The 72089-nt window shown below is 36.9% G+C and overlaps 1 protein-coding gene and 1 non-coding gene across 2 annotated transcripts; both read left to right on the top strand.

Annotated features, from left to right (window-relative positions):
* The first annotated feature begins 36852 nt into the window (after positions 1 to 36852).
* Positions 36853 to 36959, top strand: LOC145566567 (small nucleolar RNA R71). The gene has a single exon (XR_014095449.1). It is a non-coding gene; the product is annotated as a small nucleolar RNA R71 (small nucleolar RNA).
* Positions 36960 to 43819: 6860 nt separating this feature from the next.
* LOC145580828 (2-C-methyl-D-erythritol 4-phosphate cytidylyltransferase, chloroplastic-like) lies at positions 43820 to 60637 on the top strand. Its single transcript, XM_081637940.1, has 11 exons — positions 43820 to 44064; positions 44174 to 44245; positions 44948 to 45003; positions 46107 to 46186; positions 46274 to 46356; positions 56831 to 56908; positions 57783 to 57851; positions 58634 to 58702; positions 58810 to 58856; positions 59854 to 59944; positions 60387 to 60637. The coding sequence occupies exons 1-11, from the start codon at positions 43852 to 43854 to the stop codon at positions 60447 to 60449; spliced, it is 921 nt and encodes a 306-aa protein (XP_081494066.1). The 5' UTR covers positions 43820 to 43851; the 3' UTR covers positions 60450 to 60637.
* Positions 60638 to 72089: the final 11452 nt, after the last annotated feature.

Raw genomic sequence — 72089 nt, 5'->3', positions numbered from 1 at the left:
CTCCAGAAAAGAAGGGGAAAAAATTCGGCCTTCAGGCCCAAATCCCGAGAATGCCGCAAAACGGTGCAGCCCACCAATGATTAGGGTTCAGTGACCTAATCAGGGGCACAACTCCCAAAGACCCTATAAATAGGGAGATACCCCTCACTTTGAGGACAAGAACGTTTTATCATTTAATACACCTGCATTCTCTTACATCAGAGAAACACCTGAGCTTGGAATCCGAGCAGATACCCACCTAAATTTCCGTACTCTTTATTCCTTTTCAAGTTACTAACTTGATCGTCGGAGGCGGAGCACCACCCAACAGGTGTCTCCGTTTGTTTTGCAGGTACATCTCATCCTGGATCAGTCTTCGTGTTGTAACTCTCCCGAGGGACAAAAACACCCAAAACAATTATTATGTTGCTTGATATTTATATTGTTATTGTTTGATCATGCCTTTTATGCATGTTTAAAGGGAATTAGTACTTGTAATCACGCTTAATAAGATAATTAATAATCTTGTTTAGGGTTAATTTGATTATGATTTCAAGTGATCGCCAATAATAATTTATTTGTGCATTAAAATTCAACCAACATAGATAAACAGGTTTAGGGTTAATCCTATTGATTGTATGTTAATTAAAAAGCGCACATGAATACGATCAGAATAAAGTAGAGGCCTATTATTAGGGCAAGTTCAATCTCTTTTAGGTTGGATTTGTACCTTCATCCCCGAACCCTTATTTGGTTCTAGACCTTATGGAGTTGACGATCTCTTGGATCGTTAAGGGGTGTAACCTTCACCTTGTGAACGGTTTACAAGTTTCTAAAACTTGTTGGCGACTCTTTTACTCTATCTTCTTCCCTTTTGGACGCCACCGTACTTTAGTGTATGATCACAGTGGGGTTCAAGCTAGGGGTTAACGCTTGAATTTATTCCCTACAGAAGCTAAAGGAGGCTATCCAACATTTGATTGATAATAACAAGCTTCCCATACCTCCAGTTAACAAGAAGAGCAGTGATGATAAAGGAAACAACAAAAGACAAGAGGCGAGCTTCAACGACAAGATTTCGTTTTTCAAGCTTGAGGAAAGCTGACTTGGCAGTTTTCTATACTTGAAGAAAAATCCACCGATAACGCTTTCCAAGCTTGAGGAAAGCCGACGACTACTATAATCGCTGAAATTTGCAAGTGTACGATGGTTCGATTATCCCCGAACGTGGGCCGCGGATGATTAACACCTTCAAGTCGATTATCCGACCATATTAGGTGCTTAAAATATCGACAAAAATTGACTTTAATGCTTCTAGGGGCAAAATAGTAATTTTAGTACCTTCCAACCGTTAGTTAGAATTTTCCGCGTAATTTTACCGAAAAATTAACTATCCAATTTGCGCGGAAAATCGTGCAGCTTTGGTCAAAAATACCAGAAATATTCGCTGCTAGCTTCGAAAAATGTGCAAAATAACCTCCTGAACCCCATGCCACGTGGACACATCCCGCGACACGGTAGTGTTTTGCCGTCAGACTGGACCAATTCCCGTGTCGCGGGAATTTTTGGAACAAAAAAAAATTTCCACGCGCTTATTTTCACGCGCCTGTACACCGTTGCTTGATAACGGAAAATGTGGAATAGTAACGGGGTCATGCAACGGTTACTTTTGGCTTTAAATATCAACCATTTCTCCCATTTTGCTCATTCACCATTTCTCTTTCTTGTCTTGTTTTCACCCAAAAAAATTTCCTTTTTTAACTGCTCGGTTCCCGTGTCTCGGCGGCGGCTCACCGGCGCTCGGTGTTATTTCCCGTCATACAGAGATCCCTCCCCGTGTCACGGCGGTTCTGCGTTTTCCTCTTCTTTTTTTTTATTTTTCTTTTTTCGCTGAAATTTGCTGCTGCTCGTTGCCGTGCTGCTGTTGCCGTTTATCGGATCTCCGGCGACCCTTTTACTTACCGTGACACGGAATTTATCCCCGTGACACGTCATTTGCTTACCGTGTCGCGGCGTTGCCTGACTTTGTCGCGGCGGCTGCTTTGAACTTCGCGTTTTTCGAGCTTTTGGAGCTCAAATCTTCATCAATTCTGCCTTAATTTTTGCTACTTTCCTCATTTTCGATTCTCTACAAGGATCTATGTAAGTTTCCCTTGATTTTGCCTCGAATTTGCTTCAAATGAGTAATTTCATTAAAAACCCTTAAAAATCAATTTGGGGATTTTTTTATTTTGTGGTTTATGTTGAAATTCTTGCTATGAATTTTCTTGCACATGTATGTATGCGTTTTTGTGAGCGATTTGAGACAAAAATTGCATGATTTGGTGAAGAATTGAGCAAAATCACCATTTTTGGTACTACTTGTGGTAAATGGTGTTCCTTGTTGTTCATGTTGTTTCTTTTGCACTTGAAATGATGACACGTTGGTTGTAGATCTTGTAAGATATGCTATGATGCGTCTATCTATTGTTTTTGTGCAATTTTGAAACATGCTTTGTATTGTGTATGTACTACATTGTCATGGAGAACATGGTATCATGCAATTAGGAGAACATAGTATTAGTTCCTCATGGAGAAACTAAATACTATAAATAATTCCATTATTTTGCCAATTTTTAGCCTTGAGGTAAAAATTTAGCGTATAATGCGATAAATAACTAAATACCTTAGGAAGTGATGCTAAGCATTTAGATTTTTTTATTAAAATGCTACTCGAACTAAATGTCTTAGGAAATGATGCTAAGCATTTAGATTTTTATTTTTATAATAGCATGCCTAGGCGACGGGATCGCGATCTTTCCACCCATGGTCGGCGTCAGGCTTTTCGGGAGGACACTCCCACGATTCTTGAGCGTATGGACGACGACGTCTTAGAGTCTGAGCCTCGGGCTTCTACGAGTAGAGGTAGGTGGGTTCCACCTCAGTGGACTCCGGACTAGTTGGTTTTCTGTCGTAAGAACCACGTTTCTCATCGCCCACTTGCCGGCATAGTCGATGGCACGCTTCGCCACCACGGTTCTGGAGCCGGAGATTTAATTCCTCGACTTCACCGGATTATCACGAGGGATCCTGCTACGTACGCCTTATGGGAATCGGCTGGTTTAGTGGATTTTTATTCGGCGGTCGTAGGGTTTCGCAGCCCCCGGGGTTGCGGTGCGACAGTCGTTCGCGCATTGTTGGAGTATTATTTTTGGGATACTACCAACACCTTTCACTTTGCTTGGGGGGAGATGACAGTGACCCCTCTGAACTTTAGCATGATTAGCGGTCTGCGCTTCACTGACCGGGCCGTAGCACAGATGTCTGATCTTTATTGGGGAGCGGCTGAGGCAACCGATTTGTTAAATTCGATCGTTCAACATATCAAGACCCAGCTAGTGTCTTGAGGAGGTCCTGGGAGCGAGCGATCGGAGCTGGCTTTGGTTCTAGCTCGTGGTTTTGACATGGAGGAGACATCGGCGGATCTTCATTCTGATTCTAATCTCCATGACTCTTTCTCCTGATAGGAGTTCACGTGCACTCCTTTGCTACCTCTCTTCTTTAGCCAAGATCAGTGAGATAGGATCCTTTAGCTGGGCCAGCCTCGGATACGCAGACCTTCTCTTGTCGTTGCATCATGGCTGTAGGCAGCTGAACGACGGGTCTCCCGACACTGTCTACGGTCTATGGAGAGTCGTAGAGGTGATGATCCTTTCCTCTTCTTGTTTTATTTTAATTTGTTTGACTCATGTGCTCAAAGATTACTTTTCATTGCAGCTATAGTTCTACGAGTACTTCCCAGGATTGGCTCCTCGACGGCGTCGTGGAGCGGTCCATGACTTCCCTGTCGGGGCCAGCTGGCGTGACCGAGGAGAGTCACAGGTGGAGTCTGTCTCTGCGCTGCGTGGGCTGCTACGCCGAGGCATTTCTTCTGTTGGCGTAAGAATTAGTTTTGTTGCCTGTTATTTTCTCTCTGACGTTATTTCCGGTGTTTCATGCCAACTTTTTATGGTTTTCAGGTTGTTATTGATGTCCAGTATCGTCCTTGGGCCGGGATGACTAATGTTCCCGAGGCCTTGCATCTTTCAGCGCACCGCACCGTTTTGGTTGGTACCGGACGCTTTGTTTGGTATTTGGGGGAGTGTGTCGTTCGTCGGCACAGTGGTGATCGCTTTGTGGTGCCTTCATCTCCACCGGAGTCAATGCTGGACTCGCGCTTGCTTAGGGAGTTGATAAACAAGGGAGAGCGCTACACTTTTCCTTGGTAGGAGCTTGTGCACATGGAGGGTGATTATGCGCAGGACTTACTTCCCTCTTTGGCTCCTCCACCCCGCCTTTCTGAGGTGCGATTTCTTTTGAAGATTTTTGTCACTAGTCTCTGTTTAAATAGTCGAATAACTTGATTATTCGATCGTATTTTCAGACGACTGTTCTCCCCGTGGGGAGGATTGAGATTCCGCCTCAATCTGTCCGTTATCAAGGGCCGATTAGTATTACCGAGGACCATATTGCTGACGCGCCAGAGGGTTTCAGACAGGCGCAGGAGTCTCTGCCTGAGGTTTTTAAGCCGGTAAGTTTTTGATGCATTATTCATCCTTTTAACACCGCTTGTTACTGATTTTTCTTTGTTTTGTTCTCAGCCTAACCGCTCGGAGATGATGGTATTCATAAAGCTGATTGACGCTCTGAAGTACTGCATCATCAAGCTTCGGCGTGGTGCGAGTTGTCGGAGCAGTTCTAGCGATGTTCTTGAGGTATGCTCATTTTTTCTACTTCTACCATTTGTTTTATTTTGCATTGTTGACGCCTTTTGATTTTGTATCTTTTAGGAGCAACGGAGGTCCCGCTCGCGCTCGAGGCATAGAGGCTCGGACGAGGGTGAGGTTGGTCGTGGTAGACGATCTCCTGAGGTTCATCGGCATTCTCAGTCTCAGCGGGAGCCTCAGATTACTCAGCCATTTCAGGAGGCTCAGTGGCAGCAGCCTCAGTCTTCCCAGCGCTTTCAGGGTCAGGGGCAGCGACAGTCGTTTTCACAGCCTTCACAGCCTGAGTTTAGGCCTATTTTGACTCCCGTGGATCCTGGTTTATTTTCAGCTCCATCATCTGGGATTCCTCCACTGGTGTCTGGTTTGTTTTCAGTTCCAATGTATGGGACGATGCCTCCACCGACGATTCCCATGTCTTTGAGTCAGTCGACACCGTTTTCCAGTTGGACGGGTCCTACTTTGAGTTTGACTGCTGCTATAGTCACAGGGACTAGTAGGGACACTACTCCCCGTACTCGGATGATGGCGGGACTCTTTGGCTCACCGTTCCCGTATTCACAGGCTGGAGATGATACTGATCCCAACTCTTCTAGTTCTACAGACTTTTGACCGAGGGTCTTTATTTGTACATATTGTGATGACACTTGACGCTGATTATTTATTATGACTCATTTTGTATATTAATCACAATTTATGCATTTATTAGTGTGTGTTAGTGTGTGTTTGAGACTCATTGTGTGTGATCGTGTATTTATTAATGACGCGAAAAAAAATGTAAGTGGAGTAAGTGGAGGGTACCGACCTTCCCCAAAATAAAAAGAAATAAAAAGATAAGAAAATAATAAATAGAATAAATAAGTAAATATATAAATGATAAAGAAAAAAAGAATAAAATACTAAAGTAAAGAATAAATAAATAAAAATAAATAATAAAAATGAAATGATAATAATAATAAAAAAAATATAAAAAAAAATTTGAGAATTTTATTAGGAATGAAACTCTCAGAAAACTGAAAAATAAACGGTGAAAAATACCAAAAAAAAATCCGGATAGATACGGGAAAAGATAAAAAAGAAAACGCATGGGGTGCCGCGACACGGCACTGTACACCGTGTCACGGCAAAATCTGCCGTGTCGCGGCAAAAATTCCCGTGACACGGTGGGACTTCCCGTGTCACGGTGCGCATATTCTACAACGGTGTGGTTTGCGCGTATGGAAAGATAATTTCTGAGTAGTTCCGAGCACTTTTGCTATAAAATAGGACCAGTGTATTCGTGATATGCATAATTACGAAACAAAAAATAATTATAATTTCATATTTCAATAATAATGTCTCAGAATTTTGATAATACATTGCGCGACAGGTCTTATTCTTTGACCAATGCTGACAAAAGAGAATTAGAATTGTTTCATGTCAGGGGTTTACTAGCCCTGAGGCATGTGGCGATTGAACATGATTTTCTTAGGGCAGCATTAGACTATTGGAGTCCAGAAACACATTGTTTCAAATTTGATTACGATGAAATCTGTCCCCTACTGGAGGAATTCGGTGCAATCTTTGGATTTCCTGCTAGAAATCTTATTGCCATGCCTACCCTACGTGAATATTATTACCAAGATTTTGAACGCCATCTGAATCTAACAGATCCAGATTTAAATAGAATTGTGTGTGGTAATGAGGTAGACTTAGAAAAACTTGCAAATTTATATTTTAATCGCCCTATCTCTGAGTCTTATCATGTATATCGTAGAAGAGCATATATTTTTTGCATGTTTAGCAAGCTTTTGTTTGCAAACGGTAGGGTAGGGCATATTTGTCTAGCGTCTGTGCTTGAACATGTTGAATCTGAGAGGTCTCCTATGCCTACGTGCCTTGGAGAAACGTTTCGTGGCCTTGACGAAGCAAAAGCTGACTGAAAAGCCATCAGGAAGGGCTCTCTGGTATTGCTGCAGGTAAAAATACGCTCCGAGTAGCCCCCGTGACACAAAACAGGCACCGTGTCACGGTGGCTCTTTGCCGTGACACGGTGAAGTCTGGCATGTCACGGGAAATCTACATTTTTTTTTCGACTGATTTTTTTTTTCGCAGATTTGGTTGATGGAGCGTTCAGAACTATTTGAAGTCCCCAACGATATTGAAAAATATGGCCCTAACGATCTAGTCCGCAGGAAAAAGAATTACTCTGTGAACATGTCGCATGAAGACTAGAAAAATTTCTTTGCAAAGAGGGAATTTTCCATTCGTTGGGTGGAGCCTTGGTGGAGGCTTACTAGGATGGTTGGTACGAATGATACACCATATTGCCGTGTTCCTAGTATCTCAAAACTGACTTTTTATTGTCCTTCTCGACTGATGCGGCAGTATGGACTTGAACAAGTAGTTCCACGCTATAACGATAGTCCTCGTGAAGTATCGTTGCATGAAAGTAACGTTCACAAGTACGAGATTTATTGGATTGGAAGACCTTTGTGGACCGTTTCTGCAACTGACCAAGCTCCTCCTCCTTTATCTAGTGCATACAAGGCATGGTTGAACCCTAGAAGTAGGAGGGTACGATTCGGATCACGCAAATCTGATGTGAAGAGTCGTCTTGGAAATAAGAAAGCACCTCCTAAAGATCGTCTAGGTCCAAGAACACAAGGGATTGAGTTTAAGACTCCTATAATGCCGAAAAGGAAGAATTATGTGAAAGGGAAGGGTAAAGAGAAGATGGTTTATAGAGAGAAACAACCGAAGAATTTTAGGAAAGGTGAAAGGGGTGAAAGTTCGATTGGGGGTGTGACGGTTCGGGCTACAAAAGACACATTAATGGTGAAGGCCGACCTGGTTGAAAAAGAGAATGAGGTTCCTAAAGTGAAGAGGGATTAGATCATTATTGCTTTGCTTTTATGATTTATTATTTTTTATTTAAAATAAGGCGTATGATGCCAATAATTGTAGTCACATTTATTTCAATAATAGCATATTTATTTTAGCTTTAAATAAAAAATTACAATGACTTTTTTTTTTATTTATTTATCCGAGTCAAGGAGTCGGACGCAATGGAAGAATAAAAAAAACTCGAACAAATAATAAATTCGCAAAGACTGCATCACTAAAAAAAAATCAGAAAATCTGAAATTCCACCGTGTCACGGTGAAAAATTCCGTGACACGGCCGCGTCATGGCAATTTTTTTTCTCAGTTCCACCATGCCACGGTGGATTGTACCGTGACACGGTGGACATTCCCGTGTCGCGGCAAAACCTCCCTTTTTTATTTTTTTTATTTTTTGCTCAGGTCCACCGTGCCACGGTGGAGTGTGCCGTGACACGGTGGACATTCCCGTGTCGCGGCAAAACCTCCCTTTTCTTTTTTTTTTTTTTTTTTTTTTGCAGTGACGCAATGCTGAACTGACGCATATACTTGATCGACAGAGGGAGGATTTTATTTTTTTTTTTAAAGCGTTCGGGCCCCCTTGAGGGGTTGCCTACGTATCCTTAAAAAGGAATCAGGCCGAACATAGCTCTATTGGGTCATGAACTCATGCGACTAGGCATAGAATTTCTTGAGTTGATCCAAGTTGGTTAAATTGTGGAAACCGTTACCGTCCATGTCTACTAATTGTGCCGCTCCGCCAGACAAGATGGCTTTAACAATGTACGGGCCTGACCAATTCGGTCTGAATTTTCCTCTTGGATCTAACACATTTTTACGAAGTGCCTTAAGCACCGGGTCACCCTCTTTGATGTTCCTAGTCTTGACTTTCTTATTAAAATGTCGCGCCATACGCTGTTGGTAGGTTTGGACATGATGCAAAGCTGCCAAGCGTTTTTCATCAAGTAAGACTAGTTCATCATATCTTGCTCTAATCTAGTCAATTTCATCTAGTTGGCTTTCCAATGCGATTCAAAGAGAAGGGATTTCAAGCTCTATTGGTTGTACAGCTTCAACTCCATAGACTAAAGAAAAAGGGGTAGCCCCCGTTGATGTACGAACAGAGGTTCGATAACCCCAAAGGGCGAAATGTAGCTTACTTGGCCAATCCTTGTAATTTTCTGTCATCTTTTCGATGATAGTTTTCACATTTTTGTTGGCCGATTCGACCGCACCATTTGTTTGTGGCCTGTAAGGTGATGATCTGTGATGCTTGATATGATATTTCTGTAATAATTCCGCGCATTCGGCTTGGAAGTGTGTTCCATTATCGCTGATCATCTCATGTGGTACCCCATAGCGGCATATGATATTTTTCTCAATGAATTGAGCTACGTGTTTCGCCGTCATCTTAGCATATGAGGCAGCTTCGACCCATTTGGTGAAATAGTCGATCGCTACGAGGATGAATTCGTGCCCCCCTTGTCCTGGTGGCGTTATTTTTCCAATGATGTCGATGCCCCAAGTGGAGAAAGGCCATGGAGAAGTATATGTGTAGAGAAGCGAAGGTGGAACGTGTTGTAAATTTGCGTAGACTTGACACTTCATACATTTCTTGACGTATTCGTGACAATCTCTCTCCATAGTAGTCCAATAATAACCTTGTCGTTGAATCTTTTGGACTAACATCTTTGCATTCATGTGCGTTCCACATATACTGGCATGAAGATTTTCCATGGTTTTGTGTGCTTCTTTCTTGGCTATGCATAAGAGATTTCTCCCCATTGCGGTTCTCTTGTGGAGTTCTCCCCTGATGAGCACATACTGTGAGGCCAGGAGCCTCAAAGCACGGCGTGCCCTTTTATCAGTATTAGGAGGGTATTCTCCTCTTGTCACATAACTAAGGATATCTGTATACCATGGCTCTTCATCTTCTTCTTGAGATTCTTGTTCATAGTCGAGTGCGTGAACATAAGCCGGTTCATATCTTCTTTTTATGGTCAACGGCATTCTGATTGTATCCGTTGGAATTCGCACCATTGATGCTAATGTAGCTAGTGCGTCGGCGAATTGGTTTTCCTCTCTTGGCAAATACGTATATTCCACTTCATCTAGTTGCTCCGTGAGAGTTTCTAAATGAGCTTGATACGTAGCGAGACTTTCACTTCTCACCTTCCATCTCTTGGAGATTTGGTTAATGATTAGTGAAGAATCACCGTAGATTCTGAGCTTCTTAATTCCCAAGGCGACAGCTGTTTCTAACCCCAAAATACATGCTTCATATTCTGCGGCATTGTTGGTGACATCAAAGTCGAGCTTCATGGAAATTGGGATGTGCTCTTCATTGGGTGATACGAGCAAGACTCCTACACCACAACCTTTTTGGTTTGAATCTCCATCGAAATAGAGCGTCCAGCTATCATCTTCGGTCATGAGTAAATCTTCGTCAGGGAAATCGTACTCATCTTCTTCTTTCTCAACTTCTTCTAGCGGAAAGTCTGCTAAGAAGTCAGAAACCGCAGAACCTTTGATGCTTTTTGTGGTACAAATTTCAAGTCAAACTGAGAAAGATTGACTATCCACCTTGATAATCTTCCATTGAGTGTTGCTTTTTCGAACAAGTATTTGAGAGGATCCATCTTGGACACGACATGCACTGTATGAGTGAGCATGTAATGTCTTAGCTTCTGTGCGGCCCACACAAGTGCGAGACACAATTTTTCAAGTGGTGTGTATCGCGTCTCATATCCTTAAAGCTTCTTACTCAAGTAGTAGATTGCATTCTCCTTGCTTTCAATCTCTTGTGCTAGCATTGCCCCCATCGTTTCTCTTGTGACCGTAAGGTAGAGTCGAAGAGGAAAGTCAGGTATTGTTGGCGCTAGCACGGGTGGGTTGGCCAGGTACTCTTTGATTTTGTCGAAAGCTTTTTGGCAATCGTCATCCCATGTGACTGGGACATTTTTCTTAAGCTTCTTGATTATAGGTTCACATATCGCTGTGAGCTTTGATATGAACCTACTTATATACTGCAGCCTTCCAATGAAACCTCGAATCTCTTTCTCATTCTTGGGCGGTGGCATGGCCATGATCGCTTTTACTTTTGTGGGATCTATTTCAATCCCTCGAGAACTGATCACATATCCGAGTAATTTGCCTGACGTGACTCCGAATGCACACTTCGCTGGATTTAATCTCATGTTGTACTTGCGAAGTCTTTCAAAGAACTTGAGAAGTGCAACGATGTGGCCTGGGCGATCTTTAGACGTAACGATCATATCATCGACATAGACCTCCACCTCTTTGTGTATCATGTCATGTAACAATGTTGTAGCTGCTCTTTGGTAGGTGGCACCCGCGTTTTTCAACCCGAATGGCATTACCGTATAGCAATATGTACCCCATTGTGTGATGAATGTGGTTTTCTCCATATCTTCTTCAGCCATCAATACTTGATTATATCCGACGTAACCGTCCATGAATGATAGGAGTGCATGGTTTGATGTGTTATCGACCAGAATGTCGATGTGAGGTAGAGGGAACCCATCTTTTGGGCTTGCTTTATTGAGGTCCCTATAATCAACACACATTCTGACCCTTCCATCCTTCTTTGGAACTGGAACCACATTTGCTATCCATTTTGGATACTTGGATACTTTGATGAAACCTGCGGCCAACTGCTTTCTGATTTCTTCTTTTATTTTGAGAGCCACATCCGGTTTCATACGGCGCAGCTTTTGTTTGATAGGGTTCATACCTGGAATGAGTAGTATTGTATGCTGAGCTATATCCCTGTCAATTCCTGGCATATCTTGGTATGACCAAGCAAATACATCAACAAACTCACTAAGCAAGTTAATTAGCTCTTTGCGTTCATTTTGACTTAGTGTTAATCCAATTTTTACTTCTTTAACAGTCGTATCATTGGAAATATTAAATGTTTCTGTATCTTCGATAACTGTTGTTTTATTTTTGTGTTCTTCCATTGCTTTTATTATTTCTTTGTCATTTTTATCATTAGCAAAGCAATATTGATCAGGGCTAGGGGAATGACACGCATCGTAAGCAAAAGTACTCATTTTATTGAATTCATTGGCTAATACATCAAGAGGGGCAAGGTCAGCTGCGACCTCACTGGAAAGAGAAGACTCAACAAGAGACTCAGGATTGGGCTCTATAACAGAAAGAGGGTTGGCCTCAGACTCTAAAGACTCGTCTACAAACTTAGACTCAGACTCATCAAACATAGGACCTTCGCCAGCGGTTATTTCCAACTTCTCTCCACTTGGCGTAGTGATCCTCAATGTCTTGCGCCATCCCCTTGAAATATTATCAGCTTGGACGATTAACTCGGAGGGGTCAAAATCCTTGTTTTCTATAACAGCTTGAACGAGCTCGGAATTATCATTGCAGACGGGCTTAGATTCATTCTTCTCCATTCCAAAAAGAAGGTTAATGCCTAGATCATCAGAGCTTGGGCTAGCTGGTTTCTCAGTTGTGAAGTGCTCTTCGTCTTCATCAACTAAGTCACAATCGAGGAACATCTCGAATCCTGGTTCACGCTTCCCATCGTGGACGAATGGCTCAGGGAATTCATAGCATGGAAAGTCTTCCCCTTCTTTGATGTACTGGCCATTGAGGGTGAATGGATATGGATCCATGGCCATTTCTGTCTTCGTGATTCGAGCGTTATTGCGAGCCTTCATCTTCAAGAGAGCTTGTTTCACATCTTCTTTTGTTGTCTTGAATCCCAAGCCAAAAATATCCTTCTTTAGTGCACCAGGATGGCCCCAAAATTCAGCCATTTTCTTTTTGAGTCCGAGGGTCATTCCAGGGAAATTCCCTTGCTTCTTCAGAATGACATTAATATTGGTATTTGAATAGGGATCGAAGTCGAGATGGCACTTTTCCTCCTCTTCAATCACGAGAACATCGTCGAGTGAAAATCCCCAAAGATCTTCGTCATGTTCGACATGGACGATAGGAGTGTCGATAACTTGAATGCGCATAGGAGAGGCATCAATGGTAATTGGAACCCCTCCAACTATGGCTTTCACTTTCTGGTGCAGCGATGACGGAATCGCCTTTAGCTCATGAAGCCAAGGGCGTCCTAACAACAGATTAAAAGAGGCCTTAATGTCCACCACCTGAAATTTGGTGCGACGTTCAATGGCTCCAGTAGCTATGTTGAGTATGATAGTACCCACGGCTTGATGGCGAGTATTATCATAAGCTCGAATCCCTTGAGTAGAGGGAGTCAGTTCTTCATTCTTTATGCCCAACTTCTTTGCAGTGCGGAGTGGGCACACATTGATTGCAGAGCCATTATCAACCAGGATCATAGGAACATTCATCTGCCTACACACCACAGTGAGGTGTAAGGCCTTATTATGTTGATCCCCTTCCGGGGGTAGATCCTTGTCAGAAAACGAAATCAGATTGCTAGTACATGGCGATTCAGTAGTGAGAAAGTTGACCAGTCCTTGAGGAGTCATGTCATCGTCAACTCCTATTTTCACCAGAGCATTCATCACAGCCTTTCGATGCTCATGGGAGGTGGCCAAAAGCTTCCATACATTCATCTCCACGTTGGTCTTTTGCAATTTTTTGACCACATCAACGTTCACATGGTCGATGGGATCAACTATCGGATGTGATTGTGGTGGAGGTGGAGGTGGACTAGGTTGTTGCAACCGTCCACTTCTGGTGAGAACCTTGACCTCAAAGTCTCCCCAAACATCTTCACTTGTGCCAAGAGATGAACAGGCTATATCCTTGAGATAGACGTCTTCATTGTCACTATCTCAAATTCCATTCACTTCTTCAGAACTCGAGACAAATACAACTTCCGGCAGAGGTTCATTCACAGGTTGAATGAGTATTGACGGATCAAAGGAGACTTCATCTCCCATGATAGCCAAAGCATCAGAAAGAGGACCTGTTTGAATGTTAGGCTTCTTGCCCCCTGGAGGGACAGGAAGTTGATTAGCATCAATTAGGTCTTGGATTGCATCCTTCAACCTCCAACACTTCTCAGTATTATGACCCTTGCCTTGATGAAACTTGCAATAAGCATTGGGGTCATAGCTAGCTGTCCTATTCTTTGGTCGAGGTTCTGGAAATGGTCCAATTGGCATAATCAGTCCTTGACCATGCAAACCCTCCTTTGCCTTTGGAATCTTTGAGGAGGAGCATTAAGGGCCAGCACATCATTGATATTGATATTGTTGGTAGCATTATTGTTGCTACCAGCAGTCTTCATTAGTTCGTCCTCGATATTGATTCCAATATCGTATACAGCTTCAAAGGTACTCAGAGGCAGAAACTTCAAGTGTTGCTTGTACTTATGAGTCAGATTGGCAATGAACAAGCGAACCATCTCTTTTTCCTTGGGGGGATCCACCAAGAGCGCAGCTGTTTCCCTCCACCTGCTTAAGTAAGTGGTGAAGCCTTCATTCTCTTTCTGTTTGAGAATGGAGAGTTCACGTTCAGAATTCTTGGCCTGAATGTTACACTTGTAACGATTTATAAAGCTTTCAGCAACATCCTCCCAGGTCGCAACATGTTTGGATTCCAAAGAGTAGAACCACTGTTGACAGGCATGCTCCAAGGAAAGAGGGAACAATGTAGGGAAGAGTGTCACATCTACTCCTTTAAGAGCCATGGTTGCAGAAAAAGCCTTCAAATGGAAAAGTGGATTATCAGTAGGCTTGAATTTGGGAATGTCAGCAGTGGAAAATTTCTCAGGAAGCTTGTCCCTTATGGACGAAGAGGTGACAGGCTGTTCCACATAAGTGAATTCTTCAGAAATCTTACTCATTTGTTCCTTAATCTTGTCCATTGCAGCGGTAGTGACATTGTTTTGATTGTCTTGCTCTACCGTGTTGACTCTAGTGGTGAGTGTCTGCATCATGTTAGACAACATTTCAATTGTCTTGTTGATGTTCTCGATGTCTTCTTTAGTAGCCATTGGTTGAAAGTAGACTGGAGATGGATCTTGTGGAGATGATTGTGGTGGTTTCCTTGTACGCCTCTTTGGTATAAGAGGTTGTTGAGGTATTGACTCGAACCGTAACAATCTACCCCTACTTCTTGACCAAGTGTTGTGACACCGAAACAAACACACCTTTAATGACCAAACTTAACCTTAACCTATCCGGATAAAATAAAAAAAAAATTAAAAAAAAGAATTTTAAAAAAAAATCTATAATTTTGAAATTCTATTTGTTTATTTTTTTTTATTTTTTTTTTTTTAAAAATGGGAGGATACTATCCGACTTACTTCGAAAAAAAAACGACACAAAAAACAAGACTACCCTAAAATACGGTCAAAAAGTGGTGCACGACTAAGGAAAAAAGTGTGTGAACACGATATGTGAGTGATTAAGTGAGGTTATGGACGCGTATTTTGACCGTACAGCTAGACATAACACCAAACTGGACACATAAAACACATACATACGCAAAAAAACCGAAAAAAAAGATTGACGGGACACTTTTCCTAGGCACCATGTCACGGTGCTGACTATCGTGACACGGTGCAGTCTACCGTCAGACGGTAGAAAACACCGTGTCACGGCACTGTTCACCGTGGCGCGGCAGAACATGCCGTGACACGGTGCACAGTTCCAGTTCTGTTTTGTGATTTTTCCAGATTTTAATCGATTTTAGGTCCGTACTAATTACTATGTGATAATAAAAACCCTCGGTCATGGGTTAAACAAAAGGAGTAAACACATGAAGGTTAGCACCAAACAACCATGTAGCATTTAGTCACGATGATGTAAAAAAAGTTCGCAACCTAGAGTCAAGATCTATGTTCAACTATCAGGTTTATTTGGTGTCAAAAGGGTACCATGGTTAAGAGTTTGGACGCGTTAGCAAGGCAGCCTCCCTTGAGGGTGTATGCCAACAGGCAGCTCCGCGAGTTCGTGATGAAATCGAACTCGACTCCATGGTAAGAGAGAATACTAACAACTAACAAAACAAGTAACCAATGAAATAAAACACTAGGAACGGGTATCAACAAGTAATCATGTCAATTGCAACAACTTGGAAAGAGCATGCCAATCAAAGGTTGTGAGGACTAATGATAAGAGCAATCAGTAGGAATCAAAGAGTTATCTCCTAATTGTTAAGCTAGGGTTCACTATGAATAACAAACTAAGAGAATCACAATCAAAACCAATCGATAATTACAACTCCTAAATCAATTGTTCATGTCATTAACAATTATAATGCAATCTAGCATAATTCTCAAGGCCTAATTGAATTACACACATGCAAACCTTTACTAATCACTTTAATCTCAACAATCAATCAACACAATTCCCAAATTAATCACAATTAATCAATCATACAAGTTTCACCCAATTCCTAGCCAAACAACTATTCAAGAATCATCATCTATCAACTAACAACTATGGAAATCAAGAATCAAGAAAATATCAAGAACAATTACACTAATCAAGCATCAAACATCAAAATTAAACCAAACAAACATGAAATTAAACAAAGCAATAAGGTGAGGTAGAGTTAAGAATGCTCATTGATAATAGAGAAGATCTTAAACACAATTGTCACCCTTGTATCTTCAATCTCTCAATCACCATTGAAATCCTTCACTTTCTCTCTCTAAAACTACTCCTAATCTAGAGAGAGAAGCTCTCAACCTAAGAGAGAAAACTATTCTAAGACTAAGAATTATGCGAATGAATGATAATAAAAACCCCCAAAAACAATCTATAAACAAAAGGAATAAAGAAACTTAAAATCTTAAAAAGACCCAGAAGCCCGCGCCCTCGGAGAAATCGGCCCGCGCCCGCGGGGAGCCCGCGGCCAGCCCGCGGAGAGTTACTGCCCAAAATCGGCAGAAATGGGTTGCGGCAGATTTGCAGGGCCAACTTTGGAAGGCTGTAACTTACGATCTAGGAATTGTATGAAGGCGTGCAACCTATCATTGGAAAGCTCTTTAAGTTTAGTTTCCAACCCAACTTGAATCACCTCAATCCAATGTGTAGAACTCGAGATATGGCCGAAACAATGCACCAAGGTCCTTTTTGATACTTTGTAAGCCTTCATTTTCCTTTGTTTCTTGGATTGGCTTGACTTGCGTGTGGCTTCCCTAAATTGGCTCCTTTAAATTCCTTGAATGCACTTGAGCTCCCTCCTTGATGATTAAATCCCGGGAAGCTCGACACACCTACAAAACAAGTCAAACAAACGGAGAAGCGAGGGAAAAAGCCGAGAAATGAATAAAATAATAAGAAAACCACTAAAAGCACGCATTTCTCTAAACTAACACACAAACACGCAAATCAAGAATTATTCCCTAAAAACACGACATAAACGACTAAAAACAAGCATAGAAATATAAAGAAAACATGGACTAGAGGTGCCATAAATGGCACGGATCAAATTCCCCCAAGCTAAACTTTTGCTCGTCCTCGAGCAAAATAAAATCCAACCCAAGGGAAAAATGATGAATTTATTCAAGCAAATAAAGAAACAAGAAAGTTAGAGGATGAGAATATACACTAACTCACTTTCGTAGGAATCACGGTCAATTTTAGCTACTAAAGACAAGCCATTTAAACCCCTAGATCGCCCTAGAGGACGAGTGATGCTCTCGTAAAGGTTTCCTAAGAGATTAACCCATAACTCTCATAATAATACAAACAAGGCAAAGAAAAAAGAAGGAAATCAAAAGAAAAGAAGAGCAAACACATGTTCATGAAAAGACTTTTTAAAATGTACAAGCACAAATGAATGCAAATATTTCTAAATAAGTAAGGGAGTGCACGCTCCAAATTACCTAAGGTTGATTGAAACATAAATATGCTAAGCATAGGAACTAGTTATCACACTCCACTTTCATCCCAAACTGTCTTACCGCGTTCCCCCTACTAATCTCATATCTCCCCTTAGTGAGCGTCTCATAGATTCCACGGAGGAACCGGAAAAAGATCAAATTTTTGGCTTACTCGACATCTTGACTTCGCATCCCCTTTCCTTAGGCGATAACCCATGATTCCCTCCACCGATGAATGACTCAACCCCTAGGTCAAAAGGTCTTCCCAAAGGTTGTAACGTAAGGCAAAAAGGGTTAAGGTAGGCTAAATTTAAAATTTGGTGGTTAACCTAAATTGTGAAGCAAAGATTGCGCATTTCTTTACACCATAACCAAGTAATCATTAAACAAAAATACCAACACCCCCAAGCTTATTCAAAGCTAAGATCACAAACATATACACAAAAAGCGTGAGAACGCTTCCCCCCAAGCTTAAATGGAGCATTGTCCTCAATGCTAAAAAAGGAAGAATACTCACATAAAAATATTTTTGCATTTTTCACTTATTTTTTTTTTAATAATTCTTTATTAGTGCTTTGTCCTCGCCTCTTTTAACTTTGAACGGCTTTTTAAACTTTGCACTTGCTTTGTCCTTGCCTTTTTTTTTTACTTTGGACGGCTTTTTACTAGACATATGCCAATATTCACAATGTATATACAACACAAACTTGCTCATAAACTTGAACCAAGTTCCAAACTTACAGACCACAATCTTCAACAACAATGACCATTGCTTCACAAAAACCAAAAATGAAAATGAAAATGAAACAAAAGGCTCAAGAGCTAAAGAAGTGGCTTGAAAATAAGGGGAAAAGGCTCAAAGGGTTGGCAAGTAGGCAAATGTAAACCCAAAAACCGAAGAAAATGAAAACTATCCTAGAAAAGAAAAAGTACCACCTCGAAAATATGCCTTTGTCCTCCCTAGATGGTTCGGTCTCGGTCTTAGGAATCATACGTTAAGATTCAAGATTAGGTTTGCGAAAGTCAAGGATCCACGCCACTCATGCAAGAAAATGTTGAAAGCTCGAAAAAATATGAATCTCACATGGTTGTAGCAAAAACTCACTAAGGTTGTCAAATCAAAGATAGGGAGAAACTAATTACATGCCACAAACAAGTAGAATTCGGTTTCATGATCCCCCTAGTTCTAGACAACTACCTTAGCATGCTTTATCCTAGAATCAACCAAACGTATCTCAAACCGTGCACACCACTACCATTTAGGAAGAAAAGCATTCAAGTATACAAGTCCAAATGTTATTATGTCAAAAGCAAAAACAAAACAAAACACAATGCAATTTTGCCTTGATAGAAACAAAAATCTTTTTGGAGTTTTTCAAAATATGAGAACATGGAAAAGCATATACAAAGGTGCATGACATATATGAATCAACATTCCACCAAACATGATAGAATACCCTCCCCCAATCTTGAATGAGACAACATGCTCAAACATAAATCAAATATTCCACGGGAGGGGAAAAACAAGGAGATTAATCCAATCAAACCAACATATGTCCAACAAGTCATCATCCACTAGAGAAAGAGCAAGGATATTACCGGATATTAGGTGGGTGAAAATACCCGCAAATGACCCCATTTTAACCTATCAAAGCTAACAACCTATAATATTGAATCTTGCCTTCTATATGCTAGCAAATGTGGTGTCAATCTTCCTTGATTCTTGATCCAAATAGAAGCACCAAAGTATATCAAGTCATGTACCTAGCAAAAGGAACAAAAACATTTCCATGAGATAAAATCTATTCTAAAAAGAAAAGAAAATGAAAGCAATAAAACACGGGTTACTTCCCGAGAAAGGCTTGCTTAAGGTCCAAGCTTGACCGCTCTAGAAAATAATAATTCAACGCACGCAAGAGCTTGTTAAATGCACTACTACACATTTCATAGGAGAGAAGGTAGGAAAATGACGCGAAGAGTATGTGCAACAAGGATAGTGCACGCAAATGAGGAGAGAGATGCCAAGAAAAGGAAGAGGAAGAATCAAAAGAAAATTCAACAAAATATGAAGAAAAAGAAAAAGAAGAACTAGAAGAAAAAGAAGGCAAATTAAACTCTCCTCAAAATATTTTTGGGTGGCAACATCACCCTTTTCCTCAATTTGGGACGAATGAGCTTCATACAAATCATCATAGACAAAAGGGTCCCCAATAGGCTCATTGACAAAAGAAGGGAGGGAAATAGGAGTGTAAGGGATATGGTTGAATCTTCTTGAAAAAGGGGTGTGAGAAAAGAGAAAAGGGGCTATGGTCTCACAAATGAACTTTTTCTCACCACCATACCTCAAATCACCAATAAGAGCATGGAAATCAATCATAGAGTCCTCAAAAGAAGAACACTCGTGATATCCATCTCCCTCAAACATCCAACCTCCAAGAGGAACAACATAATCCCCTCCATCACAACTATGAACAACAACTCCCTCAACAACTTTAAAGCCTAAGGTCTCAAAACCATGCATGAATGGATGCAAATTCATTTCAAACTCATCTCTCTCCCATGAAGCATCCTCAATGAACTCATTTAAAAGGCTATGGGTTTTCTTTTGACTATCAAAGAACGCATTGGACATAACCTCAAACAAGTCTAGATACTCATGGATAGAAGAATCACAATCATGCATAAGAGACTCATCAAGATGGGAAGGAGGGTTAGGATAATCAAATTCAACAATCTCTTGGTTTTCAACTCCTTCGCCATCACTAACATGCTCACCAAAAGGATCCTCACCCTCTCTTGGTTGTTCAAAATCATCATCATCATCCTCAACACACACATTGGATAGGGATTTTTCACATACAAGCTTCAAGGATGACAATTCATTTTCCAACTCTTCTTTTCTTTTCAATTCTTTATTAAAAAGATCCTCACCCTCTCTAATCATCTCCAATTGGCTCCTTAAAGTTTCCATCATTTGTCTCTCTAAAGGTCTAAGATTAGGATTCATCTCTAACTCCCTCAAAGATTCATCAATTTGGCTATAGGGGACTAGAGACTCATCACAAGAGTTTGGAGAATGAAAAGACAAAGAGGGTTGATCAATAGTATAAGAAGAGTCACAATCAAGGGTAGGACCATGCACATTAAAATCATGAGCATTTTCGCTAAATAGGGGAGAGGGGGAACAATTAAGCATATGAGATTCGTTATTAAGGGAATGAACTACATCACAAGAACACATGGCAAATAATGAAGAAAATTGAAACACGCCATTAACATCCACTTGAGCATGCACATCATCATCATGAACAAAAGGAGAAATGAAGTTGAAATCATGTGTTCTAGGTTCACTTAAGGGATCATGTGACAAATCATGGGAAATCATGCTAATATTAGAAGAATCAAGACATTGCATATCAATATTAGACTCATGATTACCCCTATCATAAACATCCCTATCAAACCAAACATAAAAATCCCATGCATCATCAATTGAAAATGCTCTAAATTCACCATTATGCATACATTCAACTTCATCCCTAGTTTGCTCATTCAAACCAAAATAACAAATCTCACAAGCCTCCCAAATATTACAACAATTATAGTCCAAAAATCCCTCAAGTCTAATGAAATATTCACAAAAAGGCTCATTGCTATATTGAGGAAATGATAGACTTTTTTCCACAAAACAAACAAAAATCAAATAAAAGTAAAAATATACACAAAGACCTAGACTCAAGCAATCAAAAACACTCAAACATAGACACCGTTCCCCGGCAACGACGCCATTTTGACGAGGGGAAAACTAGGTCGTTATCTAATCTTCCCTCGGTCAAACTAAATTTATAAACACTTAACAAACCCTAATACAAGTATAGAGGAAAGTCAAGGGTCGAACCTAAAGGAACGGTAATGTTCAAGCACTTTCAATTATGCGCCTAAGCTAGGTCGAAGACAAAGGTAAGAGAGAATACTAACAACTAACAAAACAAGTAACCAATGAAATAAAACACTAGGAACGGGTATCAACAAGTAATCATGTCAATTGCAACAACTTGGAAAGAGCATGCCAATCAAAGGTTGTGAGGACTAATGATAAGAGCAATCAGTAGGAATCAAAGAGTTATCTCCTAATTGTTAAGCTAGGGTTCACTATGAATAACAAACTAAGAGAATCACAATCAAAACCAATCGATAATTGCAATTCCTAAATCAATTGTTCATGTCATTAGCAATTACAATGCAATCTAGCATAATTCTCAAGGCGTAATTGAATTACACACATGCAAACCTTCACTAATCACTTTAATCTCAACAATCAATCAACACAATTCCCAAATTAATCACAATTAATCAATCATACAAGTTTCACCCAATTCCTAGCCAAACAACTATTCAAGAATCATCATCTATCAACTAACAACTATGGAAATCAAGAATCAACAAAATATCAAGAACAATTACACTAATCAAGCATCAAACATCAAAATAAAACCAAACAAACATGAAATTAAACAAACCAATAAGGTGAGATAGAGTTAAGAATGTTCATTGATAATAGAGAAGATCTTGAACACAATTGTCACCCTTGTATCTTCAATCTCTCAATCACCATTGAAATCCTTCACTTTCTCTCTCTAAAACTACTCCTAATCTAGAGAGAGAAGCTCTCAACCTAAGAGAGAAAACTATTCTAAGACTAAGAATTATGTGAATGAATGATAATAAAAACCCCCAAAAACAATCTATAAACAAAAGGAATAAAGAAACTTAAAATCGTAAAAAGACCCAGAAGCCCGCGCCCTCAGAGAAATCGGTCGCGCCCGCGGCCAAAGCCCGCACCCGCGGGGCCAAGACCCGCGCCCGCGAGGAGCCCGCGGCCAGCCCGCGGAGAGTTACTGCCCAAAATTGGCAGAAATGGGTTGCGGCAGATTTGCAGGGCCAACTTTGGAAGGCTGTAACTTACAATCTACGAATTTTATGTAGGCGTGCAACCTATCGTTGGAAAGCTCTTCAAGTCTAGTTTTCAACCCAACTTGAATCACCTCAATCCGATCTGTAGAACTCGAGATATGGCCGAAACAATGCACCAAGGTTCTTTTTGATACTTTGTAAGCCTTCATTTTCCTTTGTTTCTTGGATTGGCTTGACTTGCGTGTGGCTTCCCTAACTTGGCTCCGTTAAATTCCTTGAATGCACTTGAGCTCCCTCCTTGATGATTAAATCCCGGGAAGCTCGACACACCTACAAAACAAGTCAAACAAACGGAGAAGCGAGGGAAAAAGCCAAGAAATGAATAAAATAATAAGAAAACCACTAAAAGCACGCATTTTTCTAAACTAACACGCAAATCAAGCATTATTCCCTAAAAACACGACATAAACGACTAAAAACGAGCATAGAAATTTAAAGAAAACATAGCCTAAAGGTGCCATAAATGGCACGGATCACACGGCAAAAATTCCCGTGTCACGGTACTGTGCACCGTCAAACGGTGCACTGTACCGTGACACGGCAGATTTTTCCGTGGCACGGCAGTCAGAAGATCTGACTGGTGCCCTGTTTTCCTTCGTACGCAACCAAGTTATTCAATTTTTCCTACGGGACAGACCTAAATGCGACGTTAAAACGTCTATGCAGATGCAAAATTGCCAAATTAATCACAGGAATATTTTTTCAAGAATCTTTCAAGTCTCATCCACTCATCTTAATTAAATACCGATCACTCAAATTGATAAATAACCAAGAATCCTCCCTAGTGGAGTCGCCAAATTGTAGGCGTCGCTCGAAGTGCGCCTACGTAAAAGCATGTGGTGAATATGCTTGGCACTCATAGGAAGTGGGAATTGACATAATACGATTAGGGACAAATAAAGTAGGGAGCCGCCAACAAGTTTTTAAGGAACTTGTAAACCGTTCACGGATCATAAAAGGCAACCACGATAAAGGGACAACGATAGGCAACAACGATTGACCCGTGAAGGTTACACCCCATTCATAATCCATGAGATTACTAACTCCATGTGGTTCGGAACCACGAAAGGAGGATCGGGGATGATGATACGAAGTGAGTCATGGAGTCACATTCGCCCGTATTGGCCTCTACTCGATTCTTATAGTGAAAAGTGATTCCTGCGATCTCAAAGGCATACAAACAAAGATTCAATTTGCTCCAAACTATTAATAAGCTAAATTGGTTGAATATTAATGCAACACATAATTCTAAAATATTAGTGATCACTTGAATTAATTAACAAGATTAAAAAGGAACCTAAACCGGTTGTCCAAATTATCTTATTAGGCGTGATTTTCAATTACATATTCCCTTTAAACATGCAATATAGTGATCAATAAAAATAATAGAATTACCATTAATATTGGAAGCAATTTAGCAATAATTCCAACAATATAAAATTGTTAGAAAAATAACAGAAATAAAAGGAACATAATTCTTACTTTGATTCTGTTTGTTTGCAACTACAAAACAATAAACAAGTTAGTAACTTTAAGGAAATAATAATAAAAAAATAATTAAATTAAATTAAATAAAGTAGAGTTTATTTGGGGCCAAACCCTCAAACAGTTCTACCTTTCACGCCTTGGCTTAAGGACAGAACCACGGGTAAAGTATGGACTCCTTGGAGTACTTAAAGAAAGAATTTTGAAATGATAAGGGTAGGCTAGTGTTTAGGCTAAAGCATAGAAGAGAGAAAAATAGAGAATTAATTTCTGCCCCGTACATCAGAAATGAGGGGGTATTTATAGAGAAAATGTGCTGAGGGAGCACACGGAACCCTAAAATGATAAAAACCCTAAAAAAGTATCCCGCGACACGGAAAACTGTATCGTGACACGGGAAGTCCCACCGTTAGACGGGAAACGTTCCCGTGACACGGTGTAGTTTTAGTGTGACGCGGGAAATTTTTAGTAAACGGGGAAGAAAACGCGTCAAGGGTTTACGCGGAAAAGACGCGGAAATTCCCGTCTCAAGGCAGATTTCCCGTGTCACGGGAAATCTCATCGTCAGACGGGAATGATTCCCGTGACACGGTGGGTACCTGCCGTGGCGCAGGAATTCCCAGCCCGCTTTTCCGTCTAAATACATTTTTTAACCCTAATTTCGTTCAGCATTTTAAGTGTCGATTGATAATTTCGGGCCTTTTTCTGATTTATTATTATTTGGGCTAAAATAAGAAAATAATAAAATAAAATAAATAAAAGGTTTGGGCCAAAAATAAATAATAAAACAATAAATAAAATAAAAAGGTTTGGGCTAAAATTAAATAATAAATTTGGGCTGAAATTAAAACTGTGCTTTTACCAAACATCAAGACTAATCCATGGACTATTCAAAAATACGATTTTAATCAAATACGATTTTTTAAGCACTCTCGGGATTAAATACTGAACCCGACCAATAGTGGCGGTGAAAGGTTGTTCATCATCGGGTTTGGTTTTGGGGAGACATTTTTAGGTGTCTACAGTTAGTTTGCCATTTTTCACATCAATAATGGCTCATGCAGTACGGAGAAAAGGCCTACCTAATATAATGGGAATTTGTGTATCCTCTGCCATGTCTAAAACAACACAATCAACAGGAATAAAAAATTTACCAACTCTGACAGGGACATCCTCTAAAATACCTAGGGGGTATTTTACAGAACGATCTGCCATTTGCAAAGTTATATTAGTTTAGACACCCATTTGTGTCTTCCCAAAACCAAACCCAGTGATGAGTACCTTTTACGTCGAATCATAATCGAATGAAGCGAAAGTGTGGAAAGTCTAGTGTTGCGGAAAGTTTTATTTTTCTTTTCTTTTCTCTCTGTTTTTGAAAACTTATTTTAAGAAAACAGCCAATCCAGTTTGGTTTGTCAATGATATGGGTCCAATAGTAGTGTAGTTGGATGGGGCTTGCAAAGACCTTTCCAATGATATATTATAAGCCCAATTCCGATGAATATTGAGGAAGTTATGGCCAATTTACTAAAATGGGTCCAGTTTGAGCTTTATATGCGGCCCAATGATCTAGGGGAGGGCCTAATATGATTTATCATTCCTAATGCAATTAGGAATGGTTTTAGTCTTCTGGATTCTTCTAGAAGGTTCTTTTCATTCCTAATTCAATTAGCATTTATAAATTGACTTTCGTTGACTTTTCAGAGTTTTAATCAAAATCAAATAGCATTTTCGAAGAAATTATATTATTTTATTTTATCCTCCAGTACGGTAAACTTATCGGATTTTCGAAAACGCGTTAAATTTAAGCTTGGCGTCTGACCCCAGGCCTTGGCGCCTGGAACCAGGCCTGGCGCTAGCCATTGGCGCCTGGCGCTAGTGCCGGTGCCTGGCTCCAGCTAGCCAGGGTTGGCGCCAGCTCTGTTTTCTGAGCGTCAGACTCTGTTTTGTTAAATTATCTTTTTTGGCTGATTTTCTCTATAAATATCGTATTAAAAACTCCGTTTTCATGGACGAATTCTCACCATTCACCAACAATCAGTTTTCATTCACCAATTGTTTTCATTCATCACCAATTCTCACCAATTCTCACGATCATTCATCTACAATCGGTTTTCTAATTCTCTCAATTCTCTTTTCTTAATTCTTACCTTGTTTTCATACAAAATTCCGCATTCACAAGATCTAGAAACACCTAGCCATATTAGAAGTTGCCTTCGCCCTAGACGTGAAAGGTTTTAATTTCTGAGGGTTTGGTCCCAAATCTCTATTTCAATTATTTAATTTAATTGTTTGATTATTATTTTCCTTGAAGTTACTAACGTGTGTATTTTGTTATTAGAAAGAGGTACGAGGCATCAAAGTAAGTACTTTATTGATTTATTGATATTATGATGTAGAAATCATGTTTACATTGTTATTATGATATTCCTAGTATCATGCCTAGGGTATTTTTAATATTAAATATGATTCCTGTGATGCTTCCTATGTTCTTCCTAATATTTATGATTGTTAGTATCATGTTAGGGTTAAAGATTTGATTTTTATTGCTTAGTGACATGCTAGGGTTTGTTATTAATCTTGTTAGTATCATGCCTAGGATCTTGCTATGTTTATTGTGCCTTAATATTAACATGAACATGATGATTATTGTAATTGTTATAATCTATGATGATTATGAATATTATTATTTTGATGTTTATTTCATTATTATGATTATAATTACTATTCATGATTATTATTTATTATGTTGCTTGGTACATTATTTTATTTATTGCTTGATCACACCTTTTATTGCATGTTTAAAGGGAATTGGTACTTGTAATCACGCTTAATAAGATAATTAATAATCTTGTTTAGGGTTAATTATGATTATAATTTCAAGTGATCGCCAATAATAGTTTATTTGTGCATTAAATCCAACCAACATAGATTAAACAGGTTTAGGGGTAATCCTATTGATTGCATGTTGATCAGAAAGCGCACATGAATACGATCAGAATAAAGTAGAGGCCTATTATTAGGGCAGGTTCAATCTCTTTGTAGGTTGGATTTGTACCTTCATCCCCGAACCCTTATTTGGTTCAAGATCTTATGGAGTTGACGATCTCTTGGATCGTTAAGGGGTGTAACCTTCATCCTATGAACGGTTTACAAGTTCCATAAAAACTTGTTGGCGACTCTTTTGCTCTATCTTCTTCCCTTTTGGACGCCACCGTACTTTAGTGTATGATCACAGTGGGGTTCGAGCTAGTGGGATTTTAAGGCTTGAAATTATTCCCTACACTTTTTGGCGACTCCACTGGGGAGGATTTCTATTTTAATTCCTGAATTTGTTTCAGCAATGATTTAGAATGAGTGGATGAGACTCGAAAAGTTCTAAGTATTTCATGTGCGTAATTTTGATTAACATTATTGTCATATGCATAAAAAAGATCTTATTGGAAAGACCATCCGTAATGAGTTAAAAACATAGGATTTTACACGTAGGAAATTTGAGAAATATCTTTCACAACTAGGACTGAAATAACACCGCGCGAAACTGGAAAATTTTATCGAGCACAGAAAGCTGCTGAGGCATGTGGGAAGTAGCGTCAGGGGCCAGAGCTTGGCGCCAGACTTTTAGCCGTAGCGCCAGACGCCAGTATTGGCGCCAGGCGCTACAGTTAAAAGCTGGCGCCAGTCTCTGTTTGCTGGCGCCAATTTCCCCCAATACCGAGCCAGAAATATGCGTTCTAATTTCGACCGGTTTTTCGTATTGTTTTCTCGATCCTACTTCCTGATTGAATTTTTTCTCACTTTTCTGAAACCCATATGTGTTCTACATATGGACATAACCCTCTGGGAATTCATGCTCCATCTACCCGATTGAACGCTCCGTGCAACAAAGGGTACATCCGAGATGTTGAATTCACCAAACCATGGAAGCGAGTTTTTTCTAAAACTCGCGGTGTCCCATCCACTCGCGCCAACCCTTCATGGTTAGGCTTCCGCGCGGTGCATCCGGACAATTGACCATGGACCCTCTATTGACTAAACCATATCCCGAACTTTAGAGAACTAGAGCCATGGCTAGGTTGCGAACTCATTGCATCATATTATGCCTACTTGACTAATTGTGCATTATTTGTTGTGCATATATATTCTATGTTTCTCTTAACCGTTTGTTGACTTGTGTTGAGACTACATAAATTAATGACTTAAAGAACTTTGCCTAATTAATTAATTAATTAATTAGTTTGAGTCAATAAAGTCTAATATTTTAATCGGAATTGACCTAGTACGACTTTAGGCATACCCCAGTTGACTAATAACACCAAAAACAGTCCCGGACCGAAGCTCCACTATTAGCGCCAAGGTCTGAGCTGTAGCGCCACACTATGGAGTATAGCGCCTGGCGACAGCTATGTTGCCTGGCGCCAAGCTCCACAGTGTGACGCCAGTCCTGTCGCTTGGCCGACAGTTCGGATTATTGGTCGAGTCATCACCGAGGGCCTAATTAACCAGTTTGCTAATTAATTCGGTTAATTTTCGCTGTGAATAGCACCTTGTCGAATCATTAATCGAGTCTTAGTCACATAGTCTAGCCACATGGTCATGACACAAGTCTTAACGCACCATCTACACTCACTAGTCTTAGCACACACTTTGAGTATATGTCACTATGACCATGTCTTAGGTCCATGCATGAGTCGGTCTTTCCGTCATTTGAGTTGGGGGGTACACCGTATTCCTAAATTCTTCATATCCCTCCATCTAAATCTTCTTCACATTCTATTCCAATCTTTCTTCACTTCCTCCATCCATTGCATGTTGAATAAAGTTTGAGTCAGATAATTAACAACAAGTATCCCCAAATTCCTTTTCCACAGTACTTGGTCTAGGAGAGAAGGGAGATTAATCAAGGACAACCTCTTTATTCAAGTTTCCCTTTTTGATAAACCGATTCGTCAAAAGAGGAAGGCTAATAAGATAATAGCAACTCAAGAAGAAGTCAATGATCTTAAGAACCAACTGGCTACTGTGACTGAGACACTGAAGCTTCTCGCCCTCAAGATCGATAACCCCGTGAAGCAACAACAGATGGACCTTATCCAAGAGAGCTTAAGCAAGTTGTCTAGCGATTACAAGTTTCAAGAGCTTACATCACAAGGGGTCTCGGTGGACAAAGATCTTCTTCAGCAGAAGTTCAATGCCAACGACATCCCAAAATTCAAAGCAACGGATAATCCTTAATTTCATCTAAGAGCTTTTGAAACCATAATGAGTACTAAGGGCATCGATAAGAAGGTTTTTCCCTCTCTGTTCCCACTATCTCTTGAAACCGTTTGCCAACAATGGTACTTCTCCCTTGACAAAGAGAAAACCTCTACCTGGGAATCGATAGTAAACGCTTTCGTTGATAGGTACAAGTGCAATATTCAAGTTGAAACCGACTATAGACAACTTGAGATGCTAAGACAAAAAGAGAGTGAAGGTTTTACTTCTTTCTTTAATAAATGGAGGGAAATTTCCGCCAAGATGATTGAGGTCCCCATCGAAAAGGAGTCTGTGAGGATATTTGTCAAGAATCTCCAAGAAAAGTATTCAAAGCACTTAAAATATCAACACAACTTGAATACTTTCAAAGCCGTTTATGACATCGGAATTGAAATCGAAGATGACCTCGCAAAGCAAAAAGCTACTAACAATAGTAACCACGGTGGCTGGAAAGGAAAGAAGAGCGACAATCCTTCTTCTTCCGAAAACGCCCACTCTAGTAATAATGTTAGTACCTTTGACCATAATGATGTCTTAGCCATGGACAATCAATGATCTAAAAGGAAACCCAGGCGAGATTTCACATCCATTGGAATGACCTACGATGTTGCTTTCGACCGTCTTTACGATCGAGGATTAATCAAACCTATTGGCCCTACCGAGGATCCAACACCAGAAAATCGATCTTCGAGATGGAATCCAAACTCCTATTGCAAGTACCATCGAGGAAACGGTCATACTACTGATGAATGCTACAGGTTTCAAAATCTCATTCAAGATCTCATAGAAGCAAACAAGATCCCATTGCCTCTAGCTAGCGAGAAGACTGGGTGATGATGACGCGAACAACACAAGACAAGAGGCGAGCATCAACGACAAGATTTCGTGACCTCTTTTTCTATTTCTTCTTTATTTTTTTCCTTTCCCCAATAAGTCTAGCATAGGCACTTTTTCTTTTCCCTTAGATTAATTTTGTAGATTCTTTCTTTTTCTTTAATAAAATGAGCATTTATTTCCTTGCATATGATCATTTCATTTCATTACATTGCAGAAAAAAAAAATCATGTCGAATTAAGCATAAGGTATACCAATGATTTAAGGCACCCCTTGTAGCCGCATCATATCACATTTCACCCTTCAATTATACAATCCTTTCTTCATAAACCACTTTGAGCCTCGTCTAACGATAGACCTTTCTTTTTTCAACCTACATCTACCTAACCTTGGGATGGGATGGTGTGTAACTTATGCAATTCTAAAAAAAAAAGCTAGAGTAATTCAAAAGATCAAAATAAAAATAAGCAAAAGCAAAAAAATAAATAAAAGTGTACAAAAGGGCAAGTGTTCCAATGTCTTTGATATGAAAATATCTTCGATAAGAACACGTCTCAGATTCCGTCTCTTATCGAGTGCTCGGTACCGTGCCTGAGAAACATGAATGCCAAGTGAGTGATAGACCGCATGATCGGGATTGCCCACACTTATAAAAATAAAATAGATGCTAGAGCAAAAGATAAAAGAGAGCTAAAAAGGAGCTAAAACTCAAGCATGAAAATACAAAGATTCAAAAGCAAAGTTGCACACCTTGGGGGCTTATCTAGGGTCTTGAGCCTTTTATCCCCTTCTTCTTCAGCCTTTAGCCTAACCACGTTACAACCCTTAAAAAGACCTTTTTGAGGTATATACATTTGTGCGAGGTTCGGCTAGAGCTACGTTCGGCCTGATTCCTAACGGATACGTAGGCAACCTCACATCGAGGTGCGGCCGTAATAAACATGCATTCATATTCACATTCACACACTTACACCATGATCATATCAAGGGATTTCCTATGCTCATCCCTTTACACTTAGAGCTAGACTTGGGGGCTTGATCCCTACATCATTAGCTTACCTAGCCTAAGAGTCGCCATTATTTGGCTCTTCTAACAATAATATTTTTTCACACACTTAGCCCTTGCGGCCTAACTTTAGTGTCACTTTCACACACCGCACAGATACATGACCAAATATACTTCCCTTAGGAACCCTTTGTCATGAAATCTTAACATAACGATGAAGCATGCCTTGTCACATCACTCATCAATCATAATTATCATTGCATCACAAAGTATGAAGTGCTTAGCCTCCGTGCCTAAGTTGCCTAAATACTTTCATCATTGAGTCAACCATTGAGATAGCCTAAGATGGGTTAATCCTTGCAACTTGAGAGATAATATCAAACAACATTTGACTAAGCTCATTCAACATGCACCTTCAAAACTTCGATTCTTTTTCGCGTCTTTCTTTTTCGGGAGAAAGTCGGTACCCTCCACAAAAATGACGGAAAATTTTTGCTTTTTTGCATTTTTGAGTCGCACAAATCGTAATACAATGCACACACGGGTCACGAGTCACACGTGTCGTTTCTCTTTGAGTCGAGTCAACCTCGAGTCAGTCAATCACATCGAGTCAAGTTTATACCTTGAGTTGTGTCAAGTAAACGAGTCAAGCAATGCTAAACCTTAGGTCAACCCTAATATAATTAAAAAGATTGGCAAAGTTCTATATTCAAAAATAAATACAGGTGCAGCAGAACAGGGAAGACCCTACTCCAGCGCCTGGCACCAGAGATATCTCAGCAGCAATAGAGCTCGAAGCCTCTCAGAAAGGTGATTTCAACCTCATGCAGCAATTTCGGGTTCCTTGGTACGCCAGTTAGCCCCTATAAGCAATTTTGACATGATTAAATAGTCAGTTTGATTACAATCACAATAAGTGATCGACCTGACAAAAGATTGTCTCACTTAGCTTAAGCGCCTAAGTATTGGCTCATTACAAGCACCAAAGCATCGGTTCAAAAGCAAGCACTTAAACGACAATATTTCCAAATATGGATTGTCGCGCATTCTTATTAAACGACAAAGTTTTCCAAAAATTGGATTGTCACCCCCAACTGATAATATTTCCAAAAATGGATTGTTGTGCATCTTCTTCAACGACAATTTTTCCAAGATTGGATTGTCATCTCTGGCAAAGTTTCCAAGCGTGGATTGTCGTTCTCCTTCTTTATTGGCAAGTTTTTCCAAGTTCGGATTGTCATACATTCATAGATCGCTGGCAAGTTTTCCGAGATTGGATTGTCATACACCCAGTTCCCTATGGCAAAATTTCCCAAAGGATTGTCGTAGGTCTCTACTCATCATAAATTTCGGCAAAAGTTCCTCAACGTGGATTGTCATTCATTTCAGCAAGTGGCAAATTTTCCCGAAGTGGATTGTCGGTCGACTCTTTTTTGCAAATGTTCCAAGACGCAGATTGTCAATAGTGGCAATATTTTCCCAAAAGGATTGTCGCATAGCGTTGGCAAATTTCCAAGGTGGATTGCTTTCAAGAGTTAAATTCCAAGATGTGGATTGTCGATCGTAGCAAAGTTTTTATGAAAGATTGTTACGAAGCATTGGAAACTTTTCCAAAGATTGGATTTTTGGCAAATTTTCCGAGATACGGATTGTCGCTTCATCGTGGAAACATTTCCAAGGATGGATTGTTACGTGGCATTGATAACTTTCCCTAAATCGGATTGTCATTCATCATACAAGAGTTGTGTTGGCAACTATTCCTAAAGAAAAGAGGATTGTCATCACAACAAAAGCACCGACGTACTGGTTCACAAGCAGCAAAGCGCCGACGTACTGGCATAGCAAACATTAAGAAGCAGTGATCTTTTCGAAGACTATCACAGCGGAAATTGGAGTCATATCAAAAAGAAGCTCAGAGACGAGTGAACATCGAAAAAACAAGGTGGCGTTCCCTAGATTGCGGAAGATCGTCAAAATAAACAGCAAGATGGCGTTCCATAGATGGTGGAAAGTTGTCAAAAAGCAACTGAAGATTGTTTCAAGAGGAATAATCTTCGATAGTATTCCCTTGGATGTGGAATATTATCAATGCGGATGGAGATTGTTTCAAGAGAAATAATCTTCGATGGTATTCCCTTGGAAGTGGAATATTATCAATGCGGAGGAAGATCGTTTCAGGCGAAGCAATCTTCTAATTTGGAAGCAGTTACAGGCGTAGCGGTTTTCAAGCGGGATGGCATTCTCTAGCATGCAGGAGGTCATCAAAACAAATCGGTTACTTTCAGAGACGTGTGCTCGACGGTGCAAGATACGCGTTTATTAACTCTTTCATCAGTTTAACTAACTCTAGTTTTGCAAGTATCGGCGTTACAAGATTGATTTAGGATCGCAGAACGTTCTGAATCATTCTCCGTCCCTATCGATACTTTGACTTTTGTTTTCGAAACTTGCGTTTCTCCAAACTCAGTCAAAGTGGGGGCTTCTGTAGACACCCATTTGTGTCTCCCCAAAACCAAACCCAGTGATGAGTACCTTTCACGTCGAATCATAATTGAATGAAGCGAAAGTGTGGAAAGTCTAGTGTTGCGGAAAGTTTTATTTTTCTTTTCTTTTCTCTCTGTTTTTGAAAACTTATTTTAAGAAAACAGCCAATCCAGTTTGGTTGGTCCATGATATGGGTCCAATAGTAGTGTAGTTGGATGGGGCTTGCAAAGACCTTTCCAATGATATATTATAAGCCCAATTCCGATAAATATTGAGGAAGTTATGGCCAATTTACTAAAATGGGCCCAGTTTGAGCTTTATATGCGGCCCAATGATCTAGGGGAGGGCCTAATATGATTTATCATTCCTAATGCAATTACGAATGGTTTTAGTCTTCTGGATTCTTCTAGAAGGTTCTTTTCATTCCTAATTCAATTATCATTTATAAATTGACTTTCGTTGACTTTTCAGAGTTTTAATCAAAATCAAATAGCATTTTCGAAGAAATTATATTATTTTATTTTATCCTCCAGTACGGTAAACTTATCGGATTTTCGAAAATGCGTTAAATTTAAGCTTGGCGTCTGACCCCAGGCCTTGGCGCCTGGAACCAGGCCTGGCGCTAGCCATTGGCGCCTGGCGCTAGTGCCGGTGCCTGGCTCCAGCTAGCCAGGGTTGGCGCCAGCTCTGTTTTCTGAGCGTCAGACTCTGTTTTGTTAAATTATCTTTTTTGGCTGATTTTCTCTATAAATATCGTATTAAAAACTCCGTTTTCATGGACGAATTCTCACCATTCACCAACAATCAGTTTTCATTCACCAATTGTTTTCATTCATCACCAATTCTCACCAATTCTCACGATCATTCATCTACAATCGGTTTTCTAATTCTCTCAATTCTCTTTTCTTAATTCTTACCTTGTTTTCATACAAAATTCCGCATTCACAAGATCTGGAAACACCTAGCCATATTCGAAGTTGCCTTCGCCCTAGACGTGAAAGGTTTTAATTTCTGAGGGTTTGGTCCCAAATCTCTATTTCAATTATTTAATTTAATTGTTTGATTATTATTTTCCTTGAAGTTACTAACGTGTGTATTTTGTTATTAGAAAGAGGTACGAGGCATCAAAGTAAGTACTTTATTGATTTATTGATATTATGATGTAGAAATCATGTTTACATTGTTATTATGATATTCCTAGTATCATGCCTAGGGTATTTTTAATATTAAATATGATTCCTGTGATGCTTCCTATGTTCTTCCTAATATTTATGATTGTTAGTGTCATGTTAGGGTTAAAGATTTGATTTTTATTGCTTAGTGACATTGCTAGGGTTTGTTATTAATCTTGTTAGTATCATGCCTAGGATCTTGCTATGTTTATTGTGCCTTAATATTAACATGAACATGATGATTATTGTAATTGTTATAATCTATGATGATTATGAATATTATTATTTTGATGTTTGTTTCATTATTATGATTATAATTATTATTCATGATTATTATTTATTATGTTGCTTGGTACATTATTTTATTTATTGCTTGATCACACCTTTTATTGCATGTTTAAAGGGAATTGGTACTTGTAATCACGCTTAATAAGATAATTAATAATCTTGTTTAGGGTTAATTATGATTATAATTTCAAGTGATCACCAATAATAGTTTATTTGTGCATTAAATCCAACCAACATAGATTAAACAGTTTTAGGGGTAATCCTATTGATTGCATGTTGATCAGAAAGCGCACATGAATACGATCAGAATAAAGTAAAGGCCTATTATTAGGGCAGGTTCAATCTCTTTTAGGTTGGATTTGTACCTTCATCCCCGAACCCTTATTTGGTTCAAGACCTTATGGAGTTGACGATCTCTTGGATCGTTAAGGGGTGTAACCTTCATCCTATGAACGGTTTACAAGTTCCTTAAAAACTTGTTGGCAACTCTTTTGCTCTATCTTCTTCCCTTTTGGACGCCACCGTACTTTAGTGTATGATCACAGTGGGGTTCGAGCTAGTGGGATTTTAAGGCTTGAAATTATTCCCTACAATTAATAACTTTTAATTCTCCCATATTAAGTTTAGCACAGACAGATGATGGCATAACACTGACACTGGCACCCAAATCACACAAAGCTTTATCAATAAAAACATTCCCTATATGACAAGGGATAGAAAAACTACCGGGATCCTTTAATTTAGGAGGGGATTTATTTTGTAATAGAGCGCTACACTCCTCTGTGAAAGCTACAGTTTCTACTTCATTAAAGGCCCTTTTCCTAGTCAGAATGTCTTTCATAAATTTAGCATATGCAGGAACCCGAGTGATTAAATCAGTGAAAGGAACTGTTACCTGCAGGTTTTTCACAACCTCTAAGAACTTACCAAATTTTTTATCAAACTTACTCTTAAATTATCTATTAGGGAACGGTAGTTTGATAACCGGACTCTACACATCTCCTCCCTTATCCTGAGATTTACCCTGAACAGAAACATTAAATGGGTTAGTATTTGTTTGTAGCCCTGCAGGGTTAGCAGGATTAGCGTTTGGTATAGAGGAATCTAGATCAGGAACTGGTCCATCTTCCTTCGGCATATGAGGTCCATCATAATGTGAACCACTCCATAGAGTGATTGCATTGACATGGTCTGTAGGATGGATAGGTTGTGATGGTAGAGCTCCCTGCTGACGGGATTGTAGGGTAGATGAAAGTTGTGTAATTTGATTATCCATGATTTTATTGTGGGCTAAAATAGAATCAATTTGCGCATCCCTACTCTCCATATGATTTTGCATATTAGTAAGCATAGCTCTAATTTCTGTCATGGCAGGGTCAGAAGATGATGAGGGTGATGCTTGGCTTTTCTGGACAGAATTTGTATGGTAATATTTTTGCTGTGGTGGGGGTTGCTGTTGTGGTTGTTGTGGAGGTGGAGGGTTTTGTACATTGGTACTCCGGTACGAAAGATATGGATGGTTCCGGTAACCGGCATTATAAGAGTTGGAATATGGGTTATTCTGCCTATAGGTTTGAAAGGCATTAACTTGTTCCATGGAACTCCTACAATCTTGCTCCCAATGCCCTACAATTCCACAATTTTCACAAAAAGCTTCATTGTTAGCAACAGCAGAAACATTAGCTACAAAGTTAGGAGTAGTGGTAAGATTATCTAATTTTTGACAAATAGACGTTAATTGATCTTGCAAAAAGGATACGGAATCGACATTATGTTTTCCTTTATTGCAAACCCTCTTGGATTCCTGTATTGGGAATTGTGTATTGCCATGTCTTCGATAACCTGTCCTGCATCGTCCACATTTAAATTCATGAATCTCCCACTGGCTGCAAAATCTAGAAATGATCTAGAAGAATTTTCAAGTCAATTGTAGAAAGCTTGGATCAATTGCCATTGTGCTAGGTTGTGGTGGGGGTATTCTCTCTGTAGATCCTTGAACCGCTCCCAAGCCTCATATAGCGTTTCATCGGCCTCTTGAGCGAAGTTCTGAATAGCACTCCTTAGTACCGCTGTTCTCTCTGCAGGATAATATTTATCATAGAAATTCAAAGCAAGAGTTTCCCAGTCAGTAATACCAAGTGCAGTTCTATTCAAACCATTAAACCATAATTTAGCTTTGCCACATAATGAAAAGGGAAAAAGAATCTCCCTAATTTGGTCCTGCGTGACCCCGACTTGTCTAATGGTGTTACAATACTGGCAGAAATCTGCGATGTGAAGATTAGGATCTTCACCCTTAGCTCCACTGAATTGCTTCCTCTCTATCATAGTGATAAATTGGGGCTTGATCTCAAATTGAACTCCATCTAGAGCCGGAGTGGGAGTAAGGTGCGGGAAATATGTGAGCTTCGGCTGCGAGTAGTCACAGAGTTTCTTTTGGGTCGTCATCTCTGATTCTGAATCTGAAGGAATTTCTGCGTCACTAGAATCAGAGGGAGGGTCTCTTCGACTGTTTTCCTCCTCAGAACCCGCCATAATTTGTCTATAAATTTTCCTTTGCCTATGAAACAAGCGCTCGATCTCAGGATCGAATGGAATGTAACCTGATCTGGAACACCTGGGCATAAACAAGGAACTAAAAGACAAATATGAGAATTGCCTAAAAAAACTAACGTTCTCTGATACAAAAGGGGATAATCTAGACTACAAAAAATAATCTGAAAATAAAAATAAAACCGTTTCCCCGGTAACGGCGCCAAATTTTGACAGGGTAAAGTCGTATCCCCTAATCAAAAGTATCACCTAAGTCCTCTAACTAATGCAGATAGGGAAGTAGGGTCGAATCCACAGGGAAACAAGTCTTTCTACTCCTAATTAATTATTATAATCTAAATTATCAAGGTAACCAATGTTGTTGTAATTAAAGACTATACTACGAAGAATATGTTCAGAGAAAATAAAGTAGGGAGAAATTAAATATTAAAAGGCCTAGGGCATAGGTTCACTAATAAACAATATTCCAGGGCAAATCATAATAAACAATCATCAAGCATTGATTAATCAGATTATAAAGGGCTTTCGCTACGTATTATAATCACAGAGTTAATTTACCGGTATTAAATCTCATCTGTCGAATCTCGACATAACCATTTATAAATTAGTCCGCCTATTGAAACTAAGCCTAAACATCAATTCTCATCTGTCGAATCTCGAATTAATATTGCTAAACTCATATAATTAAATCTGGTCAAACCTAATTGCATAGCATTAAATCAATCAATAGGAAATAAACCAAGCATTGATAATCAACAATCACATATTTACCCCTTCATATTATTTATTAGATCCCCATAAACCCTAGAAATAAAACTACTCAAGCATAATTAAATCTAAACTAATCAAATCAATAAAGCAAGACATAATGAAAGAATTAAATAAAATAACTGAAATTAAAAGAGAAGAAATTGTTACCAAAAGAAATCTGGATTAATGAATGTGATTAAGAACAATGTTGAGAGAGAGTTTAAGAGAGAGCGAGAGAATATCCTAAGTAGAGAGAGAAAATCTAAAAGAGAAGGTAATCAAAAATTACGTACAAAAATCGTACTTAAACATCCCTAAAACAAATCCTTAAACAAAACTAATCAGATCCTTAGAAAAACACGCGCCCGATCGGGCGAAGGGCCGCCCGATCGGGCCCGCCTTTTTTACTGTGCCCTTGCTGGTGTGCTGCGCCCGATCGAGCCTACGCTCACCCGATCGGGCGCGGGTTCTTTCTTGAGGCTACTTTGCGAGCGCCCGCCCGATCGGGCGTATGCTTGCCCGATCGGGCCCGGCTTCTTCTTCGAGGCTTGGATTTCGATTGGGCTCGATTCCTCGGCCCAATCCGGATTTCCTCATCGGGTCTTGATTACTTGATCCAATTGCTGCGGTATCACATATCGAGCCCTTAATCACCGGATCTCACCGGTCCTGGGCTTCAAGGATGGTCGTGTCCTCCTAACGCTCGTAGTTGATTCGTGAAAAACCCGGAAAACACTCCAAGTGTACAATTTCCTACAAAACTCAAGCAAAACTACAAAAACACTAGAAAACACAAATTAGTAATAAAAGTGGCCCTAAAGAGCCAAAAACACTACTAATTATGACCATGGGACGGGGGTAAAACACTATATAAATTGGACATATCAACTGCGGTACAGACTCTTAAGCCATCTTTGAGGTACTCTCCCCACAGACGCCGCCAAATGTTTTGGGTGTTTTGGTCCCTTGGGAGAGTTACAACTCGAAGACTGGTCTGGCAGCGCCTATACCTGCAAAATAACGGAAACTCCGGGTGGTTGGAGCTCCGCCTCCGACGATCAAGTTAGAACGTGCTGGAGAAGGTAAAAAGTGCGGAAAAGTAAAGGTAAGATCTTCTCGGGATTCCGAGATCAGGTGTTTTTCTCTAATGTAAGAGAATCTCGGGAATATTGTAATAAATGTATATGCCCCATAAATGGGGGAAATCTCCCTATTTATAGGGTCATTGGAAAAGGTGCCCTTTATTATGTAATCCCCCATATTTTTAAATATATTATAAATGAAATTATATATTATTTATAATATTTATTTGTATTTTTCCGGAATTTAATTTCAAAAGTTTCAAATTATTTTTGGGGTTGATAAACGATTTTATTACAAAGAACTTTTTATGAACCTTCCTTCTATAATTTATGTCCAACAAACAAACCAAACCCAGTTTACTTTCTTAATTGACCCATTAATTTAATGAGGCCCAATATCCCTACTTACCCTACTACCCTCTCTCCTATAAATACCCCATACATCCCAAAAATTTCCCCACACAAAAGGTTAGTCTTATTTTCTTTCTCCTTTGTTTTATTAATTTGTGTAATTATAATTATTGATTATGGGTTTTGATTTTATTGTTTGAAATTAATTTAATTAGTATCAAATTGTATTTTGATGATTAAACTTTATAATTTCAGATTTTATAAATGTTATAATTTTCATATTTTGTAAATTTAATAACCTAGGGTTTTTAATCATTGAAAATCATGATTTTAGGGTTTTTATGAACAATCGATTTAGGGCTTTTATAGTAATGATGTTTTGAAATTTTGGTGATTATACTACTAATTAGTTTAACTTAATTCCAGATTATTTTGAACACGTAAATTCGTGTTTTAATGTTTAGATTTTGGTTCGTTAATATTAATCCCGTTTTAATCCCGATCAGGTTCTGAACTCATCCGATTTTGACAAAAAAGTAGTGTTTTCCATGTGGAAACAATGTTTTAAGAAAGAATCATTACCTTTGGTAGTGAGCACCACCCTCTCGTGGCCAAATTCAGCCTCTAAATATGATTTTTGGGCAGTTTTTGATTTTTAACGAAGTTTTTTTTATGCTTAATGTTTATAATTAGTTTTGGGTTTTGATTTTATAGTATAAAGTTTATATTTTTAGTATCAAAATCATGTTTTTATGTTTTAAACTAATAATTTCAGATTATAATTGTTGTTATAATTTTCAGATTTTATAATTTTAAAAACCTAGGGTTTCAATTTATTTAAATTGGGATTTTAGGGTTCTTATGACTAATTAAATTGGGGCTTTTGTTCCTATTGTATTTCTATTGATTAATTAAGCATAAAAACATGTTTTTGATGAAGTTTTAAGGAGTTTTAATCTAAATTATATTGCTGGAAATTTGGTTAAGTATTAATTTATTATTGTTGCTTGTTTTCTAGGAAGTGATTATTTTTTAGGAGACTTTTAAGTGATTAAAAGTGGCACGAAGGATTGTTTATACGAGGTACGTACATGTCTACTTCGTTATAAGTAGTATCATGTTTAGGTACCAAAAGGAAAGAACTTAGTTTCATGATTAGGGAACACTTGGATGGAAATTGTTTGGTTACACATTGATTTAATTCATGTGCTTATGTTTATGAGATATGTTTTGGTGAATTGATTATGTTTGTATGGAATTATGGATGCAAACATGTTGAATTATATTGGATTAATTGTTTGTATGGAATGTTGATACAAACATATCTTATTGGATTGGTTTGTTAACCACATTTGGATTATTAAAGGATTGGAATTGAATGGTTTAAGTGGAGTGAATTTATTAATTATTCCACAAGGTTATTATTTATTTATTTATTACTCAATCATAACTTGTAAGTATGTTGAGTAAAGGTGGATTAAGCCGAAATGGCTAGGTGGGTTGACTATGTTCAACAATTTTGAATAATTTGGAAGTTTAATTGGAATTAAAGGTCAATTTGTGATGTGATCACCATTGTCCTAAATAAGATTAAAAATGAATTGATGTATGATTGTTATGTATGGTCTTCTTGATTGAGTCGGCTATTAATTAAAATTGTAATCACGTAAAGTGAAACATGCATGGATGAGCAATAAAACTCTGGAAAGCGTGCACTTTTAGAGTATTGACAATTATGGGTTGGGGTACACGGTGGTAGCCTGTGGCTTTTCGAGGCTTGTTTGATCAACATGTCCTCTTCTCTTTTGGTATTTACATTTTATTTTATGATGAAAGTTAGATGGGATCCTAGACTAACTTTGTGAGAATGGAGTCGCGCCCATTCTTGCATCGCGCTAAACTTTTATTTCAAATGGTCATTTGGGACCAAAATGATTTGGTGGATTGGACAACCTCGTCTATTGCTTACTCCAAACTAAATTAATTAAATTAAGTATAAAGAATCAAGTGTTTGGAATTTATTAGCAAGTATGTTGAGTCGTTTGAATTGTTTAAGTGTAGAGTCTTGATTAATGAATTCGAGTTGTATATTTATTTACTTTAACTAGTTGAGCATGCTAGATTTTGTGCGTTGTAGCTTGTATGTACTCAGCTTTGCTGATTGCGTGATTTTGTGTGTTTTCTTTTGGTCATGGCCTTCGCCTTTCAATGACCCTGTGATGATCCAATTATTACACTTGTATTATTGGGGAGCAGTATTGCACAGGTTAGCTTGATGATGTGAAGTTCGGGGATTTGACATACGCATTGTCAAGGGATTGGTGTGATTGAGAGTATTCGTTCTTTGTGTTGAACTTATTTATGTTTTACTATTTTAATTATGTTTTGGGATTTTGGAATATTGGTTTGGTTTTAATAAGGGCCTTTATGGTTCTAATTTGTAAGCTTTGACTTATTGGTTTTCTAAATTATATTATTTTAATATTTAAGTTGGATTTCCGCTGCAATACTTTGATAAAGCCTTAACATGCCAATGATTCTCCTCTCTTTTTATTTAAAGTAAGTGGTTTGAAAAAGGGAGAATTATTGGGGTGTTACATATTAGGCCATTCTAACCTAATTTGGTGGGCTGTGTCGTAACTCAGCTTTCTCAGGATTTAGGCCTGAATATCAGCCATTTTCTCCATTTTATCAGGTTGACACGTATCATTAGATGAGAGATCCATTTGGGCCTCCCGGAGGCTGACACGTGTCAGCTTATGATAGGGCCACGTGTCTTGGGTATTTTTACCTAAAATAATAAGCAACTAATAACCAAGATCAATGCACAATACATAAAGAACATGTAATTATACCTTTGAAGCGTGATTCCACATGTGATTGAGCAAGAACAATAAGAAAACAAGAACCCCAAACGTGATTTCTCTACTTGGTCCACGAGCACGGATTAAACCTCCACTAATGCTAGCAAGTTGTGATTGAACCCTTTAATCAACCTTCTATGGAGAGGAGAGGAACGAACTAACCACGATCTACCTTTTATGGAGGGAGGAGGAACGAACTAACCACGAGCACGGGTAACAAAGGGGGTGGGGCGTGCATGAGCGTGAGAAAGAGAGGAGTTAGGGTTTTAGGAATTTTGGTCGCCTTGTTCCATAATTTAATGACTGTTAATTGCGACTTAATTCAACCTAGGCATGGATATAGATCATATCCACAAATATGAGTCCATGTCAAGCCTAAATTCCTAAGTCTAATGAATCTACTGTTAGCCCGATACCTTACATGGTTTGTCATAACCTCATAACGCCCATTAATGGGCCTCACACTTGTTCAATCCAATACACTGCGTGTGACCTCATAAGATCCATTCTATTGGTCTTTGGACTATTTGACTAGAACAAAGATCATTTGTCATGTTTAGCAACAGACAATGACGACCCAAAAGAATGAACTAATTATCTCCGTAATAGCGATCCTTAATATATCTAGTAATTGCACTTGACGTAGACATAATTCCTTCATGATGGATATTTGATGCATTCAATACGAAAAATTTCGGATATCGGATATCAAATATCTGAAATTTTGGGATCGGTGTTCGGATATCCGAACCAAATGTGATATCGGTAAGGATATCCGATCCAAAATGTAATTTCAGTTTAGATATGTGGATATCTGATCCATGAACATGTCTGGTGACAGTAACAAAAAGACACCTTAATAGAAAATAGTGTAAAGTAGGGTCATACTAATCTCTTATAGGAAACATCTCCTTCACGACCACATTTCTAATTGCCATGGGCGTTGGTGTGCGGTTATGCTTGTCTGGAGGAAGAAGTTGCGCTGGCTGTGATACATAAATACATAATGGAGGAAGAAAGGGTTAGGGTCTGTTCTCATTGACTGAACTCAGCTGAACTGAACTGAACTGAACTGAACTGAGCTGAACTGAACTGAACTGAATATTTTATAAGAGAAGGAAATTAGGAGATAAGCTGAACTGAAATGAGCTGAACTGAATTGAGCTGAACTGAACTGAATTTAAACGTAAGAGAACCGACCCTTAATATTACAAAGTTACCCAAATTAAAATGATGAAATGACCTTAATACCCCTAATTACAAAATTTCAAACTTATAAACTTGGATATTCTCTAATAAAAAGCCACTCCTAGAGTGTAGAGTCATAGTCTAGTTTCATTCGATACAGGAAAGACAAAAATGGCGTTAGTTGGAGTGAAGCAACTGAGTCCATCTTTTCCTATTTTTGGGTGTTCCTCCAGAATGCCCGCCATTTCTCCAAATAATCTCCCTTCTTCATCTTCCACCTATTCCCCTTTTCAATTCCAGAATATTCAAGTCCTAAAAACCAGAAACCCAAAATGGTTTACTTCAAGAATCCATTGTTCTGCAAATTCTGGCCCAATTACTCAGGTTTCGGATTTTTTTATTTTTAATTACCTCAATTTCTCGTTCTGGGTATTTTTTTTTACTTTTTTTTTAAAAAAAAATTGATTTTCATGGGTGTTGAAATTATTTGCAGAAAAATGCAATTGTGAAGGAGAGAAGCGTTTCTGTCATCCTTCTTGCTGGTGGCAAAGGCAAGAGAATGGGCGTATGCATTTCTCCTACATTTTCTATTAATATATATTTATTTGTTAATTTTAAATAAATAATTGTAATTATTATTATTACTGTTTACTATATCTGTGTGACCAACATTAGAGTTGTTGGAACCTTTGCAAACATTTTAAGTCCACAATTAATGTGTTACCCTAAAAGTTTTCAATTCTTGTATCAATTTCTGTATGTGATTATACGTTATGATCAGGCTATGAAGGACATCACGAATTTACAAAGAATATTACCAATTAGTCAATGCCTATATACATGATGAATTACTACTCAATTTAGGGGTTTGTTACTGCTAATTAGGAGCAAGTGTGTGTTTGTAACACGTGGTTTGTCTGTTGACTCGTGAATTATTGACAAAAGTAATAAAACTCTGATAGGAGGGCCGTGGAATGTGCACATGATTACCTTAGACATTGCCAGGATAAGGCTTTTATTGGTGAATGGTTAGCTATGAGTATGATGATGAATGAGATGCCTTTACTCGTCCTCAATTCAAATGTTCATTATGTGCTGTATGCTTACTTGGTTTTTTTTTTTTTTTTTTTTTTTTTTTTTTTTTTTTTTTTTTAAACTGCTTACCTTGTATAAATATGTGTTAAAATTTGTATTTCTTGGTTCTTTACTATGTGCCTTTTTCAGCTATCATTCTTACACTTCTACTGTTTTTTTTCCTTTGCAACAGGCAGACATGCCAAAGCAGTACCTCCCACTCCTGGGCCAGCCTATTGCATTGTATAGGTATATAAAAACACAATGGACAAGATCTGGTGCCTATTACCCATTGGTTTTTATTTGTGTATCACGAGAATGATGAGATGTACTGGAGCATTTACTGTCAAACAATAAAGGATAACGTTTAATGTCTACTACATCTGGGTGTTTATATGTCATCTACTCATCATTTTACCTCTTAATATGGTTTGGTTAATCTCTTGGAGAGTTCTGTTGAATGTTAATAAATGTGACCTTAAGTTTGATAGTTCACTTTCAGAATGAGGATTTTTTTCCTGGTTCCTGTATTGTAGTGTTGTGCTTGTGTGAGGTTATGCAACGAGTGCTACAGTTATCCTCTATTGCTTTTTCAGGACCTAACATTTGCTTAGGTTGTCCTATAGCTGTCACTTTTTGTAAACTTAGCTGGTTTATGGTTGTCAAGTTTTGTTCTACATTTGATTAGGTAGTGGATGCTGTTGATTAGTATGGTATTATACTCCAACATTACTATGGCAATGATGTACCGATATACTTTGTGATGTTTGGAACAAGTTTGCTGGTTGGAGTGTTGGACATATAAATGTAGTAAGAAACCTATGAAAAGAAGAGTAAGGTTGTCATAGGGAGGTTTTGGTCATCATGGTACAATCTTATCAGCAGGGCTAGGTTGGATATAACTGCTGGAAAGTGTGTGTGTGTGTTGGGGGAAGGGGGGTGGGGGGAGGTTCTGAATGAAGGATAATTGAGGTGGAATGTGACGTTCAGACATCTTATTCGTTGCAAGGGTATGTGATTTTGAGGGTCCTGGAATATATTTCCCCTTTCTATAGTTTATATATATATTTTTGTGAATCATTATTCAGATCACATGAATATAAACTGTTATTTTACTTTGTGTCTTCTATCTTCTAAACATTATGCTAACAGAAATGATAAATTCTTGTGGCAGAAGTGCTCTTTGAAACTCCCTAATTTGTCAATGTAGAATGTATGAAGGAATAAAAAAATAAAAATATCAATGTAGAATATGTGATCCAACTTTCTTTTCTTTTTTGCCTCATTTACTAGCAATAATTTTATAATTGTGCATCTGTGTGTAGTTAACTAATGTACTTGCATTTTTTCAGCTTGTATACTTTTTCACAAATGGTTGAAGTGAAAGAAATTGTTGTAGTTTGTGATTCATCTTACAAAGACATTTTTGAAGGTCCAATTGCATATTCCTAACCTATCTTTTCCCTGCATTTTGTTGTTATAGTAGAGGATAGGTAAGAAAAGTTTTTCTTTCTTTCAGACACCAAGGACAAGATACATGTAGATCTCAGATTTACTGAACCTGGGAAGGAAAGACAAGACTCTGTTTACAGTGGACTTCAGGTGCAAAATAATAAATCTTAATTTATTGTCATTTTTACATTTTGTAGCACATTTTCACATGCTCTTTTTACTTCTACTTTTTTCCGTTTCTTCTACGATTATGTGGCTAAAGATGATTGAAGTGTTTAAGTGGGCATTGAAGTATCGGATAAGGATTTCATACATTTGTTGAATTGTGAGAGCTCTCATAGCGGAAATGTGACATCTACTTAATAATTTGAAATTGATCTCTCACAAATCTAATCTAATGTATATATATAAAGGGGAGTTTTTCCCCGAGTTTTTAGAGAGCCACGTAGGATTTAATTTTCTTGGCGCGCCATGTAGGATTATGAATTTAAGTAGTAGCCAATTAAATAAGAGATTATTAATTTCTTTTACAATTAAATAATTCAAATGCCACGTAAGCAAAATTAGCAAATGAAATTTTAAAGTTTAAATTAATTAAATACAAAATATTATCTTTTGATATTAGGAATTTTATCTAATATTCTAAAACTAATATAATAACAATTTTAATCACATAAATATGAAAAGTATTTTTTTTAAAAAAATACTGACAAACCGTGCATCGCACGGGCTTCATCTAGTAAATACTCATTTTAGGAAAGATAAACAAATTAGCCACTATGAGGCGACGACATAACGACACTTGGCGTTCTAACTTTTCGCCAAGTGTCGCGCCACGTAGGATAGAGTTATATAGAATTCAATTTGTAGGATAAAAAAGTAAATTTAGAATTCTATTTTCAATCAAATTTGGATAGAATTTTAGGATAAAATTGTTAATTTAGAGTTTTATTTTCGATAAAGTACCAATATTTCATATGTACAAATTAAATTATAATTTTATTAAAAAAAAAATTATCACACTCATAAATTATCATATAAATTTATTTTTGTATCATAGTATTTTTTTGGAGCGAAGGAATTAGCTCAAAATGCACCACATCCATTATTTATAATATATTCTAATCAATTAAAACAATATATTTTACAATCTAATATAATTTTATTACTGTGTGTGTAGACCTGTCAATCGTAAAAAAAACTTTCTTTGATTAAAGTCTTATGATGTGAATTATATTGAACTAAATTACAACACTTGGGCATCTAGATATTATAATAACTCAAAAGCTAATGAAACAATGGTTCACATCAATACTAATATTTTAAAACAGGAAGTTAGAAGAGGGCATGACATGTCCTCTTCCTGCTAATCCTGTTTAATATATATATATATACTACCTCTGTTTTATAAAATCTGCAACAAAGAGGCATTCACATTTCCCAAGGCAAAATTTGGTAAAAGTGTATTAGCAAATTAGCAAAAATAAGGGTAGGTTATTAAGGGTTAAAAAAAAAATTAGGATGTTATGATTAAGCCACCATCGACATCCAGAACCTCTGCCCCACCAAGCCACCCACCAGAATGCCCACCCCAGCACCCAAAATGGCCACCCTACCACCGCCAACCATGGTATAAAAACAAGGCCGCGACGTCTTGGTTTGGCCGTTTTGTAAAGGAAATTCAATTAACCTAACCGAGATTGTCCGCATCAACAAGGGGTATTAAAAAACCCCGCGATTTTGTCCGAATCAAACATTTTAACCCTAAATCACCCCGCATTGAAAGTTACTATTATTTCACACAAAAGTTACTTTCTATTCAAAGATATAGTGAAAGATTCCCCCATGTCTCCCCACTAATGGCTCAAATCTTTTATTATGCCCCCATATCACCTCACTAATGGCTCTAATCCTCTACTATCTTGAAATCAAATTTGCATCGAGACAACAGTGACATGGTCCGCGATCAACGCATCATAAGCGTTCCCGCGACACCGCAACCGTTCCCGTGATCGTAACCGAAACCGCATTTTCGAACCATGCCGCCAACATCCACATTCTCCACCACTAACATTACCTTCGACCACCCTACCACCGCCAACACCCGCATACTCCAGCAGCAGGACCACCGCACAACCACTGCGCAACCACCTTCTCACGCACCACCACAAGATCTAAAACCACTAAAAACCCACTGTGCGTTCTCACCCACCACCACCAACATCAGAAATCCCCACGCACCATAATCACCAAAAACCCCACCCCACCTAACTCGCAGCCACCAACACTTACCCACCACGAAGATACCCCACACCCACCCTGTAACCACGATCTTTTCACTATTTTTGTTTTAGATCTGAGATTTCAATGAGGAGCAGCGGCGACTTTGACAAGGGAAGCAAGAAGCCCAAGCGCCGGCGACGATTGTCACCAGTAAGGGACGACGACTGCCACGAGTAAGAGGCGGCGACTGGACCGAGTGAGAGGTGGCGACTAGATCTGAGCGGTGGTGATGGAGTGTACTCTGGTGGCTGAGAGGGAGGAGAGAGAAAAGTGTGTTGCCGTGGTGGCTAAGAGGGAGGGGAGAGAAAAGTGTGTTGTCGGTGGTGGCTGAGAAGGAGGAGAGAGAGAGATGTTGGTGGTGGATGTGGGTTTATGAGGGAGGAGAGAGAATATGGGTTAGGGTATTAATTGTGAATAAATTAATTTTGGTTAATAAGTTAATAAGTAGTTTATTGAAGTATTTTTTAGGCACATAATGTGTAGTTTTCGTTTTGGGAAATTGTTGTAGATTTTATGAAACGGAGGTAGTATATATATATATATATATATATATATATATATATATATATATATATATATATATATATATATATAACATCTCTTCTATTCCAATTCTCATTATGTTAAAAAATCATGCCTTTTCAAAGTATAGTTTTTTTTTTTTTATTTTTTATTTTTTATTTTATTATTTTTTATTTTAATTTTAACCCTATCCAACAAAAATAAACTAAAATAAATCTTCTCTTCTATCTTAAACGCTTTAAATTTCAATTCTACAAAAAGAAGTCACTTGTGCCTCTTGGTTCACTTTTAAATATAAGAATGTTAAAAATTAGGTTATTTTCACCCTCACTATTTTCCTCTTTGTTTCTTCCTTCTCTCTATTGTTCCTCTTTTTTTTACCCTCAATCTATAATATTAATTGTTTTATTTCAAGTAAAATAAGCAATTGATGTCAATATGTACATCAAATACAAGATGAAATGGTGGTCTTGCATTCAAAGAAGCATTGATAAGTAAATTTTCTCAACTTTGTATACAATTTATTTTAATCTTTTATTTTTCAAATTTGGTCCGTAATTAGTTTTTTGTCTTTAAATTTGATTATTTTATGTTTAATTATTTTTTAACGAATTCTCCTTTATATATTCTTCTAAATTGTATTAATTTGTGTTTTGGAACAAAAGTTTTGTATAAGTATTTTGTAAAACAAAAGGTTTATATAATTTTTTTCCCTTTTAAGTATCTAAATTTGTTTTAAATTTATTTTCGATGTACAATATTTTTAATTTTGTTACTCAAATTGCCTGTACATTAACATCGTGGTTTTTATTTATATTTCATACTAGGTTAAAATCCCGTGCAATGCACGGTTGATAGATTTTTTTAATAATAATATTACAAAATATAAAGTATATAAAAAAAATTCTCGAATATTTCATTTGAGTATAAATGGAATATGGTTGTCAAACTGGAAATAAAATACATAAGGTATAAGTAGTTTACTAAAAGATTTTGCAAAAAAAAAAAAAAAAAAAAAAAAAAGCGAAAAAGGCGGGAACATTTTTCACAACATAATGACAAGTGTCATGGAAGGATTCGCTTTTAGTATAGGTTAATAGATTTTGTTTACAATTTGTTCACAAAATGCTTTTTTTTTTTTTTTTTTTTTTGAAAATGATTTTTGTGTTTAGTTAATTTTCAAAGCAAATTTTTGTTTAGAATTTTGTAGGGATCTTTTTAAAAAATCTGTAATTTTATTTATTTATTTATTTATTTATTTTAACGTGTTCAAAGTTAGATTCTAGTTTTTCTTTCAAAAAAAAAGAAGTTAGATTGCAGTTTTTATTTTTTTATTTTAATTTTCGTTTTATGCTTTCATATTTATTTTAAAACACTTTTTAATTTTAATTTTGATTATTTTTTACTAAGTTGTTCCTTAGTTTTTTTATTTTTATCTTTTTTCTATGATTTAAACGAATTGTGCAATAGAATCTCATCTAGCTTTTGAAAAAGATCATTTATATATTTTTTTTTTTATTTTAAATGTTTTAAGATTTGCAATTTGTGTTTTATTTCAATTCTCAATTTCTTCTATAACTTCGTTTCGCCTCTTGAAAATCTAGATTAATGTATTTGTGAAGAGATTGCATCTCTTCCTCCATAGCAACCAACTCACTCTCCATATCCTTGTCTTTGATAGCTTGTTTGAAGGTAACTGACTCATGATCCTCCATAGAGAGTGCTTATTCTACTAAGTTTACATGCTAGGTCTTGAACTGATTTATAATTCCTCTTTGGTCTAGTGGATGCCAAAGAATCTTGGTGTTGTAATAAATGTGCATTTTCGTGCTGAGATCAAGATGATCCTCCTCCTTATCTTGAGTAACACCAGGATGCTATCTCCACCACTTAGTATTTGAAGTCATTCCAACATCACCATCATTAGGCACCATAACTTTAGATAAAGCTACCATAGTTTTTCATAAAAGGTCACATCCTTGCTGATAACAATTTTAGAATCCTCTACACTCCAAAGACAATATCCTTAAACCCCTTTTGTATACCCTGTTTGGATACCTATAAAAGTTTGCTTTCTTGGCTTTTTCATCAAGTTTGTCATCCTTATCATGACAATAAGTTGTGCACGCAAAGTATCCCGTAGTCTGACCACACCTATAAGGCGTGTCATTATCTAATAAAAATGTGGGGATCGATTTACTATTTAACAAGTTGTTGCAATCGAACTCCCCACCATTCTTTGCCTAACCTAGAATTAGAGCGCAAACACGTTGCCTTCTCAAGTTGTGTACATTGTGGTGTGTCTCTAAGTGTCTAGTGTCTCACAAATCCTTCCTTTTCACAAAACTCCTTGAAACAGGGTATAAAACCTCGGTCGTTATGTCGCGTAACAGCCAAGAACCCGAGATGTAACGGATTTCAATGAAACGGCCAGTACGATAGTTTTGAAGAGAAAATAAGTCGCATCTAACGTTACTCACACAGTTTCGAACATAAAACCCCAAACTTTAAGTTCTTTACCGCTTTTCCGGCAAGTATTTCCGGCTCCTCCATGAAAGTCGACCACTTTTTCTAAGTTAGACTGTTTTTTCTAAATAAAAGGTTTTTTTTTTTTTTTTTTTTTTTTTTTTTTTTTTTTTTTTTTTTTTATAAATAAATGCATGATAGCTAGAAGATTTTTGTAAATCCTTATATTTTGACTAAACCCATTACCTCACCCTACCCCAGCTCTTTAATTTTGTCTTCTTTTTTCTTTCCCAAGTGACTCGTTTTTCAATTAATAACTAAATCTATTAGTCTTCTAGCACACAATTAGAGTTTTAATTTTAAAATATACATAATTCAATACTTAGTAAATAAAAAGAGTCTCCATTTTTTAATGAAAAGGGTTATAAAAGGCTACTTCAATCCGTATTTTGTACTCATATAAGAATATAAATTTTCTAAAAATTATGAGAAAATCAATATAAAAAACATAGAATAAAATAAAATTCTTCTGCGATAACCGTGATGCTATCCGCGATCAACGCATCAATTCCGTTATCGAATTACCGCAACCATTTTTGCGATAACGATCAAAACCGCATTTTCGAACCTTGCCTTGAAAGCTCCCTTTATGTATTCGGTACCATTGTCAGACCATACAATATTTAGCTTTCGACCTTCTGTTCTCACTATTGCTCTCCATCGCCGGGAAATGTCGAATACCTTAATCTTATGCTTAAGAAAATAAATCCAAGCATATCTAGAATTATCATCAACAAATGTAACAAAGTACGTAGAACCACCCATGGAAGCAAATTTAGTCAAACTTAAACATCTGTATGCGCATAGTTTAGAAACCCTGTACTTTTATGCTTGCTTGTAGAGAACTTCATCTTGGGTGCTTTTCCATACACACAATGCTCACAAAATTCCTTTCTTGTGGCTTCTTCATGTTCTTTAACAAACCTTTGTCTCTAAGCAATGATAAACCCTTTGCCGACATATGCCCAAGGCGCATGTGCTATATTCTCATGCATTTTATTTGTTCTTTACTTCCATCGATTCTAAAGGCTAATCATGTGTAACAATTATCCCCAAAAGAGGATAAAGATTACCATGATGAATCCCCTTCATCCTACCCAGAAACAATGAACAACTTTAAATCTTAATTATCCAAGACTATTTTGCATCCATTTTTCTCTCATAAACCAAGAGAAATAAGGTTCTTTCGCAAATGTGGGATATGTCGCACAACCTTAACGCTTTGTTTGGATAGCAAAGAAGGAAGGAAAAGAAGAGGAGGGAAAATGGAGGAAGGGAAGGGAAAAGAAAGGGAGGGGGAGGTGAGCTCCATTTTCCCTCCAAATCTCTCCAATTTAGGAGAGATTATGGTTATTATAGAGAAGGGGAAAATGGATCCCTCCCTCTACTTCCCCTTCCTTCCCCCAATCTTTTACCCAAACAAGAGATTTTGTCCCCCTCCATTTCTCTTCTCTTCTTTTCCTTCCATTTCTTCCTATCCAAACAAAGTGTAAATGTTATTATTGTTACATCATGCATCTTGACTTGGATAGTACCTAACCCGATTGTTTTGCAACCATGATCGTTTCTCATCAAACCAATGCCACCATCCTGTCACTGTTTGGGTGCATACGGTGTGATGCTCTTGAAACAATCATCCATTTACCACATATTTCATTGCACAATAATTATCCTCGCTGTGGAATAATATGGTTATAATAAACTAACTAATTAATCCTCTAATTTAAGCATTATACGTAAATGTGAAAAGAGAGGAAAAGTTGTAGGAGGGAAAAGAGGAAATGATTGCAGAATAGTCGAAAGAAAAATATATAATGTTCTAGTGTTTTGTTTAGTAAAAGAATCTAAGCCATTCTTTATGTAGAGCGAATAAGATGTTATAAATTGTTTAGGTTGTAATGTAGTTATTAATCATCATTCACATCAGAAAAGGTTAGGATACAATTCTAAGATTGTTTAATATCGTACAATTTTTATTTCCTCCACAGTGGTTGTTGTATATCCCCAACACATTTTTTTATTTGTGAGATATCGGCTTTATACTATCTAGTTGAAGCCACCTTTTCACCGTGAGAGTTGTAACAATTGATATCGAAGCCAATGTCAAAATCTTAAGTGGTAAAATTTTATAATTTGGAAAATAAATATAATGACATCGACTACTGGAACGGTAAAATCAAGCAATTAAATGGGAAAAATGTTTTTTTTCCTATTGGGGGATACAAATGAAAAATTTGCTTGGATCTTAAAAATTGCACAAGACATTCACGGGAACAAGTACATGAGCATATGAAGGATGAGGATTGGGAATTGTTATATCTTAAAGCACGTGCAACCATAATCTTGCACCTTGAGAGGGATGTTGCATTCTTAGTAAATGGAGAAGCAACGACATCTGGTCAAAGTTAGAGACAAACTTTATGATGAAAGCTCTAACAAATCGGATGTACTTAAAATCCAAATTGTATAAATGTAAGATGGAAGAAAGCAAGATGCAAGATTGAGTATATCAATAAGTATAATAGGATTATATCATACTTAAAGATATAGTTGTGAAGACAGATGAGGAAGACTAAGCACTCATGCTATCACTTTCATTACCAAAGTCCTATGAAAATCGGGTTTAAACATTAATGCTTGTGGGTGATACACTAAACTTGGATAATACTAGAATGTTGCTTTTAGCGGATGATCTTTAAAAGGTTGTTGTAAGTGGAATGATGTTTATTAATGGAAGAGAATATAATGAACACACTAAGGGATTGTTTTAATCCTTCCTATCCCTGAGCTTGTTTGTTGTATTCTCTTCTATTACTAGACATCATTCCACTTGTTAAATACTCTTATCCATGGTTAGAGTATCACCCTAAAGCATTTATGTTTGAACCAGATTTTCACATGATTTTGGTAATGAAAGTAATAGCATGAGTGTTTGGTCTTCCTCATCTACCTTCACATCTATATCTTTTAAATCTAATATAATCCTATCAAACTTATTTATGTTCTTCCAGATTGAGTTGCCTTCTTCTGTCTTGCATGTCTACAATTTGGATTTTAAGTACATTCTGTTTGTTAGAATTTTCATCATGAAATTTGTCTCTAACTTTTACCACATGCCAGCGGCCGTTGCTTCTTCTTTTACCAAGAATGCAACATCCTTCTCAAGGCACAAGATTATGGCCGCTCGTGCTTCAAGATCTAACTCTTCCCAATCCTCACCCTTCATGTCCTCGGTTTTTTCCCGTTCATGTCTTGTGCAACTTTTGTGATATAAGAAAAGTTATTCATTAGCATCGTCCAATAAGAAAAATCATTTTTCCAATTGAATTTTGGAAAACTGGAACTAATAATCCCACCTTTGAGTTTTCTGCTCAAAACAATCCTACCTTTTCGAAATCCCAAAATAATCCCACCTTTATCCCCTATTTGCTCAAAATGATCCCTTTTACACATAACCTGTTTCACCGGTTAATAATTTTTATTTCTTAAGCTCTCCTCCCTAACCTCTTCAATGGCAGCTCCACCATTATCACCACCCCCTCCATATCCACCACCACACCACCATCTGACCCAATCTTGCAAGCAGCCCTTCCACCCGATTCCGCCTAGTCCACCACCTAACCCCACCTAGTCCACCACCTGACCCATCGAACCCCGCCTAGTCCAGCAGCCCTCCCATCCGACCCCGAAACACCGGAATTATACCCGACCTCGGACCTTCATTGTCGGAAAATCCTACCTGACCCTCGCAATAAATCTTGAACACTAATTGGGTCTTCCATTTAAAGCACCATGCAATTGTTGAATATTCTTCTTCTTCTTTTTTTTTTTTTTTCTTGCTATTATTATTATTGCAATTGTTATTGTTGTTGTCACTCTTTCTTTTGGGTTTATGACATTTGAGATGGTCTACAGACTCTACAATTGTGGAGTTTAAGTGGTTTGATGAAATTGCAAATAACTATTTACAAGTTTGAATGGTCTGGGTCTGAAGTTGCAAATTGCAATTGGTGGAGTTTGACTGGTTTGGAATTGTGGCTCAGGTGGGATTTTCCGATCGAGGGGTATGGTTGGGAGTACTCTGTGTTAGGCTCCACCAAGGGGAGGTAGTCCGGTAGGGAGGTACTTGGGGAAGAGGGAAGAAGACGGGTTTTTTTTAATTAATCTTACTTTTTTTTTAAAAAAAAAAACCCAATCATAAGGTGACACGTGGCAAGTCACCTTTTAAAACAGGTTACCAATTTTACAAACCGGTAAATGGCTTGTTTTAAGCAGATGGGGGTTAAAGGTGTAATTGTTTTGGGATTTCGAATAGGTAGGATTGTTTTGAGCAGAATATCCAAAGGTGGGATTATTAGTTTCCATTTTTCCTTGAATTTTTCAATTTCATATTTCCCTAGTAGATGCTATTATAGTTATTTTAAAAATCAAAAAATTTTACCACTTAAGATTTTGACATTGTCTTTGAATCTTTGATACCAATTTTTAGTGCTCTCTAGCAGAAATGTGGCATCTACTAAATAATATGAAATTGATATCTCACAAATAAATAAATTTTGTGGATAAACAAACTACCACTATGAAGGAAATAATATATATAACGTAAGAAAAGACTTTCTATATTAAACTCTTATGAAGTGAATTGTATTGAACTAGATTACAACACTAAGCTTCTAGATAATTATAATCCCTTAAAAGCTAATGAAACAATGGTTCTCATTGTTTCTATAATAACCAGTAATTTAGTTTCCTATAATTAGCCCTCTCCTTAACAATAGAAAATACCTTTTGTTTTCTCCTTATATTTCTCTTATCCTTTTACATTTCTCACATCTAGTGTCTAGTGTCTGACACAACTATGGAAGACTAAATGAAGAATCGAAGTAACATAGCCTGCAGTATCAAAACTAACCTAAAGTTCACTTGTAAATGCAGTTCAAAATTGATGAATATGTGATTATCATTGTTCTCATTTGATCCTATATATAAGGGACACAACAATGGGGGGAGCCAATAGTTGCATCTTACGATAATCCTTAAAATATTTCATGGTTAGAGTACTTTGTGTAGCACTAAAGCATGTCCTCCCCCTCACTCGTTGTAGATAAAAGTATGAGAAATATGTAGGGGACAATAAAAATGTGATTTGATGCAACTCAGCATACGGAGTACTAGCTTGGGATTTATACTGAATAACTTAGTTTATGCTTTATAGTTTGGTAAAGATTATTATTTCTTGTAAATGGAGCTGTTGACAAATCTTGGGTAGACTAATACTAATCCTTCAGTGCAGGCCATTGATTCTGATGCTGAACTTGTATGCATCCATGATTCTGCTAGGCCTTTGGTGTATTCTCAAGATGTAGAGAAGGTAGTTTTCTGTTATTGGGCTATATATAACTAGCTTTCTGAAAAATAAATTTGATTATTATTTGAAAGGTTGGTCTCCATCAGTTGCCTACGTACTTGTTATCATTGCCCAATCAGGCCACTTTTGATTATATATATTCTAAGGAACTCATAGGAGTTTAATGGCCACATATAATACATTAATACCTAAAATAACACTTTTGTTTAAAAAAACAAGATTGTTTATAATGCCATATATGGAGCTGTGAAACTAACTAAAAATGTTGATGAACTAGTTAACTAAATTAATTAGTTAAAAAAAAAAAAAAATAAAATGCTAGAATTGTATGTAGCAGAAAATTTTTCCCTACCTTTTAAAAAGTTTGAAATAACTCTTATGAATAGTGTTTTGACAATTTTATCCTCTAGAATATTTATATACTTATTCTCACTCATTAATGTTGATTGCATATTATTTTAACTGTGATGAATAGTGTGTGGACATTTATACCCCTAAAAATATTTGTATGTATATTCTCTAACTAATGCTGTCAACAACTTTGTGACATAAGGTCAAATCGAAAAAGCTATGGTGCGCTTAGCTGCCCTATTAACTTTTAAATACATTTGGAGATAAATTAATTGTGACAGTTTGATCTTGAAAAGCATGGGATCCTTGGTTTCTAATTGGAGGCTAATGTTGTTTGCACTTTGCAGTAGCAAGTCATTGAGGAGATTTTGATTTTGTAAGAAATCTCCCTATTGGGTTTTTTCTTCAGTTTGACCAAATGAACATACTTGCCTCTCTTTTTTTCATTTTTATATTCTTATTTGATGGTTGCGGCAGGTTAGATTTCTGCTGAGATACCTTTAATTGTTAAAATTTCTATATGTAGGTTCTTAAAGATGGCTGGCTGCATGGAGCAGCTGTACTAGGTGTGCCTGTCAAAGCTACAATCAAGGAGGTAAACTATAGCCTTGCTGGAAAATATCTGTAATGGTCATGACTTCAAATGATAGATTGAAATTTTGAAGATGAAAGTTAATTGAAAAAATGATAATTGATTATAGTGCTGATGTAATTCAATACTTAAATTTAACATGCAATTCCAGGGTCCAATACCTCCGAGTGGCTGGACTGGACATTCCCAACTACAAGCTATAGCAAAGAAAAATTCTCACTATTCTCCTCTATATATAGATAATCTGCTACCTTTACCTCTCTACTCCGACTACCTGGAAATTTATTTCCAAGCTACCTCATAACAAATTTTTATATGCATTCCTTATTTTCTCCCCACACCTAGATTAATCTATTACAGTACAAGTGAAATTTCAATGAACTCAGGATTGTCAAAATTTGATCATGCTATAAAATTGCTTTTTTTGCAGGTTACCAAATGATTATGTGACTAGCCTTTTCTTTTTATGCACGTCCTTGATAGAATCCACTGTATTTAAGCAAGAATGTTGTTTCAAATTATTTCTCATCAGAACTAATAACCCTGGACATTTTTTGTGCCTAGAACTATTCTTTGTTCTGTTTGCATTCTTTCTTGACATCCAGTGACTTTTCATAGTGATGTAAATAGCAGACAGTCTTAATTTAGAAGACCCTTTGATGATTCAAGTTATTACAGGTCACTTGCCTAATATTCCTTCAGTCCAGCCATCAATAACAGCAGATTTAACACACTCTTAACTGGTTGGTGAATTGTGATGATCAATTTCCTCTGATGTCCTGCAGGCAAGTAACAAGAGCTTTGTTGTGAAAACTCTGGATAGGAAAGCTCTTTGGGAAATGCAAACTCCTCAGGTACCAATACCATAGATTAAATTGAACATATAACTGGTAGCTAAAGAATTTTGCATCTATGCTTGTCTTCCTCTCGCTTATATATGCATCCTGCATCTCCACCTCAGGTTATCAAGCCTGCATTACTAAAGGAAGGCTTTGATCTTGTGAATAGGTACTTTGTTTTACTCCTGTGGACTCATGTCATTTATCATATGAAATACCTACACTTCAATGACACTAGAAATAGTTCACAGTATAACTAAGTTTGAGCTTGAGAACTTTTTGGAAGATTTCACACAGAATTTGGTGGCCTAACAAAATTAAATACAAAATTAATGTCTAAACTTCTTGTCGCTTGTTGGAATTTATTGTGATTGTGGATTAAACTTTTTTTGTAATTTTTAAACTTATTTATTTTGTATGAACATATTGGCTTACTGGAACATGATTTAACTTATCTCAACTTTTGTATGAAATAAGTTGAGCAGAAAAAGAAAAAAAAAAAATAACCGAATGAATTTGTAGGCATTAGTTAATAAGACTAATATACAAACTTTGTTTATCAGCCTTCAAAAACAGGGTAAATCGCTGATATACAAGATATGCAAAGTTTGTATATCAGCCTTATTAACTTGAATATTTTCGCATCTTATTAGAGTAAAAGAAAAGAAGTTCAAGGTGCACCAGAAAATGACAGCTCCAATGAATTGGCTATTAATGATATTGCCTATGACATCTTTAGTGAGAATGCTGATGACGTATCTATTGTGGAATATCTTGGTCATCAAGTGTTAGTTACTCAGCTTTAGTTACTCATTAGTTTAAGGCTAGTAATGATATTTCCTATGACAACTTCTGTCAGAATTGAGAATGCAATCTATTCTAAATCGATTCATGATCCTCCATGATCAAAACATTTTGCTAAAAAATGTTCTGATTTATTAGTTCTCCACTAGACCTTTTTTGAAGAATTGATCGACTTTCATATGGCAGTAAGCCAGCAACTCGCTTCCTGTCTGACAAAATCATGTCTTATCGAAGATGATGATTTCTAGTCAAGCAACTTCTTTTATTTCTAAACTTCTATTATCATGGTGATAGATAAATTCATTGTTTCCTTAGCCATGCATTAGACAGAATTTGATAAAAGCTGGTGTTATATTGTTCAGAAAAGGACTTGAGGTTACTGATGACGTATCTATTGTGGAACATCTTGGTCATCCAGTGTTTATCACGGAAGGTTCTTATACCAACATCAAGGTATCAATTATTGTTTCTTTTCTCACATTTATAAATGATAGAAGCAAATGTGTTTCTCTGACTTTTTCGTTCTTTAATACTCCCTCTATTCTTTTTAGTTCCACACACTTTCCATTTTATGCCATTCTTTAATGTTTTACTCACTTTGCTTTATTTCACTTTGTACCATCTTACAGTTCAATCCCATAATAATTACACCTATTCATACTTTTTTTCTCTTACTTTATCCACCTTGGAAAACTAAACCCACTTTTTTACAATCTCTTTCTTACTCTATCTTACACTCACAAATATTCTTCAATAATTTCTTAAATTTTATACTTATAGTAAGTGAGTAGAACATAATAATGAAGTTAGTAAATAACGATTGCTGGACTTATAGTATAAGTGTATTCATGAAAATTCGGCTTATATATCCCTTTTTTTTTTCTTTTCTATGCAGATAACAACCCCTGATGATCTACTACTTGCAGAGAGAATACTGAATCCAAGACCAAGCTCTTAAATATTATTTAATTGTCTTAATTAATATTCATCTTGAGCCTTCTTTAATCTCATGTCTTGGGGTCCTTTTCAAGTGTATCCTTGTCTTCCAATGCCAATACGATAAAGGCTTTTGATATGGTGGTGATTGTTGATTTGTTTACATGCAAATTAATATGAGTACGCAATGGCCTAATTTTTTTTTTTATATATATATTTATTATTTTTACAAGGAAACGACTATTTCCTCTGTTCTTTTTCACTTGACCTGTTTCAATTATCACACTTGCCAATGCAAAACTTAAACTATCAATGACTTTATTTCCCCATAAGTAAAATTTTATTTTATAATAGTATTTATTGAGATGAATTTAATAAGATCCCACATGAATATGTTATTATATGCATATAATTCACAAAATATGGTCAAATGATGAGTGGTGAATAGTGTAAAAGTCAAAACGGATCAAGTAAAAAAGAATGAAGGAAGTATAACTTATTAAGGCTACCCATCAATGGGCGTACTCATTGGCCTCTTTTGTTGTCCATCTGCACTATTCTCCTTTAAAAGTCTTTGAATATTGAACATAGTTTACTCCCATTGTTTAAATTTGATACTCTTATTTTTGACTATTTATAATCAAAATATTACATGTTTGACCAAAAACTCACAATAATATGTTAATTCAATTTTATATTATTTGTAACGATTATATATTTTCTATCGACCATGGTATCCTTTGACACCAAAAGCTTAACCATAGTTGAACATAGATCTTGACCTTAGGTTGCAAACTTTTTACTTTGCATCATCGTGACTAAGTGCTACATGGTTTATTTGGTGTTAACCCCACACGTGTTTGTTCATTTTCTTTTTGGACTAACCTATGACCAAGGGTTTTTATTCCACATAGAATTTATTACAGACTTAAATTGAATAATATGTGGAAAAATCACAAAACTAGACCTAGAACTGTGCATCGTGTCATGGCAGATATGTGTAGACATCCAAATGTGTCTCCCCAAAACCAAACCCAGTGATGAATACCTTTCATGTCATTTGATTATCGAACAAGGTGAAAGTGTGAAAAGTCTAGTGATGTGGATGTTTTTATTAAATATCTCTTTTTCTGTTTTCAAAAATGTTTCTTTTTTCACTCTATTTATGAAAATAGCCAGTTGAATTTGGTTTGGTCCATGATAAAGGTCCAATAATAGTTTAGTTGGATTAGGCTCAAAAAGAGCTTTCCAACAACGATATATTATAAGCCCAATTCCAATGAATAAAGAAGAAGTTATGGATTAAATTAGATTTGACTCAAAATGATTTTACATGTGGCCTAATGATATAAAGGAGGGCCTATTAATTATTATTCCTAAAGTTATTAGGATTAATTTTAATCCTCTAGAAATATCTAGAAGGTTCTTTTAATTCTACTGAGATTAGGATTGATAATTATTTTTTAAAGAGTTTTATTTTGAATAAAATATGTGATTTGTCACAAATATGATTAATCTACTTAACGCGGAAATAGCTGCTTAATCGTATTAAGAAGATGATTCCGTGTACAAAGCGCGTTTTCATTTTGACTTAGCGCAAGACGACAAAGTTGTCGCCTGGCGTTGCTCCTATCGCCTGGCGCTAAATCCTGTCGTTGGCGGCAGGAGGTATTTTATTCTGAATATGATTTGATTTGATTCCGAGCTATTTTTTCTATAAATAGGGTCGTATCTCCCCATTTTTCATCATTCACAACCATCATCTCTCTCTCTCTCTATTCATTTTCTAAACCGTCCCTCTCACGAAATTGCTCATACGTTAGTTCTAGACACACCTAGCCAAGTTCGAAGTTGCCTTCGCCCTAGACGTGAAAGGTTTATAATTTCTAAGGGTTTGGTCCCAAATCTCTATTTCAATTATTTAATTTAATTGTTTATTATTTTCCTTGAAGTTACTAACGCGTGTATTTTGTTATTAGAAAGAGATACGAGGCATCCAAGTAAGTTGTTTAATTGATCTTTTGATATATAAATTATGCTTAGATTATTTTGTTGATTCCTAGTATCATGTTAGGATGTTTTATTGCTTCCTAGTATCATGTTTAGGATTAACTAATATTTATGATATTATTATGATGCTTCCTATTTCTTTCCTAATATCATGTTAGTATCATGTTAAGGCTAAAGATTTGATTTTTAATGTTTAGTGACATGTCAGGATTTGTTATTAATCTTGTTAGTATCATGCCTAGGATCTTGTTATTAATATTATGCTTTATTGTTAACATGGTTATTATGATGATGATTTATTATATTATGTTGCTTGATATTTATTATTGTTGTTGCTTGATCACGCCTTTTATGTATGCTTGAAGGGAATTTGTACTTGTAATCACGCTTAATAAGATAATTAATAATCTTGTTTAGGCTAATATGATTATAATTAAAGTGATCGCCAATAATAGATTTGTTTGTGCATTAATATTCAACCAACATAGATTAAACAAGTTTAGGGGTTAACCTATTGATTGTATGTTAGTTAGAAAACACACATGAATATGAGAAGAATAAAGTAGAGGCCTATTTTTAGGGCAATAAGTTCAACCTCTTTTAGGTTGGATTTGTATCTTTATCCTCGAACTTCCAGTTATGGTTCCAGACCTATTGGAGTTAACGATCTCCTGGATCATTAAGGGGTTTAACCTTCACCATGTGAACGGTTTACAAGTTCCTATAACTTTTTGGCGACTCTTTTACTCTAGCTTCCTTCCCTTTGGACGCCACCATGCTTAAGTGTAGTATCACAGTGGGGCTCAAGTGTGGGATGCTTGAAATATTCCCTATAATATGTCGCACCACGGTTTGCAGTGTCGTGGCACGGCGTTTTGTACCGTCTAATGGTATTCAGCACCGTGTCACGACAATTAGCACCGTGACACGGTGCCCAAGAAAAGTGCCCTGTAAGTCTTTCTTTTGGTTTTGTGCGTACTTATGTGGTTTGTAAGTCCGGTTTAGTGTCATAACATGCTTCCATAACCTCACTTAATCATTCACAAGTCATGTCAAGTTTACACACTTTTTCTTTAGTCGTGCAACATTTCGTTTATGACCGTACATTAGGAGGGTCTTGCGTTTTCCATTTTTTTAGGGAGTAAGTCAGATGGTATCCTCCCATACATACATTTATTTTCTATAAAAAAAATTCAAAAAATTTCTTGCCTTTTTCCTTTTCCGGATAGGTCAAGGCTGAGTCTAGTCATTAAAGTTGTGGTTATTTTTAGTATCGCAACGCTTGGTCGAGCAGCAGAGGTAGATTGTTACAGTTCGAATCGTTACCTCAACAACCTCTTAAACTTAAGAGGTGTATGACAGGCTAAAGTCGTATCACCTAATCAAAAGTAATTCCTAAATCCTCTAACTAATGTAGATAGGGAAGTAGGGTTGAATCCACAGGGAAACTAGTCTTTCTATTCCTAATTAATTATTATAATCTAAATTATTAAGTAACTAAATTATTATTGTAAAAGGTATATAAGCTAAGGAGAGTAAAGTAGGGAAGAGTAAGAATAGAGAAAATCAATGAATAAAAGACCTAGGGCATATGTTCACCAATAAATAATATTTCAGGGTAAAACATAGTAGTCAATCATCAATGCATCAAAACCAGATCATAAAGGGCTTTCGCTATGTATTACAATAACAAAATTAATCTACCGGTATTAAATCTCATCTCTCGAATCTCGACTTAACCATTTATAAATTAACCTGCCTATTGAAACTAGGCTTAAATATCAATTCTCATCTCTCGAATCTTGAATCAATATTGCTAAACTCATACATAAAAGACCAGCGCTAATCTAGTTGCATAGCATTAAATCAATCAATAGGAAATTAATCAAGCATTGACAAACAACAATAATAAATTACATCTTCATATTATTTATGGTTCCCCATAAACCCTAGAAAGGAAACTACTCAGACATAATTGAACATAAACTAAACAAAGCAATTAAAGGAAACATGATAAAGAGCAAGAATTAAGAGAAAGAGAATAATAGTATTAAAGTAATAAGAAAACAAAATAATAAATCTTAATGTGAAAAATAGAGAAGAAAAGAAAACTAAACTAAAAGAAACTAAAAAACTAAAACTAAGCTAATGACTTCCTAAGAAGTTACCTCCGTAAAACTACTACTACTCCTTAAAAAAAGAAAAGCTAATGGGCCATCAATCCCACTAATAATAGAACTTTTATTAACTAAATCCAGCGCGTTTTCTGTGCCACCAGCCGCACCGTACGCCAACTCAGCACAAATAACGGAGGCGAATAAAAATAACAGGATCCACAAAAATTTCCAAAAAACCGGGACCCATTTCACACACTTCCCAAAAACCTAATAAATGAGCCGCCGCATTTTTCATTTTCTCACATTTCGATTTTTCTAAAACTCCGATTTTTCTCACAAGGTTTTTCACATGGCTGACGAAGATCAAAATTTTCCAGATTCACAAGAATCCATGGAAATTGAAGAAATAGGCGATTCATTAAGTAATTTAGAGATCGAAAAGAAAATTAGAGAAATTCAACAACAAATACTGGAAAACATCGAAATTACAGGTAAAAATACATGTTCATATTATTATTTCTGCAAAATAATTAAATCGATTATATACATGTTTATAATCAATTTTTCAGTAACCCAGGAAAACCATTTTTTATTAAGTAGCCCAGGAAAAACATTACAAGTAACCTCCAGTAATCATTATTACTATGATTTACCAAGTAACCCAGCAAATACAAAGAAAACCCTGAGTAAACCCTGAGTAACCCCCTAAGTAATCCCTTAGTAACCACTCTGGTAAGTAACCCCTTAAGCCAACCCGAGTAACCCCTTAATCCAACCCGAGTAACCCCCTAAGTAACCCCTGTGGTAACCCCCTAAGTAACCCCTCTAAATAACCCCTCTGGTAACTCTTTAAGTAACCCCTCTGGTAACCCCGTTTCTAACCCCTCTAAGTAACTCCTAAGTAACCCCTCTATATAACCACTCTAAATAACCCCTCTGGTAACCCCCTAAGTAACTCCTAAGTAACCCCTCTATATAACCACTCTAAATAACCCCTCTGGTAACCCCCTAAGTAACCCCTCTGGTAACCTCTAAGTAAACCCTCTGGTAACCCCCTAAGTAAACCTCTGGTAACCCCCTAAGTAACCCCTCTAAGTAACCCCTCTGGCAACCCCCTTACTAACCCCTCTAAGTAACCCCTAAGTAACCCCTCTATATAACCACTCTAAATAACCCCTCTGGTAACCCCCTAAGTAACCCCTCTAAGTAACCCCTCTGGTAACTCTCTAAGTAAACCCTTTGGTAACCCCCTAAGTAACCCCTCTAAGTAACCCCTCTGGTAACTCTCTAAGTAACCCCTTTGGTAACTCTCTAAGTAACCCCTCTTGTAACCCCCTAAGTAACCCCTCTAAGTAACCCCTCTAAGTTACCCATCTGATAACCCATCTGGTAACCCCTCTAAGTAACCCCTCTAGTGACCCCCTATGTAACCCCTCTAAGTAATTCCTCTAATAATCCATCTGGTAACCCCCCCTAGTAACCCCTCTGGCAACCCTTTAAGTAACCCCTCTGATAATCCCTCTAAGTAACCCATCTGGTAACCCCCTGACCCCTCTGGCAACCCCCTAAGTAACCCCTTTAAGTAACCCCTAAGTAACCCCTTTAAGTAACCCCTCTAATAACCCCTTTAAGTAACCCCTCTAATAACCCCTCTGATAACACCTGAACTAAGTATCCCTTTCAGCAAATACTAAAAAACCACTCTGGTGGTCCCTTCTGGTAAGTAACCCATTAAATAAACCCAAAATTACCCCTCTGATACACCTTCCAATAACCACTAAATAACACCTGAACTACTGTAGTAACCACTAATTGTTTTTATATACTGTAAAAGAATTAAATATTCTACATGATAACTGTATGTATCCTGATTTTTATTATACATTAACAACAGAACCAAATGCAAAAACAGTAGAACAAACTCAGAGCACATTAACAGAAGAAAGCACAAATGATAACAATCTCACACAACATAGTCAAGATCACAAAGAAGAAGATTTTGATTATACAGGATGCCTAATAGGAGTTACAACAAAAACTTTGGATGAAATTGGAGACATATATAAAAAGCATGCATTTGCTATGGGATTTGGAGTAAGACTATCAACCACAAGATGGACTCAAGGAGATAACAAACAAATAAAAGGAAAGGATTTTGTTTGTTCAAAAGAAGGGTTTAGATGCAAACCTAAAGTACAAAAATCTCCTCCTGCACCTAATGAAAACAGAAAAAAAGTAAAACAAGTTCCTACAACCAGAACAGGTTGCAAAGCATTAATAAGAGCAAAAAAAAAAAAAACAAGGAAGGCCTGTTTGAAATTGAGGAACATATCATGAATCACAACCATGAGTTAACAAGAAAAGCATGGCAACATCTACACAGATCAGAAAGAAAGATCACTGAAGAAAAAGCAAAAGTAATTGACCTTATGGCAGAGAGTGGGTTAAAGCCAACTGAAGCTTATAACTTGATGACAAATGAAGCTGGGGGTGTAGAATTGCTTGGCCATACCTTGAGAGATCATTTAAACTACATATCAAGAAGAAAAATGAAAGAAATTGAAGGTGGAGATGCACAAACTGTTACAGACAGTCTATATAAAAGACAGGCAGAAGAAGAAGATGTGACTTGGAGGAGAAAAAAACAATAACAGGCTAACAACCATATATTGGAGAGACTCTGAAATGAGAGAGGACTTTAATGTCTATGGTGATGTGACTGTTTTTGACACAACTTACAGAACTAACAAATTCAACCTGTTTTGTGCACCTATAGTGGGAGTAAATAATCATTGGCAGAATGTGATGTTTGGTTGTGCATTTATAGCTGATGAGAAGACAGATACATTTGAGTGGCTTTTAACAACTTTTAAAAAGTCTATGGGAGGCAGTCAACCAGCTACAATATTCACAAATCAAGACATGGCAATGTCTAATGCAATTGAAAAGGTAAACACAATATTTTTTATCTATCTACTTATCTTCTATCCCCTATAATTGATTAAATAACCCCCTGTTTAAATTGATTTAGAAATTCTAGTACTTATTGATATAAGAGCCCTTAAGCAAACCTTGCATATAAAATTAACCCCTTTTGTAACCCCTATGGTAACCCCTCTATTTCTAAATTAAAATAACTGAACTAACTAGTAACCCCCTCTGACCACCCTTAAGTAATAAATCTGGTAACCCCCTAAACCCCTTTGGAAATTCCCTAAGTAACACTCTAAGTAACCCCAAAGTAACCCCTCAAGTAACCCCTAAGTAACCCCTGTATGTAACCCTTCTGGTAACCCCCTAAGTAACACTTCTAACCCCTTTGGTAACCCCTATGGTAACCCCTCTATTTCTAAATTAAAATAACTGAACTAACTAGTAACCCCCTCTGATCACCCTTAAGTAATAAATCTGGTAACCCCCTAAACCCCTCTGGAAATTCCCTAAGTAACACTCTAAGTAACCCCAAAGTAACCCCTCAAGTAACCCCTCTGGTAACCCCTAAGTAACCCCTGTATGTAACCCCTCTGGTAACTCCCTAAGTAACACTTCTAAGTAACCTCTCTGATAATCCCTTAAAGAAACCCCTCTGGTAACCTCCTAAGTAACTCCTCTAATAACCCCCTAAGTAACCCCCTAAGTAACCCCCTCAGCAAATACAAAGAAACCACTCTGGTAGTCTCATCAGTAACCCCTCTGGTATGTAACCCATTAAGCAAACCCAAAATTACCACCAAATTAATTGCCAAAAAACCCTTGTCATAAAACCTGTATTAGAATTGATTAAGTAACCACTGTATTTGTGGTTTCAAAAAAAAAAAAAAAATGGTAACCCATGTCAAATTAATAAAGTAATCCCATTAATAAAGTCCATTAAGTAACCCCATTAAGTAATCCCATAAACTCCAGTAAAAATAACTAGTAACCTCAATTTATTAAAAATAAATAAATTTCACCAAAGTCAATATATCAAAAATAAGAACCACTATGTAATGCCAATATTAATGAGCAAGTAACCCCTATGTAACCCCAATATTAATGAGCAACTAACAATATTAATATTGATTAAATAACCCTTTTCTTCCCTTGTAAACTTACAGGTATTTCCTCACTCAAGGCATAGGTTATGTATCTGGCATCTAATAAAAAATGCTGTATCAAGATTTGGAGCATTAAAAAGAAATACATCTTTCAAAGATGCATTCAATAAATGCCTAAGTGGTTGTGTAACAGCAGAAGAATTTCAAATTTGTTGGGATAACATGATAACAACCTATAAACTTGAAAAAAATACCTGGTTCAAAAGGTTATATAACCTTAGGGAGAAGTGGTGCACAACTTTGAGTAAAGATTTTTTTTTCTGCTGGTATTTTATCTTCTCAAAGAAGTGAGAGTACTAATAATGCTGTTGGATTTAAAGCAAACAAGAACACAAGTCTGTCAGATTTTTTTAGAATATTCAAGCAAACTGTGAATAGATGGAGAAAAAATGAATCTGATGCAGATTTTAAGTGTTCAAACTCTGAACCAACATCACATTTCCCCATGTATGGACTGTTGAAGCATGTATCAGAGATATACACACAGACAATTTTAAGAGATTTTGAATCAGAGTTCAGTTTTTCAATGGGTTGCATAGCACATCTACATGGTCAATTGGGAGATCATTACTTTTATGAGGTGCAAATTGAAGATGACATGTCTTCTAGGCAAAAGGTCACATTTGTTAGCATACAAAATAAAGTTGCATGCTCATGCAAAAAATTTTGAAGAAGTAGGATGGCTTTGTTATCATTGTTTGCGCATCTTACACCAGCATTCAATTACAAGAATTCCTGAACATTATGTCTCAGCAAGGTGGACAAAGATGGCTAAAGCTCATATATGGAAAAAAAAAAGGATGAAAATGCAGTAGAAAATTCAACAACAAGAGAGAAATTTATGCCTTGGCGTCACACAATGGCAAGAAAGAGCTACAATCTAATTCTGAAGTATCAACACCACAAAGAGACACGCAACTTTTTAGAGAGACAACTAAAGAAAATTGAAGAGGAAGTGGAACAAATAAAAAAACAGGTAGAAGCACAAGAAGAAGGAGAACAATCTGATGATGCCACAACAGAACAACAAAATGAAGAAGAAATACCAACAGTGATTGATCCAGCAAGGGAAAACACTAAAGGGAGAAGTAAAAGAATCAAGGGACAGTTTGAAAAAGAAAAACAACCAAAAACAAAGAAAACAAAAGTAATGCAAGCAAAAGGTGACACAAGAGAATTTGGAACAATCACACCTGTAGTAAATCCAAAGCTCTTTTAATTTCATATTACTGTTTTGTCTTTACAATAGTAAAAATTTTAGAATAAAATAGAAATAATATTTATTAATCACACCTGTAGTAAATCCAAAGCTCTTTTAATTTCATATTACTGTTTTGTCTTTACAATAGTAAAAAATTTAGAATAAAATAGAAATAATATTTATTAAGTTATTATTTTCCTTGACATTTATAATTTAAGTTGTAGATATTTATTTTTAAAACATGTATATAATATTGTAAATAAATAACAAGTAACCATAAAGAAAATAAGAAAAGTAACCCCTGACATATACCTTTAATTAAGAAGAATTTAACCCAAGGTAACGCCTAACATATATATATATACATAAAGAAAAAACACAAGTAACCCCTGACATATACATGTAATTTAGAAGCATTTAACCCAAAGTAATGCCTAATATATATATATATATATATATATATATATATATATATATATATATATATATATATATATATATATATATATATATATATATATATATATAAACAAAATTATAAAAAAAAAAACCCCAATAAGGAAACATGACACCAAGTAACCACTAATAATATAAACTAATGCAAGTAACTCCAATAATGTAAATGGAAGTAACCTTGACAATGTAAATAAAGGTAACCCCTAATAAGAAAACATATAACCCCAAGTAACCCTTTATAATGAAACATATAACCCCAAGTAACCCCTATACAAACAAATGGAAGTAACTCCAAGTAACCTAATGAAACATATAACCCCAAGTAACCCCTATATAAACAAATGGAAGTAACCCCAACAATGTAACCCCAAGTAACCCTATATAATAAAAAATATAACCCCAAGTAACCCCTATATAAACAAATGCAAGTAACTCCAATAATGTAAATGGAAGTAACCTTGACAATGTAAATAAAGGTAACCCCTAATAAGAATAAAGGTAACCCCTAATAAGAAAACATATAACCCCAAGTAACCCTTTATAATGAAACATATAACCCCAAGTAACCCCTATATAAACAAATAAGGAAACAAAAAGCCCAAAGTAACCCCTAACAAACATAAGGAAACAATAATGTAAAAAAAAAAAACCAAGTAACCCCTAACCCTAACACCCTAAGTAACCCCTCTGGCAACCCCCTAAGTAACCCCTTTAAGTAACCCCTCTGATAATCCCTCTAAGTAACCCATCTAGTAACCCCCTAAGTAACCCCTCTGATAACCCCCTATGTAACCCCTGTGATAACCCCCTAAGTAACACTTTTAGTAATCCCAAGTAACCCCTAGTGCATAATATTCCATAGGCAAAAAAAAAAAAAAAAAAATGAACAAAATTTTATAGTAGTTTACATACTAAATTTTAAACTAATTTACATACTTTGAAATATTAACAATGCATCAAGATCAAGTATGACTAATTATCCAACATAGAGATAAAAAAATCAAACATTAACTAACTAAATGAATTAAATTCAAATGAATTCAATGATACTTAAAAACCTAGAGAAAAATATATTCCTTACTGTCCTTTGAGTTCTCATTTCAATTCTTCTTTCTATATGTTGGTGCTGTAGATTTAGATGCTGGTGCTGGTACTACAGATGATGCTGCTGGTGCATTTCTCTTGACAACTGGAGCTCTAGTTCTAGATGATACTGCTTGTACTAGTGCAGCTGCTGATGCATTACGTATTGATTTTCTATTTATAGCTGCCTGTTCTGCTGCTATTGTAGCAGCCACTAAAGCAGCTTCTTCTTTTTCAACATCTCCAATTTGTGCTGTTTCGTTTCTTTTTGTTTTTCTTTCAGCAACAGCTTCTTCTGCTGCTATTGTAGCAGCCACCAAAGCTCCTGCTTCTTTATCAGATTTAGCTTTTCTTCTCCTTTCAAGATCAGCTTGTTGCTCTGCCTTCAAAGCTTCAATTTCAGCCTCTCGAACAAGCTTTTCATTCCTTAAAACTTCAATCATAATTGCTTCATTGTTTTTGACAAAATCATCAACACGTGATAATACATTTTCTCTTATCTTATTCAAATCAGATAAAACCAGTGAAGCACAAATTTTAGCTTGATATCGACGGCGTTCAATTATCTAGAAAAACGTATAAAAAGAAAATTTAAATCAATGAAATAATAATAATAATAATAAAACAGAAAAACAGTGTAGAAGAGTAAACATTTAAAAATCATAGAAGATAAAATTATTTCACCTGATTTAAACGAT

Source organism: Chenopodium album, chromosome 1, assembly GCF_948465745.1.
Source record: "Chenopodium album chromosome 1, dcCheAlbu1.1, whole genome shotgun sequence".
Taxonomy (NCBI): domain Eukaryota; kingdom Viridiplantae; phylum Streptophyta; class Magnoliopsida; order Caryophyllales; family Amaranthaceae; genus Chenopodium; species Chenopodium album.
The sequence above is the reverse complement of the archived record's forward strand: the minus strand, read 5'-3'. Positions and strand labels throughout refer to the sequence as shown.

Excerpts from the sequence above, each read along its gene's own strand:
- LOC145580828 (XM_081637940.1), top strand. The coding sequence starts at position 43,852 with ATGGCGTTAGTTGGAGTGAAGCAACTGAGTCCATCTTTTCCTATTTTT. Across the intron at positions 44,065-44,173 it reads ATTCTGGCCCAATTACTCAG|AAAAATGCAATTGTGAAGGA; the intron begins GTTTCGGATTTT and ends AATTATTTGCAG. Across the intron at positions 59,945-60,386 it reads GTTCTTATACCAACATCAAG|ATAACAACCCCTGATGATCT; the intron begins GTATCAATTATT and ends TTTTCTATGCAG.